This window comes from Mizuhopecten yessoensis, unplaced genomic scaffold, assembly GCF_002113885.1.
Source record: "Mizuhopecten yessoensis strain PY_sf001 unplaced genomic scaffold, ASM211388v2 scaffold3343, whole genome shotgun sequence".
NCBI classification, from domain to species: domain Eukaryota; kingdom Metazoa; phylum Mollusca; class Bivalvia; order Pectinida; family Pectinidae; genus Mizuhopecten; species Mizuhopecten yessoensis.
In genome coordinates, this window is record NW_018404997.1 from 93,676 (window position 1) to 165,764 (window position 72,089).

Sequence of the window (72,089 nt, forward strand, 5' to 3'; positions counted from 1 at the left end):
ACAAGGGACAGACGGTTAGAGTTCTTCTGTAAGAGACAAATTACAAGGGACAGACAGTTTGAGTAACCCTGAAACAGACGAGTTGTTAATCCTGTAACAGAGGAGTTGTTATAGGGACAGACATTTGGAGTACTCCTGTAACAGACGAGTTTGTAATAGGGACAGAGAGTTGAGTACTTCTGTAAGAGACAACCAGTTGGAGTTCTCCTGTAACAGACAACGTACAAGGAAGAGACAGTTAGAGTTCTCCTGTAAGAGACAAATTACAAGGGACAGAAAGTTGGAGTAACCCTGTAACAGACGAGTTGTTATAGAGACAGACAGTTGGAGTACTCCTGTAACAGGCGAGTTGTTATAGGGACAGACAGTTGTAGTTCTCCTGTAATAGACAAATTACAAGGGACAGACAGGTGGAGTTCTCCTGTAAGAGACAAATTACAAGGGACAGACAGTTGGAGTAACCCTGTAACAGACGAGTTGTTATAGAGACAGACAGTTGGAGTACCGCTGTGATAGACAAATAACAAGGGACAAACAGTTGGAGTTCTCCTGTAAGAGACAAATTACAAGGGACAGACAGTTGGAGTACTTCTGTAACAGACGAGATGTTATAGAGACAGACAGTTGGAGTACTCCTGTAACAGGCGAGTTGTTATAGGGACAGACAGTTGGAGTACCGCTGTGATAGACAAATAACAAGGGACAAACAGTTGGAGTACTCCTGTTAAAGACGAGTTGTTAAAGTGACAGACAGTTGGAGTGTCCTGTAAGAGACAAATTACAAGGGACCTATAAGAGACGAATTGTTATAGGGACAGGCAGTTGGAGTATTCATGAAAGACACCAATTACTATAGACAAAGACAATTGGAGTTCTCCTGTAGTAAATAATAACAAAGGACAGACAGTTGGAGTATTCATGTTAGAGACCAATTACTATAGTCAAAGACAATTGGAGTTCTCCTGTGGTAAATAATAACAAGGAACAGGCAGTTGGAGTATTCATGTTAGAGACCAATTACTATAGGCAAAGACAGTTGGAGTTCTCCTGTAGTAAATAATAACAGGGGACAGACAGTTGGAGTATTCCTTTAAGAGACGAGCTGTTATAGGGACAGACAGTTAGAATAATCATGTAAGAGACGAATTACAAGGGGCAGACAGTTGGATTATTCCTGTTATAGACAAATTACAAGGGACAGACAGGTAGAGTACTCCTGTAAGAGACGAGTTACACAGGACACACGATTGCAGTACTCCTGTTAGAGATACATACCTGTATTGCCAGACTACTGGAGTATTCTCCAAGTGTTACCCCTGACCTGAGCAGTCTCACTATAAAATTCTCAGCCGACTGTCGACCTATCGTGTCTTTGATACAGGTCAATGCCATCAGAGTCATGGCGGCTTCGTCTGTTAAAAAAGCAATGTACGAAGTCTTATCTGAACCACTGCACGATGGTAGATATACCTTTATTTTTTTAAATTACATTAAAATTTGTAAATTGAAGTACAAAAAAAGTATCTTTCAAAAGATGGATTTTTTATAATTACTACATGTCCTTGAGTTATACATGGGTTTATCCTCGTTTCGGGGATTATATATATTTTACTTATCCGTAATTCTCATTTTGAGTTCAATTATCTTTCTCGTTAAATAACATGTGTGTAAGTCCACTATTCTGGATTATTACTATATCAATTATACCCGTCTTCAAAAAGAATAGTCCTATATGTCATTGACTGGTTTTGAAGGCCTTTTGAAACACATACCAACGCCAAATGTGAAGTTTGTTGATGGGTTGCCGAGAAGCTTCTTAAACGTCTCCTCTATGTGTTCATTGGCATTACAGAGTGCCAACACTCCCCACGAGAGGGCAAACCTCTGCCGCATAAAGTATTCCCTGTTCTGGGTCATATGTCCACTGAGAATATAGACGAGATTGTGTCCGTAGAAATCCTTTGGATCGTAACAGGTCATCTGGATCGCACTGACGTATTGTGCTAGCTTTCCGTTTGACCATTCTGCATCTTCCAGCATACTGTTGCTAAGAAAATAATTAAAACTTGTTCTAAGTTGAAAGGTCGCCACCATGATTCCATATGGATATATACTATTTCTTTTGTAATAAGAATGTCGACAGTTTTGATTTACATTTGTATCTAACTCATTGTTGTGCATTGTTGTTTTGTTGTCACCACCCTAGTTATAGGTATGAGGACAGGACATTATTGAGTATTGACCTAGATTCACATGGCGGGTGTCGCGATAAAGCAGGATACGCTTACCCTTCCGTAACACCTGGTCATATTATCCTTGTTTGTTTTTCTATATTATCTCTGTTTGACGTTACTTTGCTCATATAAAGCCTTAGTTTTTTTCGATTTCAGTCCTAATTATGATTTTGTTAACACTTGCCATTGACTTCATCATGAATCTTGGAGACTATACTTGTCCCTGGGACATTATACTTGACTACGGGATAGTATAGGCCTACCTGGCTTTGGTATACTGATTTTCACTCCAGAGTACTACATTTAATTCTTAGACACTATACTTTGCTCCTGAATACTATATTTGGCCCCATGATACTAAATGTATACTTGACAACGGGTTACCATACTTGACTATAAGATACACAACTTGACTCCTGGATACTGTGTTTAATCCTAGGATACTCTACTGGACACCTGGATAGTATATTTGACTCTGAGATAATATACTGATAAGAGATAAGTTCCCTCCTACACTACACCTTTCCATACAACACTGTAAGTGACCAGTTACCTCGGGATATAGATATAACTATGATATAAAATACATATATTGCCCGTTTTGTAGGGAAACACGATTCTTTGTTTCCCCTGGACTAATTATGTATAAACTTGGGTGAAGTCCGAGAACAAAATTATTAATTGAAGAGTAATAAATCGTGTTTGTCTACAACATGGACAATACATATTGTATTATGCCGAGGTAAAACATTAATAGGAAAGTTGACGCACCATTGTCGTTTATTTTAGTCTTCCGGAACCCGAAAATATGATCGGGGAAATTCGAGCACGTGAGTGCAACATACAATATGATGTTTATAACCCCGCCATGTGACAATATCCTCCCATCAGATGCGTTGTTATAAAGATGAGATATAAACATGTTATCTATCCCTATCCTCAAATTTATTTGTAAAGCTGTTGTTGTATTTGTATGCATTTGAAGAGAATGAGTTTGTGAAATGATCATAACCCCAGCCATTTGAGAACTGAATAATTGGTCGTACCGTGATAATGCTGCTAGGAGTTCAATGTGCATGGCCTGAACACTGACCACGGAGTCTGCATCGTCCTTTCGGTACCACGTGTCATTCGCCAGCATCAGCCCTAAAATGGCCTCCGCGTTGGCATACGAACCCCAACTCCAGTTTTTACGGGAGTTGAGCAACTCTTTAGCTCCGACTTGTATCGCGGCAGTATTCGGATCAGCTCCTAAGGATGAAAATGCCATGATCGGGCAACAAATAAGACAGTTGAAATCATTTTTCGTGATTGTCCAAACTCCAAAAAGTATGAGTTTGTAACTTTTGATTACATATATACATGTATATTGATCAGTTGATGAAATCACTATCCCGCATTTACTACTTTGAGTATGAAAACACTTCTTCTCCGACATTACACTTTCGTTTTGAAGCAAAAATGCCTTACCAATAACGTAAAAATGATAATTAGGTAAACATAAATGTTCGTAATTCATAAATAGTATGTTCAGTGCAATAAACTTACCACAGCAGCAGTTTGTATAAACGACGATTAAAAATACAACACTGCATTGGAAAAGCAACATGATTAAATGGAAAGTGTGTCCAATATGGCGTTATCGTAATGTACGCAGTGCTCTTTGGTAAAACATGTATGTCGCTGAACTGAATAAAAGATAGTACTTTATCTCAAAAGTCTAATCCGAATGTAATTGAACTTACCTGTAATTTATTGTCGTCCGACCTCGTAGTTATGGTTTTTTTCAAATTCGGTACAACAATGTATTAAAACTACAGGTGCGGAGATTCAACAGCTACAGCTGGGTATATTTCTACCACTCATACATATGAAGTTTTGACACACAAAAAAGTCCAAATTTATGCTCTCGACTAAAACGAAATGATCTTAGCCGGAATAAAGCTTCTTTAAAAAGATATATTGTGACTCTGGTACTGGAGGTAATATTTGTTGTGTGATACGACGACAACATTTCAATATTTTGCATCCATGCATTTGAATTACACATTGCAGTCTGAATGCTTGGCTGTTGATTGATTCACAACACAGTTTCTACAAAATACAAATTTGATCTTAGATACGAAACGACCTATGGTCGAATCATTTTTGTATATATATACATCTTAAAATGGCGATGGGCTGAACACGTCTTATAGTTTCATAGTCTCGTTCAACCAGACGCATACAACAAGAGTCTACTTGAACGGGACAGGTGTGTATGCGTCAAAATGGCATTTCTCACGATATCCTATGCGTTAAATATATCAATGATCGATGCAATCGGTAATTTAACTTCACGAAAAAACGATGTCGTATATCTGTGCGAAATTTGATCGGAAGCATAACGAAAGGTAAGGTGTACTACACGCGTGTACGAGTGACCTCCCGTTGAACGATCAAGATGTGTGTGGTTCTCGCACAGTATATTAAACATATGAATGTGTAAAAAGTGTTATTGACTTCTTTAATGCTAATTCGTCTGTTCAGATGGTTTAAGCTGTTTCAGACTTATAACCACATATATGAAAAAACTTTGCCGTTTATCTTCTTTTAAGATGTTTCTTGTCATCCTTTATGAACAATAAAATATATTAGCAGAATGCTATAAAGGTATGGCCATCCTTTGTCATATTGGTATTTGTACGATTGATTTATTAATTGCATATTTGTTGCTATATATATAGTATATTACATAATATTTATATAAATTTACACATGATACATATATGCATAAATCAGCTGTAAATTAGTATATGTGTACATATAGATATATAATTTGTACATACGATAGGTTCCTATATAAGTTCTGTTAGTAAAGCCATTATTATTATTTCTCATTCGGATTGTAATTTACAAGATTAGAAAATCCAATACTACTAAATCAGGATTTTGGGGAGGTTTTCTGAAACAATCCGATGAAAGGAGTATCATGTGAAATGCTTGTGATATTTCAAATTCGTCAATCTGTCGGAAAGCGTCAGTCGTCTGTAGTTCGTCCTTCAACAATTCTTGTTTTTCTTATAGCTCAGTGCTAGTCGCGTTTTTTACGTTCTCATTAAGTTGTGCATGTTCTATTGTTTTACTAATTGGAAGAGGGGAAAAGACTGCCAGTCGGCTGTCTTCATCTCTTGATAACGTGATAAGATAATCACAATTTAGGGGATTAAGGGTATAACGTTGCCATTCCTGCATGATTGACTTCACTATCCTACAGCATCTATACCGTCATGGAACGTTCCTCCCATCGTTTTCTATACAGATTAATAAGTGTAGAGTTATTGGTAGGACAATAAACACTACCTAGAACACGGACACCCATAAACAGAAAATGTCGAACATGAGGTTTAAAATGTTAATATGAATATTGAATACTGTTGGATGCACAGTACATTCAAATCCATATTTAGTCATGACCTTTACCACAATGACTAATGATTTGTCTATATGCTTTCCCTAAGCTGCCTACAAATTGAACCAATTAGTGTGTGTTCATTTTATAGTTAGTCTTCAGTTATGACTCTATCAGTATCCAAGGAAACTAAAGTGTTATCTTTTACCTGCTTTGGTGGATATGGTCTCATGCGTTTCCGCTTTATGTTTGGAATCAAATTGGAAATGGTGGTTTAGCCTTTAACTGCTGTCACACAGCAGAAGTTGTCAGAATTAATCTTTTGAAAACAGGTTGATGTTCTCGCAGGACGATCCGGTATTGATAAGTTGTCGAATGTATTTTTATTTCTTCGTGGTGATAGAATTAACTCTTTTCGAGAAACGCTTTTAAAATTTATCCGCTTTGTGATTCATCAGACACTCATCACTATGTCGTTAATACTGTCAACAACTGCAGGTGTAGAAATAGTCGTTATTGTGATAACTCATAATTTGCAAGTCAGGAGGCGTACTTCCAGATGTATTACGTAACTTCCGCGACACAGATTTCATTAATGACCTACAGTTCAGTATACTGAAAAAGGGGCTGATGAACATATTGAAGAGTTTATCTCTGGCGATCACCATCGACAGTGAGACACCTCGTAATACGATGATCAATACTATGAAACCAACTGTCCCTTGGTGCAATGTATGAAGGAAAGTATCTTTATTAAATTCCGATACAATCAAACTATCCATTCAAAAATATCCAATAATTACCTCCTGAATATAATCCATACCAGCAAACAACAAATCTAGTGTTGTGGAAACTTCTATAAATCCTGGTTTGCTACTCAAAAACTCACAATAAAATGTATAAGAACTGTTTCCTCTTCCCACAAATCTACTGAAGCAATATCTGGCAGTTCTTATTCCTTTTGTTGCATCAATTGCAAACAGGTCATCGACTGGAGTATTTCATTATGCTTCAGTAAAGCTGATGAAATTTCACTTTTGATGAAGTATCGTACGGACAAGGAGGTATTAAAGAAAAACCTCTACCGTACATATCCTAAAGCAGACTGTGCCAAAGTGTGCCTCTACGTAGAGCGATTCGTCTCCTTGAGGATAGTCTGGATGTCGATGTTAAATATGTCGCTTATTAGCTGAACTGCTTTACCTGGCCTCCGTACGTATTGGATATTATTGACAATGACATAGGTTTCAGACGTTCATTTTACATTGTGGGGTATAACAGATTAATCTTAATGCTGAATTCAGATCTTTGATCGGGATTATCTGAAACTTTTAATTTGTTGGACAGATGACACAAAGGTATACATGCCAAAATTATATTGTGACAGTACAATTAATTCATAATCGTTTCTAAAAAAAATAGGTGTATACAATTATGTAGCCTCACAGCGAACCGAAAACACCATACACACAAAGTAAGCACTTCGCACGCACACGCCTCGTACATCGTCATTCGCCGAAATCTGCGTTTGGCACGACTGGTTGATAACTATTTAGGAAAAGCATAAGAAAGGATCGTGTTTAATGTTCATCAATGATAAGACAGGTACGCGGCTATTGACAGTTATTAAAACACACATGGGCCTAATGTCAATCGCGTTTTCCAGCTTATGAGAAGAAATTCGGTTGATGTCCATGATGTGAGTCTACATGTATACTGTGTGACTTGACATTTTTCATTTCTCGGTGAGTTAGATGCCATCCCATGTGTACTGTTACCCGACCTTGGTCTTACGTATAGCAGGTCAAAGTGTTGTTTCAGTTTTATGTCTCTCGTGCTGATAGAACGTTTACCTATTTTCGTTAAACTATCAAGTTAATAAAAAAAAAATCTGAAATGTTCATATAAACACCCTGCCAGTTATTATCTAGTCCACATTTGAAATCGCATTATGCACCGTACTATATCAATATATACTTCCTGAGTCTGGCTAGGTCGCGGATTGTCAAACACATTCCAGTTGTCAGGATAACAGTTATTGTCCGTCACGTCACGAAGACGGTTGTATTGGTCGTGTACAGGACCTTGCACACATCATTAAAAAAAATATCGATATGGTAAAATGTATACATAACATTATGTTTTCAAAAAGTGTTTTTTAATTCATATACACCACCATGACTATGCGACTTCGTTTCTATCGCCTATGATACCGGTGCTCATGCGGACGCCCAACGCACGTGATGCGTAGATTTCACACTGTGTGGTGCTGTGCGATCCCATAGCTTTAGTACAGATTACCTACACTGGATATGAACTTCGATAGTTCAGTGATCATGGAAATACAGGTTAATGTTATTGCCATTTTTTTCACTATTAGATGAGGAACATTAAGGTAGTTCACAACCACACTTGTTACAATGTACCACTAAAACATGTATGTTATCGGAAGAGAGACCGTATCATACCCGTGGTATAGCCACTATATTAGTTATCAGTACGAGCCAGGCTGCAGTGCAAAGTGTTATCGTACAGGTACAAGGCACTAAATGGAACAGCTCCGCAATATTTAAAGAAGTTAGGTAGCCTTTATGAGCCGTCACGACCACTTGCGAAATGTCGTGCCTTCCAAAACCTCGTGATTTGACAATAGGGGACCGATGATTAGGGAAGGTAGCACCTACCTAAAATAAATTGTTTAGCATCTGCTACTAGAAAATTTGAAACTCTCGCCACATGCACGAAGAGTGTTGTTGATGAATTTGTCTACCAATAAAATTAGAAAATAAAAGTGTCAACAAATCCTTATTTCATATTCGCAAGAGTTCGTTAGCTGGAAAGTCAATTTGATTTAGGGGCCCATGTGCATTCCTGTGCGAAAGAAAAGATAATATAGATAAGAATACTAGTTTTTTGGGGGGGTTGGGGGGTAATAAAAGGCCTTAAGGGCCATATGTTTTAGAAACCCTTGTTCGAAGGGTATTTGGATAATCTTGTGTTTCATTAACCCGCCATGTTCCTCAAAGTTATTTAGTGATTGAAATAATATGAAAAGATGCTTCACAGATAGATCATTGAAGAACGATCTCCTTTAATTATATTGTTGATGTAAAACATTGACAGTTGATGAAACAAATTGAAAATATACAAAATATCCAACAGAATAAAGTGTAAACAAAACCGTTATTCTATTTTAATTTTAAATAAACTGTGCGAAAAAAAAATAGTTTACTCAAAAACCATTTAAATGGAATATTAGGTTAGTCTTTTCGGAAGAGTAATAGTCTTCTTTGTCATGTAAATCCCGGTAAAATCTAAATCATGTCAGCTTCTCCACTATATCAAACTGACATTGATAGTAATGTGTCACAGGCTCAAACATATATCGTGCACAAAAGCATGTAACATGAAACAGATACTGTCATCTCAGATAAATTTCAATATATCCCACAAAAAACTGTTAACGAGGTCAAACAACACAAAAAAAACTACACAACACAACAAAGTCCTACAACAAACGAAGTCATACAATACAACAAAGCCACACGACACAACAAAGTCTTACAACAAACAAAGTCATACAATACAACAAAGCCACACGACTCAACAAAACTACACCACACAAAAACGCTACACAACACAACAAAGTCATACAATATAACAAAGTTTCACAACACAACAAAGTCATACAATACAACAAAGCTTCACAACACAACAAAGTCAAGCAATACAACAAACTCATACAATACAACAAAGCCACACGACACACCAAAATTACACCACACAACAAAAGCATACAAAGTCATAAAATACAACAAAGCTACACCACAAAACAAAGCTAAACAACAGAACAAAGTCATACAATACAACAAAGCCACGCGACACAACAAAATTACACAACACAACAAAATCATACCCAGTCATAAAATACAACAAAGCTACACCACAAAACAACTACACACCACAACAAATCTACACAACACAACAAAATCATACAACACAACAAATTCATACAAAACAACAAAGTCAAGACAACAAAGTCATACAAAACAACATAGTCATACAATATAAAAAGCTACATAGCACAACAAAGCTTCACATCAAAGTTACACAATACAACAAAACTATACAACACAATCAAGCAGCACAACACAACAAAATCATACAACACAACAAAGCTACACAGCACATCAAAGCTACACAACACAACAAAGTCATTCAACACAACAAAGTCATACAACGCGACAAAGCTACACAATACAACAAAGATACACAACACAAAAAAGTTGAATAAAGTCATACAATACAACAAAGCTACACAACAAAACAAAGCTACACAACACAACAAAGCTACACAACACAACAAAGCTACACAACACATCAAAGCTACACAACACAACAAAGCTACGGAACACAACAAAGCTACACAACACAACAAAGTCATTCAACACAACAAAGTCATAAAACGCAACAAAGTCATACAACGCGACAAAGCTACACAATACAACAAAGATACACAACACAACAAAGTCATACAACGCACCAAAGCTACACAATACAACAAAGCTACACAGTACGACACAGTTCCACAACAAAGCCATACAACACCACAACGCCATACAATACAACAAAGCTACACAACACAACAAAGTCATACAACACAAAGTTATACAACACAAAGTCATACAATACAAAGTCATACAACACAACAAAGTCATACAACACAACAAAGTCATACAATACAAAGTCATACAACACAACAAAGTCATACAACACAACAAAGTCATACAACAGAGAAAAAAAATAGTATATATCTAAGTATTTAGACCGTATCTAAGTATTTAGACCGTGAAGAAAAATATCGGTGATTCTACCATATCCCCAATTGCTCAATATAGAGAGGTATATATTAAATCTGTACGTACACCATTATATTAAGGCATCCATATGTGAATATATACATCGCTGTGATAAATACACCACATATCAGTGTCAAATGATTCACTTTAAGTACTTATCTCTACTCAAGATAAAAGTACACTGCTGGTAAGTAAATACTTAACACAAGTGACAGGTTTTTACAGGATTCACTACTGGTGTTTGTACCGGCAGGTAACTGACAGGATCACGGGCAGTGAGATATATTGACTTACATTACAAGTAAGTAGGATATTGTGACAGATGCATGAACAAACGTTAACCCATTCCATGTCTTTGTACCAATAATTGTTTAAGACTACATGTAGTCTAGTTGACATTGTATTTAATATCACGAAGGCAATTCCTCGTTTGTATACACTAAGCCTAAACCCTGCATCAGTTAACCTTATGCTGACTCAATATTTGTATGATAAGGTATATCATTATTATCATTTTTTAGATTTTTTCTCATTGATATATACATTTTTAAAGATACCAATGCATGTTTAAAGATATTCATATTCACGTTCATACGTAACCGATAAACTGTTACTTTACGAAATAATTTTAAAGTTTGAATTTAAACTTCCAGGCAGGCACATTATCTACTGTTTGTGTGATTCCAAAATGTCGTTGAAGCTGCCAATAGTCGATCTGTCCAAAGTTCATACTGATCGTGAGTCTTTGGCGAAAGTGATAGTGGACGCACTTGAGAACACTGGATTTTTGTTCATCGACAACATAGAAGGATTGGATTTCGAGCTCTGGTTCAAATGCTGTGAATGGTTCTTTAAACAGCCAGAAGAAACCAAGAAAAAGCTATTGAGGAACTTTTGGAACCCAGATAACAAGAATGTTTACCGTGGTTACTTCCCTGTTAAACCTAACGAACCTAGCAGAAAAGAAGGGTTTGAGTTTGCGCGTGACGTCCCTCGTAATGACCCCACAGTCAAACCTAACAACTGGTTCTACGAGGACTCAGTGTGGCCGGAAGAGGATGGATCGTTCCCGTTCAGGGCCAATATGAGGGCACTTTACGAGAAACTACACGAAACGGCTTTAGAAATATTGCGTCTAACAGCCATCGGATTGGGAATAGAAGAGGACATTTTCACACCGTTGTTTTCTGACAAGCCGTGTACCACTTACAGGATAATGCATTATCCTCCCTGGGAGGGGACTCCCCCAGACAACGCCCGGATAGAGGACAATAAAGTTGTTATTACACCAGAACACACAGATACCAACTTCCTTACCCTTCTGGCGACCTTCGACTATAAAGGACTCGAGGTTAAGATGCCAGATGGCACCTGGTTGGAAGTAGCTCCTCGTCCAAGGAGCCTTGTTATGAATATAGGTGACACGTTCTCCAGAATGATGGGAGGGAGGTTGAAGGCTACCGCACATCGCGTCATAGACATCGGGGTCGACAGGTATACATCTCCTTTTTTCTTTACACCCGGATATGAAAGCGACATCGGCGTTAACTTCATGTCCAAGGCGACGGGCAACGGTCCTGATCATGTATTCGAGAGATATGGGCCTTGGGTATTGAACGTTATCAAAAATGTAAAGAAGTATTTTGAATATCGTGTTTTACCCGACATAGAATGATATGTAACATTTGTGGAACTATTCAAAGACTCCTGGAATTTCAAGTAGTAATCGGTTTTGTGTTGTTTAGGCCAAATTTACTTTTAAATGAAAGCGGTATTAAACAAGAGTTGGAATATGTTCATTTTGACGCACCGATATTTCTAGGAATCGTTGCCAACTTCCAATTGACAGAATGCGACGTTTATTTATATGATTATCTGTGGCTATCATTATTTTGCGCTGCAAAATTTTCTTGGGACGAATATAAAACAACTAAAAATTAAGTAGAAAGTGAAATCCCAATGCTCACTCATATGTTCAGTAGATGTTGAAATAAAAGGTACATCAATAATGGACTTCATTATCGTGAAGCTGTGAAGTTCGCGAGTGGTGATGTTCGCGGTGTCACTCTTTAAATTGATCGTTGTATAAAAAATATCGAGTCGGTAATGGTTTTGATATCTTTATATTCTATATATATATAATCTGTATACTTCATAAAAAAATAAATATCGAGTGGACTTACTGAACTTGAAAAACGCGAGCATTCCCATACCGCGAAAAGTTATACTTTACCAGTATGTGAGCGAATATATTCAGTTGGTATACAGACGTAACATAATATCAAAATAAATTCATTGTATTTGTATAAGTAGCCACTTTATTCCACTATGCGAATGGCATTATAAGTTAAGTGTTTTCACTTAAAGAATCCCAGCGGCTGTGCCCTAGCTTGTGACCGTGTAGTAATATCACCTACAGATTACGTAGTCCAGTTTCTGTTCCATTCTTGTTACGATGTGTCTTGCATCATTATCAACTATCAAAATATGTCCCATGGTTTTGTCATAGCTTTCGACCTTTTGCCTACATTACCGACAGCTCACGAAGTCCACTGGTTGATTTTTAGCTTCAGACCGTGTGTATCGAACAACGTCCAGTGGTTGTGCCCTAGTTTCTGACTGTAAAGTTACATCATTTACGACTGACGAAGTCCAGAGTCTGTGTCCTTGTTTTTGACCGTGTATTCACTTACAGATATAATGTACAATGATAGAGATATACACCATCATATATATATTGTTACACTTGTGCATATAGTTTGATTCTTACTCACTTCGCATAGATTTCGTTAGCTATTGTTTATTATGCAATTTCATAATTATAATTGTTTTACAGATACAAAATATACATATTTGACCTTATTAATCAGCAAATGATTTATGCTGATTTCTCATTTTTTCCGGATTCTTGATTTAGTATCCAGTTCACACGTTATATTAATGTTTTCCTACTGTAAGAATGTTAGAGAGAATACGAAACTGTCAAAAAACCGTAAAAAGAGCTCAGTACTACATGTACATAGGGCAAAATACGAACATAACACAACAGAAGAAAGGAAATATTTACATAGAGATCCTCAAAAACTAGGTGTTTCGGAATGGCTTTTGCTTCTTTGACGACACCGCTTTGTAAATTGCGTTCCAGCTCAAGTAATATGATGTCCGAATTGGGAGACCCGCGTTAGTGAAAACAAAACAACAAAGCACGCTAATAAGTATAATAAAAAACATCGACCTTCATATCATACAAAGAAACCCGATTAACATGGATGTTTTTTTAAAAGATAATGTATATAGCCATAGTATGTTGTTCAATCACATTCATGTACCATCTAGGATAAAATGAATATTGAAATGAAATGAAATGAACAGTCATCTGTTGAAATCCATTGTTGTAAGTTTCTCCGTGAGAAGTCGACATCGACCATGGCAATAATTGCCTGTTTTAAAAAATCGAATCAGCAGTGACATGTAAACACAATAGGTTAAGGAAACAGATATGTTACTATCGAGAAAGGTAAATGAGGCGATCGGAATATCGATACTGTCACTATCATCGTACAGTAATAAGTAAGCTGTGATTTTTATCATGCTGTAAGTAAAGATCAGGGTAATCGAAGGAAAAGAGTTAAAAAATATCCTTTATGAATGTGGTGTTCATGGTATATACTAAGGCAGTATATCGTGACTATCTGACATTGAAAATAAAAAATGAGGCAGGATTTTTTGTTGTAAATGAAACTATGAAATTAACATAGGTGTATTAATTCGCGCCTTCCGTGGAATACATGCATATGAACTCGTGTAGAGTATTGACACGGACATGTTTGTTTCCAATATGGGAGGAAATGGATCCAACATGGGTGTGGTCCGTGGAAAGGGAAATGTTAAACCTCAGGTAATAGTTTGGCTGCCCAGTACTCAGCGAAGACTCGAAGCGAAGAGGGTTGAGACAAGAGAGTGTACACAATGTCTTTTATAAAGTAATATTGTATAGACAGACAGATTGTGAGACAGACAGATTGTATAGACAGACAGATTGTGAGACAGACATAATTGTGAGACAGACAGATTGTATAGACAGACAGATTGTGAGATAGACATAATTGTGAGACAGACAGATTGTATAGACAGACAGATTGTATAGACAGACAGATTGTCGTAGTAAAACCTTTGTATCAGTGAAGACAAAACAGGAACTTTTTTGATATTAATGTTTATTTCAGACTATATGAAGTACATTGTATGTACAATATCGATGTGTCACAAATGCTACTCAAGCTTTTGTTAAACGGAAGGTGCAGACATCTCCGTCCTTCGGCACTGTTTCACTCACACCTGTAAAACAAACAGTCCATGTCTTACAGGTATTAACGAATTACAGATTATCATCTATAAACTACTATCTAGTATTTCTTCATTCATTAAGAGTCAATATATTCTTACCGACATGTAGGCCGTACGATTATCAAGATATTCGGCCAATGTCAAATGTCGAATACAACTTTTGAACGGAGGAATACCATGAACCTTAATGCTATATATAGAGAGAGTTTGAAGCAATATTCCTGTCATTGGGTTCTCAATACAGATTTGTTAATGACGGACTTTTATTTTTCAAGCGAAAAATTGAATACAGGTAACTCTACATACCTTATCATGTACAGGTAACTCTCAATACCTTATCATGTACAAGCAAATCTACATACCTTATCATGTACAGGTAACTCTACATACCTTATCATGTACAGGTGACACTGCATACCTTATCATGTACAGGTAATACTATATATCTTATCATGTACAGGTAATTCTACGTACCTTATGATGTACAGGTAACTCTACATACCTTACCAGGTTCAAGTAACTCTATTTACCTAATAATATATGTAACTCAACATACCTTATAATAAACCGGTAATTCTACATACCTTATTATGTTCAAGTAACTCTATATACCTAATAATATACATGTTACTCAACAAACCTAATAATGAACAGGTTCACTCGACATACCTAATCATGTACAGGTAACTCGATCTACCTAAGCATGTACAGGTAACTACATACCGTATCATTTACAGGTAACTACATGTATACATACCTAATAATGTACATGTAGCTTTACAAACCTAATCATATACAGGTATTACATCCCTAAACATGTACAGGTAACACTACATACCTTATCATGTACAGGTACCTCTACATACCTAATCATGTACAGGTAACTCTACGTACCTAATCATGTACATGTAACTCTACATACCATATCATGTACAGGTAACTCTACGTACCTTATCATGCACAGGTAACTCTACGTACCTTATCATGTACAGGTAACTCTACATACCTTTTCATGTACAGGTAATTCTATATAGCTTAGCATGTACAGGTAATTCTATATAGCTTAGCATGTACAGGTAATTCTATATAGCTTAGCATGTACAGGTAATTCTACGTCCCATATCATTGTCCGGGAACTTTACATACCTAATAATGGACATGTAGCTTTACAAGCCTAATCATATACAGGTAATATATCACTAAACATGTACAGGTATCACTACATACCTTATCACGTACATGTAACTCTACATATCTAATGGTGTACAGGTAACTCTACCTACCTACATGTAACTCTACATACCATATCACGTACAGGTAACTCTACGTACCTCATGTACAGGTAACTCTGCATAACTAATCATGAAAAGGTAACTCTAAATAAGTTATCGTGTACAGGTGACTCTACATACCTTATCATGAACAGGTAACTCTATATACCTAATAATATACATGTTACTCAACAAACCTAATAATGAACAGGTAACTCTTAATAAATTATAAACTACTATCTAGTATTTCTTCATTCATTAAGAGTCAATATATTCTTACCGACATGTAGGCCGTACGATTATCAAGATATTCGGCCAATGTCAAATGTCGAATACAACTTTTGAACGGAGGAATACCATGAACCTTAATGCTATATATAGAGAGAGTTTGAAGCAATATTCCTGTCATTGGGTTCTCAATACAGATTTGTTAATGACGGACGTTTATGTTTCAAGCGAAAAATTGAATACAGGTAACTCTACATTCATGAACAGGTAACTCTTAATAAATTATCCTGTACAGGTAACTCTACCTACCTACATGTAACTCTACATACCTTATCCTGTACATGTAACTCTACATATCTAATGGTGTACAGGTAACTCTACGTACCTCATGTACAGGTAACTCTGCATAACTAATCATGAAAAGGTAACTCTAAATAAGTTATCGTGTACAGGTGACTCTACATACCTTATCCTGTACATGTAACTCTACGTTCCTTATCATGTACAGGTAATTCTAAGTACCATATCATTTTCAGGTAACTTTACATACCTAATAATGTACATGTAGCTTTACAAACCTAATCATATACAGGTAATACATCCCTAAACATGTACAGGTAACACTACATATCTAATTATGTACAGGTACCTCTACGTACCTAATCATGTACAGGTAACTCTACGTACCTAATCATGTACATGTAACTTTACGTACCTTATCATGTACAGGTAGCTATACATACCTTATCATATACATGTAACTCTACATATCTAATTATGTACAGGTAACTCTACGTACCTTATCGTGTACATTTAACTCTACGTACCTTATCATGTACAGGTATTTCTACAAACCCTATCATGTATATGTAACTCTGCGTACCTTATCATGTACAGGTAACTCTAAGTACCTTATCATGTACAGGTAACTCTGCATAACTAATCATGAAAAGGTAACTCTAAATAAGTTATCATATACAGGTAACTCTACATACCTTATCATGTACATTTAACTCTAAATAAGTTATCATGTACAGGTAACTTTACATACCTTATCATGTACATTTAACTCTACATATATTATCATGTACAGGTAGCTTTACAAACCTAATCATATACAGGTAATACATCCCTAAACATGTACAGGTAACACTACATACCTTATCATGTACATGTAACTCTACATACCTTATCATGTACATGTAACTCTACATACCTTTTCATGTACAGGTAATTCTATATATATTATTAGTTATACAGGTCTTTGGCAGGGTACATGGTCTCATGTTCGCTGTCAGGACCTTATGTACCCTGAGTCGAAGGCGAAGGGTACATAAGGTCCTGACAGCGAACATGAGACCATGTACCCTGCCAAAGACCTGTATAACGAATTTGTCATACTGCAAAGCAATGTTCAAGCGTTGTCGTCTTGTAAAGACACCCATCCTGTCTCCTTGCATCGAGATAAAAATGACCCAATTCCTCGTCTAATCTTGGCTTCGAGAAGTCCTCAAAATCTGTGTCTTGCTCCTTTTCGCTTAAGTATGCTCTGAATGTTTTGTTTGCTGAATTGTTACTTTTCTTTGTGTTTGTAGGTATAAGTGACGCCCGTTTTGTCTCAATTTTTCTCTCCGTGTGGCTTGCAAACCGTTTCGCCATTTTGTTCATTGTTGACATTAGCAGACGAACGTTCTCCGGTGTGTTCGATTCGAATCTGCGAGTTATCTCCCTTACAACTGCAGGCGCGCGTGCTCTTATGTACCCCGGCAAGGATACTAACATATCTTCAGGTACCTTGGCAATTCGACCAATCACCGTGCGACATTTTTCTTTGCAGTATGACCAATTTGGTTTGCAAACGGTTTGCAACATTGAACATTGCTTTGCAGTATGACAAAATCATGTACATGTAACTCTACATACCTTTTCATGTACAGGTAATTCTATATATATTATCATGTACAGGTAATTCTACGTACCATATCATGTACAGGTAACTTTACGTACCTTATGATGTACAGGTAACTCTGCATACCTTATCATATACATGTAACTCTACATATCTAATTATGTACAGGTAACTCTACGTACCTAATCATGTACATTTAACTCTACGTACCTTATCATGTACAGGTAACTCTCAATACCTTATCATGCACAGGTAACTCTACATATCTTATCATGTACATGTAACTCTACGTATCTTATCATGTACAGGTAACTCTACGTACCTTTTCATGTACAGGTAACTCTACATACCTAATTATGAACAGGTAACTCTAAATAAGTTATCATGTACAGGTAACTCTACATACCTTATCATGAACAGGTAATTCAACATACCTTATCATGAACAGGTAACTCTATATACCTAATCATGTACAGGCAACTCTACGTATCTATCATGTACAGGTAACTCTACATACCTAATCATGAACAGATAACTCTAAATAAGTTATCATGTACAGGTAACTCTACATACCTTATCCTGTACAGGTAACTCTACATACCTAATAATGTACAGGTAACTATGCATACCTTATCATGTACATGTAACTCTACGTACCTTATCATGTACAGGTAACTCTACGTACCTTATCATGTACAGGTACTCTACGTACCTTATCATGTACATGTAAATCTATGTACCTTATCATGTACAGGTAACTTTACGTACCTTATCATGAACAGGTAACTCTACATACCTAATTATGAACAGGTAACTCTATATAAGTTATCATGTACAGGTAACTCTACATACCTTATCATGTACAGGTAACTCTCCATACCTAATCATGTACAGGTAACTCTACATACCTTATCATGTACAGGTGACTCTACTTATGTTATAATGTACAGGCAACTCTACGCACCTTATAATGTACAGGCAACTCTACATACCTTATCATGTACAGGTAACTCTCCATACCTTATCATGTACAGGTACCTCTACATACCTTATCATGTACAGGTGACTCTACATATCTTATCATGTACAGGCAACTCTACGTACCTTATCATGTCCAGGTACTCTACGTACCTTATCATGTACAGGTAACAGTACGTACCTTAGCATGTACAGGTATTAGGTAGGTAGAGTTACCTGTACATAGCTAGGTATTTAGAATTACCTGGACATGAATAGGTATTAAACGTTACATGTGCATTACTACGTTTGTAGAGTTACCTATACATGATTAGGTATGTAGTGTTACCTGCACATGATTAGGTATGTAGTTCTATCTCTACATGACTAGATATTACATTTACCTGTCCATGGCTAGGTATGTAGAATGACCTGTACATGACGTGGTTTTAAGAGTTACCTGTTCATGACTAAATATGTAAAGTAATCCGTATTTGATAAGCTATTAAAAGTTACCTGTTCATGACTAGCTATGCAAAGTTACTTGTATTTAATTAGGTATTAAGAGTAAACTGTTCAGGATTAGGTATGTAGTAACTTGTAATGTCTAATCAAATAAGGTTACTTAACATACCTAGTCATGAACAGGTAACTCTAAATACTTAATCAAATATAGGTAACTTAACATATCTATTCATGTACGGGAAATTTTTGAAACCTTGTCATATAAAGATGACTCTGCACACCTATTCATGAAACAGGTAACGCTAAATACCTAATCATAAACAGTGAACTTTACATACCTTATCATATAAAGGAAACTTTACAACCTTTGTCATGTAAACTTAACTACATATATAGCCATATACATGTAATTTTACTTACATGATCCTATACAGGTAACTTTTACATACCTACTAATTTATAGTTAAGTTTACATATCTGATGACGTACATTGTACATGTTGCACTAGAAGCCTAATTAAGTACAGGTACAGTTGTAACACTGAACACATTATAAGGTGTAACATATAACATTGCATACCTCATGCATAACAGGTTACACTTACAACATAGCCAAGTGCAGGTACGTAGAGACGATACTACAGATTAACCGATGTGACACACCGAATCAATCAATGTACTCTATTTTTTATTACAAACTTATAATTGATACTGTCAAAAGGCTCAACAATATGTAATCTTTAACATTAGATAATCTGAGAGTATTGCCCCGTTAAAGATTGCTGAATGTATACATTTTGAATAGATAAGAAAAATATAATAAAATCGCACATAACTGTTACTAAGGAAATATTCTAACATACTTATAATTATGTCAGCATTATATGGAGTAAAACAGTTTATACCAATCTTAGACTACCAGTGATTACCTTTAGCCAGTGCAGTGCCGGAACCGTCCTCCAATCGCCATGATATATTTTTGTCAATGTCCTTGGCCACTCCATTAATTGCAGTAATGGACTTTCCAAACGAGGTCCGCTCGGATTTGAAGCTGCAGATTTAGGGTTATTGTCACATGTTAACAGACATGATCTATCAAATAGGTTTGGTGTATTATTTTAGTCAAGTCAAGTCAATTTTGTTTATTATAGTGTCATATATCACAATTACATCGTACAAGTATATAGTTACACAGTATAAAAACATATAGTTACATAACAGGGATCAATCATCTTAATGTAAAAATATATAGACCATATCATAATTTTGTTAAGAACAGCTATTATACATAATAAATTAATAAATTAAAACAAACTAACACATGTGCCAATCCAGAGAGCAGGGAATTGGGACAGCCCCTACCTAACAAACTCCAGGATTTTGTCCTTACATATTAAATACTATACTAGGTTTCTTTTACATTTACTGCCTTAAAACATGATGTCTTTAAAAAAAAACAATAACAATGGAGATAAATAAAATGAATAATTTCTTAGTTCTACATTGTAGTGAAATTTTGGTTTCCAAGGGTTGGGGAGCCCCCTACCAGCGAGGTCTGCCAAATTCACCCTAACTAGTAGCTAATTATAATTTAAAAGGAAGATTATTTTCAAAAAAAATGTTTCTGATTGACACCTGGTATCATATTTAACAAATGCATAAAATAGAAAATGTAATTGTATATGATATTCAGCCTAAAATGGCTTACAAGACACTGTTTAAAATTATAACTAATCACATAGACTGCTACGTCTTCTGTACATATTGTATAAGTGGTTTGCAAGTGGAATTTGTAATTCCTCGGAAGACATTAATAAGGTTGTTGAACCTTTCTATTTGTCTATCATTAAAACATGTATGTTTTTATGGAACGATTTTAGACTGGTAAATACCAAGTGTGATCATTTTAGATGAAAGTGTCTTCTTCTTTTTTAAATAATTGGAGATTTTGTTCTATTTCGATCAACTGGATTTGAAAGTATGGCATTTATTAGATACAAACCAATATTACGGACCTTTTTAACAAGGGAGGGAAGGGATGGAGGGTGGAAGGAAGGAAATCTACACATGTTGGAAAAAATAGAGACCCACTTCGTTCGTGGGACTTGATACTGTAATAAGTACAAAAAATGCATCAAAATTGATATGTCACCGATTTCGTTTAGGGGACTTAAATCAGTTCATGTTCTAATAATTAAAACTGAAAAACCGGTGACAGAAGGGCTGATATTCAGAATACAATACAGCGAAGTAGTATTCTGAAATAGGAGTTTTACATTAGCAGCAATCTTATAGCATTACCTGAATGTAGCAGACTGTTTCTGCAAGTCCTTCATCGTGCTGTACAGGGTAGAACCTTTTCGTGATATCACATTCCAGCTCGTACTAGTGTTACCGATGAGGTCATCAATTACACGAATCTCCACGGTAATGGAGGCTTTAGATTTTACTTTTATAATTTTATTAACTGGAATAAAAAAAAATCAGCGTTGATTGATGCATTGAACAAGAGAATCGTATATCCGACAAAGCTCTTTTATAAATATGCTTTTTAGTGAGGTTTTATTCCAGGAAATGATACCTTTTATAACGGATGCAAGATCAATGATTGACGAACAATATAGGCATCGGTAACAATTGTTGAGCCCCCCAAAAACTTTAGGAAATGACTGAAATAGGCTTAGTTTGTTACATAATCCTTTGGTTATTACATGTATTGTTATTGTGTTCTTGTAGATCTCTGTGATGAGTGTAAATCCTCTGTTTTAACAATAAAATATTTTAAAATTATAATTGAAAAGATAAATTATTATCATTAACTATTTCCTACAAATGACATAAATTACGGGAGGATATAAAACATATATTACGAACCTTTCTTCGGGCAGTAGACTTTACTGGCATCTAGATATGACTTCTTAGCTAGCGCAGGAAGCACGTTAGAGGCGGCACCGGGGTACTCCAGCAAGTTGCTTCCCAGTATTGCTAGTTGGAAATCGATATAATTGGTACTAGTTATTGTAATATCAAATAATGTAGTATTGTATCAAGCGTGAAACAAATGCTATTGTATCACATGTAACACAGGTATTCCATTTCTTGGTCTCTTTAAAAAAAACACAGCAAAACCTACTTCTGTGTGTAGAATCACCTCAGTGAAGTATGAAATGTTGCACATTTTCAAGTATAACCTTTGTTACAGGGGGATCATCCTCGACATCCAGGGGTCACGCTCACATTCGTAGAGAGCGAAAGTGAGCGTAACCCCTGGATATCGAGGACGGAGGGAGATACAACGTGTCTTTCCCCAAAAGATGTTAATGCTATTTATTGCCATTCTATCGATGTTGTGGTCTGTTATTTTCATTTTTATTCATTTATTATTGTATCGCAAAATGACAATGAAATTACCTCACATTCCTCCTACTCCCATTCTCATTGTCATTACAGTAGAGAGATGAAAAGTCAAAGTTACGATTACAACACTAATCAAATTTAGAAACATTAACAATATTTTTCACATAATTACAGACATAAACTGTTGATTGCCGATAATTTTAGATATATTTCGACAATGTAAATATATTGTCTTTATAAAGAAAAAAATTGTCACCAAAACCTTCCTTTTACAAACACGTGTTAGTTATTTTGTTGGATTGTTTTCCTACGTAATTTAGAAAAAAAAAGTTTTTCGTCATTTCAGTCTATACCGTACCTTTTCCGAGATCATACCGCGCAGTTGATATGATATCATCAACCTGGACTGCTTTCGCTGCCGTCAATGCCTGGATTGACAAAAACAGTATATAAACAAAGTACATGAAAAGACCAGACATATCATGAAACAATTACCTTGTGCACTGTAGTTAACTTCAATGAACATCGATGTGAACTCCAGTTCACTTCAGTGTTACCTCAAGTGCACAAGGATCTGAACTCAAGTGTACAAGCTAGTGCACTAGGCTACCAAGATAAGTTTGATCCCAACTGTATGATATGGTAGAATAATACAGGTAATTATAATCAGCTAAATTATTTTTACACTGATGTGTTAATACTATATTTTCAAAGCACCTTCGAAATGTCTATATTATTTTTCTATATAAATTAATTAATCATAAGTTGTTTTATGTAACCAAAACAAAGACATCAAAGATATAAAAGAGGCATCTATAAATAAAATAAAAAAGTTAGATATTGCATAATTTTCAGATAAGTTTCACAACAGCTCATTCCTTTCAATGTTTACTGTACTTGTAATTTTTCATTGTTTTTATTGCCGACAAATTTACGACGAGAATGTTAATAAACATTTAAATATGACACAGTATTTTTATAACACACATCAAAGCTGTTAACTTCAAAGGGATCAAGCCGCCTATAACCAAATATTTTATCGTACATTTAATTAATGATATCTCCCAAAAAACCACATGCATATTTATATACCACAAAATACGAAAAAATACATAGGCGTGTCTGTTCTGATTTATATATTTACAACTGTGTCTCCAAGAACTAGGATCCGAGGCTATCGTACATAAAATTAATAATGACATTATTAACTAAGTACAGTATATGATTTTTATCGTTATTCCTAATAAATATTACCTGTACTGCAAGACCTATAGTGAATTCATTGTATTGCGTCATGTTCATTCTCATTTCCTCCACTATGAACTTCTCGGCCGCAGATTTTGCTGCTGTTTCATTCAAACAAACGGTCGCCATCAATATCATGGATGCCTCATCTAAAGAAAATATGAAAAATTACCTTACCCATAACATTTTATTTATGTTTCACTTATTTAGTCTAAATTGAATTTACCTACGTAATTCAAATGAAAAAAAGTTTAACGTTTAGTTTTGAAAAGGAAATTATTATTTACACACGACAAAAAATAATTTATAGAGAGTGAAACGACGTTTTAATTCTGTTATTAAACTGGAACTATTCACACATTTAGTTTTGATAGAGCAAATCAAAATTATATGCATCATTAGAAAGAGTTGAGTAAGAGTAAACAGGGCGATGTATATTTTTGATATAAAAGTGTGTTTTTTAATCTTCTCATCTACGTTTAAAATAACGTATTTTTCGAAACTGGTTGGATATATCTTATACTATATAAATGTTCAACAGATATATCGTATAATATATAAATGTTCAACAGACTTTGAAATTGTTGTCGTAAGGAACCAATTCATTTTAATGATATCAATCTTCAAGTAAATCTTTTCAGATGTTTCTTTAAACCAATGTGTGCATTCAACATAACCTGATCAGGTATTGGTGATACAAACAGGATGTTTACATCTCATCTATATGTCAACTTTATCATCGTCACTTTTGAATAAACTTTTTTATTTTGGCATATTCAACTATTTGTGTGAGGCCTCCAAGAAAGCTAGGTCCACGTCCCGAAGCTGGGTACGTTGGTGCTCAGTGCGTATGTGATCATTTCGGGGGTATGATTGTGGCGCGCTGGGCGTCATCGTAGCAGAAGGCTTTCACAGTAGCTCCAATTTGAGCCAACCTGTTTGCCGTGGGTTGCATCTCGTATTCCTGGGGGAAGAAGATCCTGGTAGTTGACCAGAGTCGGAATCACTGTCAAACTCTTGATAGGAAGGAGACATGATCCGATATTCTGCAACATACTGCTTTGGCTTCGGACTCTGGGTAGACGAGAGGTGATATGGGCCCTCTATCAACAATCGGCTGGTCACGCCGAGCCCTTGGTTTACATACTCCCAAGAAGGCGGTGGCTTAGGGTCAATCGCGAGAGTATACTCTTTCAAATACAATTTGTAGTATGTATATTCTTACGAGTATACTATTCTATGTATACTCGTAAGAATATACATACTACAAATTGTATTCGAAAGAGTATACTCTCGCCATTGACCCTAAGCCACCGCCTTCTTGGGAGTATTTAAACCAAGGGCTCGGCGTGACCAGCCGATTGGTGATAGAGGGCCCATATCTCCTCTCGTCTACCCAGAGTCCGAAGCCAAAGCAGTATGTTGCATAGGTCTGTTGGTAGGTGATGTTACGTGTTGCTTCATTTGGGACCGAGGAACAGATGTGAGTGAGCAAGATCGCTGCGACCTCATCTGTGCCCTAGATGGGCCAGCCTTTGGAGGGGTTTCTCCTGAAGAGGAAGGTGTTTTTTATGGTGGTGCTGGTTTTGATTGTGGTGCTGGTTTTGATTGTGGTGCAGGTTTTGATGAAGATGCTGTTTTTGAGGGTGATGCTGCTTTTGACAGGTTGTTTGGTTTGGTTGATTTGGTTGGTTTGGTTAAAGTGGTGAAGCGGGATGGGTCCCCCGTGAGGATTTTAAAGTTCTGTTGACCAGCCATGTCTGGGACTTGTGAGCCCCAGGCAGGTATGTCTTCAGAAACTTGAACCGAAGCATCCTTGACCGTGACACTGTCAACCGGCGCCTTGCCTCGAGTCACTTGTGCGTAAGAGGGTGTAGCAATGTCTGCCCAAAGCAGATTGGGCCCAATTTCAACACATGTGCATTGAAAAACTAGCATCTCGTATTCCTGGGGGAAGAAGATCCTGGTAGTTGAGCAGAGTCGGAATCACTGTCAAACTCTTGATAGGAAGGAGACATGATCCGATATTCTGCAACATACTGCTTTGGCTTCGGACTCTGGGTAGACGAGAGGTGATATGGGCCCTCTATCAACAATCGGCTGGTCACGCCGAGCCCTTGGTTTAAATACTCCCAAGAAGGCGGTGTCTTAGGGTCAATCGCGAGAGTATCCTCTTTCAAATACAATTTGTAGTATGTATATTCTTACTAGTATACTATTCTATGTATACTCGTAAGAATATACATACTACAAATTGTATTTGAAAGAGGATACTCTCGCGATTGACCCTAAGCAACCGCCTTCTTGGGAGTATGTAAACCAAGGGCGCGGCGTGACCAGCCGATTGGGGATAGAGGGCCCATATCCCCTCTCGTCTACCCAGAGTCCGAAGCCAAAGCAGTATGTTGCAGAATATCGGATCATGTCTCCTTCCTATCAAGAGTTTGACAGTGATTCCGACTCTGCTCAACTACCAGGATCTTCTTCCCCCAGGAATACGAGATGCTAGTTTTTCAATGCACATGTGTTGAAATTGGGCCCAATCTGCTTTGTGCAGACATTGCTACACCCTCTTACGCACAAGTGACTCGAGGCAAGGCGCCGGTTGACAGTGTCACGGTCAAGGATGCTTCGGTTCAAGTTTCTGAAGACATACCTGCCTGGGGCTCACAAGTCCCAGACATGGCTGGTCAACAGAACTTTAAAATCCTCACGGGGGACCCATCCCGTTTCACGACTTTAACCAAACCCACCAAATCAACCAAACCGAACAACCTGTCAAAAGCAGCATCACCCTCAAAAACAGCAGCTTCATCAAAACCAGCAACACTAACAAAACCAGCACCACCATCAAAAACACCTTCCTCTTCAGGAGAAAACCCTCCAAAGGCTGGCCCATCTAGAGCACAGATGAGGTCGCAGCGATCTCGCTCACTCACATCTGTTCCTCGGTCCCAAATGAAGCAACACGTAACATCACCTACCAACAGACCTAGGAAAAAAATTAGAATAGCGAGGGGCAAATCTGATGGACCTGATCTGAATGTCACCTTTGGCAAAGGATCAGAGGACCCGACAAACCGGTTCAATGTCCTTCTAGATTACGATGATGAGATGGAGACGATTGCCTTAGCGCCTCGTGCTTCGACTCCATCGAAATCCAGCCAAAATAGCGAAAGATAAATAATACAATTATCCAAGGAACATCCGCGGATTAAAGGCAAATATAGAAGAATTTCACAATCTATCAAAAGAATTTAGACCCGCCATTTTTTGTCTACAAGAAATCATGCTCAAAAACCCAATCACGCTTAGAAATTTCTCACTCTACACTAACATTCCAACTGTAGTTAGCAGAGCAGCAGGTGGCGCAGCGGTAGCTGTCCTCAAAAATGTTCCTCACAGAATGATCAAGTTAAACACAAAGTTACAGGCTGTTGCTGTCTGTGCAACATTACACAGACAAATAACCGTCTGTTTAATTTATCTCCCTCCGAGTATTGTTTTCACTTGTGAGCAACTCAATAATCTCGTCTCCCCGCTCCCAACACCATTCATAATCCTCGGTGATTTTAATGGTCATAATAGCCTGTGGGGCTCTCCCAACACAGACGAGAGAGGAAGACGTATTGAGGAATTTATAGATAAAAACAACTTGTGCCTTTTTAACAACAATACCCCTACTTATTTACACCCTGCTACAGGCTCTCGTACCCACATTGATCTATCATTATGCCATCCATCCATTTTACTTGACTATGACTGGAGGGTAAATGATGATCTTTGTGGGAGTGACCACTTCCCAATTTTTCTTCAGAATATTGGGACTCCTCTTGATGATCCTCTACCTCGATGGAATATGCACAAAGCAGATTGGGCCCAATTCCAACACATGTGCATTGAAAAACTAACCATAGACAATTTTACTAACCTCGACGACCCTATCAAAACTTTTACTGAAACACTCACTTCTATTGCCCAAAAGACAATTCCAAAATCCGCTCCAAAACCTACGAAGTTCCTTTTATCTGAAGAATCTTTTAAAACACGCAGTAATCGGGCAGCTGCTCTAAGACGCTACTTCAATTGCCCAACTGCTTCAAACTACAGTGAATTTAAAATTTGGCGGGCAAAGGCTCGGCGATCAATTAAAATTGACAAAAGAAACAGCTGGAGAGAATATGTATCCAAGATATCATCAAACACGTCCTCAAAAAAAGTATGGGATATGATTCGGAAAATAAGTGGGAAAAAGAAAAAGGCAACATCCTCCCACCTCATTAATAAAAACAAAATTTTCTCGTCTATAACTGAAATTGCTGATGCATTTGCAAAAAACATAGCTAAAAACTCATCCCCTTTAAACCACTCCCAAAAATTCCAGTCTTTGAAAAAAAAGAGAGAAAAGAAACGGCTCAATTTCAAATCATCAAACAAAGAAAGTTATAATGAACAATTTACCCTACCAGAACTTGTTGATTCGCTTAGAAAATCACAGGACACTGCTTCAGGTCCTGATGATATTCCATATCAATTTCTAAAGCACTTACCGGACTCTTCACTAACATGCCTTCTTTACATATTCAACCAAGTTTACGCTTCCGGAAAGATTCCCGATTCGTGGAAGAACTCCACAATTATACCTATCCCAAAACCGGGAAAGGATGCTACTGACCCAAACAACTATCGTCCTATCTCTCTGACTAGTTGTGTATGTAAAACTTTAGAACGAATGATAAACACTAGACTGGTTTGGTTTCTTGAGGCCAACGATATAATATCCCCTCTTCAAAGTGGCTTTAGAAATAGAAGAGGGACAAATGACCATCTCATCAGATTAGAGACGTTCATTCGAGAGGCTTTCGCCAAGAAAGAACACCTTGTCGCTGTGTTCTTCGATCTTGAGAAGGCCTATGATACTACATGGCAGTATGGCATCATGAAAGATCTTCACGACCTTGGCGTACGTGGAAACCTTCCCAATTTTATATCTAATTACCTATCAGATAGACACTTCAAAGTCCGTGTTGGTTCAACTTTTTCTGAAACGTCTAAACAGGAAATGGGAGTCCCACAGGGTGGAATCCTATCAGTCACACTGTTTGGTCTTAAAATCAATGATATAGTCAAATGTCTTGGTCAATCAACAGAAGGGTCGTTATTTGTGGATGACTTCTTGATCTGTTACAGATCTAAGAACATGCACACGATAGAACGACAACTTCAACAGAGTTTAAACAAACTACAAAATTGGGCAGACGAAAACGGCTTCAAATTCTCTAAATCCAAAACTGTGTGCATGCATTTCTGTCAAAAACGAAAAGCACACAATGACCCAAATCTAACACTCGATGGCACTAGAATTCCTGTTGTTGAACAGACTAAATTTCTCGGCCTCATTTTTGATTCGAAACTCTCTTTCATACCACATATAAAGTATCTGAAGGATAAGTGTTCCAAGGCGTTAAACATTATACGAGTCCTTTCTCATACTGATTGGGGAGCGGATCGTGAAATGCTTTTGCGCCTATACAGATCACTTATTCGAACAAAACTGGATTATGGTTCTATGGTATACGGGTCAGCGCGCAGTTCGTACCTTCAGATGCTAGATCCAATCCATAACCAAGGGCTACGTCTTGCCCTGGGAGCTTTTCGAACAACACCTGTAAAAAGCCTGTACGTGGAAGCAAATGAACCATCCCTTTATGACAGAAGAATAAAACTTTCATTACAATTTGCAACTCAATTAAAATCAAACCCTAAAAATCCTGCTTTCAACCAAGTATTCAACCCCAAATACCAAAACATATTTACGCAAAACCAAAAACTTCTGCCAACATTTGGTATCCGAATTTTGAATTTCCTGCAAGAACTCAACATAAAATTGACGGACATAGCTGAATTTAACATATCTGATGTTCCTCCGTGGACCATTCAAACCCCTTTTAACTTTACATTACATGAGTGAGGGAAATCAAGTGTTATGCCCGAAGAACATAAATCCTCCTTTCGGGAATGCATTTCGAATTACCCTTCTCATACACAACTTTACGCCGATGGCTCCAAAGAAGATGAGAAAGTGGCAGCAGCCTGCTGTACTGCCAATACTTGCACTTCAGTCCGACTACCAGATGGCGCCTCCATCTTTTCTGCTGAAGCATGCGCCATTGGTATGGCCCTCGACCATATCGATGAACACCGCATTAAAAAGGCAATTATTTGTTCAGACCCTCTATCTGTCCTACAGAGTTTACAGTTACGAGATCCTAAAAACACAATCGTACAAAACCTTGCTCTTCGAATATCTCGTATGCTAAAAAAAAGTCTAAAATAACTTTACTATGGATTCCGAGCCATGTCGGAATAAAAGGCAACGAATTTGCTGACAGGGAAGCAAAAAATGCATTGAATCTCCAACAAACAAATATCAAACTACCATACACAGATTTTAAACCTACTATTCGTACAGCCATTCAAAATGAATGGCAGAAACGCTGGTCTCTGGAGACCAACAACAAACTTTTTAAGATTCAACCGAAACTTAAAACATCTATTCCCAGTCGGAAAGATCGTAGAGAGGAAGTTGTCCTCGCTCGGCTCCGAACTGGGCACACATATCCTACTCATTCGTACCTTTTAAAACGAGAAGATATACCCTCATGCCACGCATGTGACACTCCATTTACAGTGGAGCATTTTTTAATAGAATGTTCCGACTTTAAACACATTCGTGATAACTACTTCCGAGTCCCGGATATGAAAACACTTTTCAGTTCCGTGGATTCGAAGGCATTATTTAACTATTTGAAAGACATCGGTCTATTTTATAGACTCTGATGTCTTTTAACCAACCTTATCATTTTTGACGTTATATATATCTCGCATATTCCATATCATCTATTCGTTATCTCTTTTATTATCTTAACCCCCTTTTATTTTTTTTTATTATCTACACATACAATGCGAATACTTTTAAACTGAACCATTTTATCTGATTTTATCTTCGCTATTCACATGTTTGTTAAAAAAGTAAAATAAATAAATAAATCACCATGGCCCTAAATGACCACAGCCGTCGATGGGCCGTTAAACATAAACAAACAAACAAACAAACAACTATTTGTTGTCCTTTTGGTAGAGAAACACGTATTTTTTCTCATTGAATAAGCATGTTTGAATTGGGTTTCGAACTCGAGAAATATGAGGCTCGAAGAAACAATAAATCGTGTATGTCTAACGTAAAGACAATCGATGGATATTTAAACATGTCTGTTTCTCTGTAAGCGGATAACGTTGCCAGTAGCTATTGATTGACGTGAAATTGATATCTCATGTATGTATGACCTTTTCTATTGAAAGGCAACTGGTTTGTTAGGCTGTTTCTAATTCCCCTTTTTTACTAACAATTGAAGGACAATGCAACTTCAATGTAATACCAAGTGATCTGATGACCACATTACGATTGATATTATCTTAACATACTTTGTTAAGGGATAAACTATGTTCTGGATTCTTTTCTTTCAAATCCTGAGTACCACGGATTGTGCTACATTTTTAACCGTTTAACTGACATCTTGGATAATAACTTTCCAAACTGTCAAAAGAAATAACCTGTAAAATATGACACACATGCCTTTCACAACTTTAACCCCTCCTGTCATAGGCGTAGCCGCAGCGATAATCACAAGCTATTTATACCACATATAATGCAGAGGTTGGTGATCAACTAATAACCTATTACTTTTATGAAAGCCTTATTTGGAAAAGAAATGACCTCACACACCGTTGCAACGTCATATGCAATGCGTACGTTCTTTGTAATGTAACGGTAACATTTGCTTGGTTCGGTCGTTAAATAAATCTACCGATCAAAAATGTTACAATCCAATGAAGAAAGAATTAATGCACAGTAATGTTATCAAATCGGAAACTGTTCGGGTATTACCGTTAACTGTTTGTGAAATCGGGAACCTGTCACGACGTGACGTCAAATTCATGACAAAAATAAACAAATGGCTTCCAAATGACGTCTACCGTTGACGGAACTAGTAGCCATAGAAAGCACGATCTAATTCCCTCAAAAATGTCTGTTGTTGTTTGCCGTACATGAACGAGACCAATATAGATGTTAAAAAGAGGCATGTCCATCCTTATACAATGTGTATGGAATATTTTTGAAGTTGAAAACAAAACTCTTATTTAAAATGCTTTATTGAAATATAGTAAGTGCTACGGTATCAGGTTCCACAGTTCTTCATGTCTGGTTATAATTACCATTTGTATTATAACATTTGGTCTTAGCAACTCCAAATTTATATCTCATATATTCTTAGGGGGGTGGGCAGATATTAAAAGAAAAACATTTATTTTTGCAGAAATCCGTATTTGTATTACCAATACCGATATCAAAATACCTTTGCCCCAAACATCAATATAACTGTTTTGTTTCCATTATTACAAAGTCCGTGTCTCGTACTTACCAACACCGAATTTATACTCCCCCGGACTGTCATTGATGATTTCCAGTGTCGTATTGCCTACCGCCTTCTTGTTATTGCACAATGAAATAACAATCCAGGACAGAGCAAATCTGTTCGCCCGAAAAAAAGTCTCTGACATCTGTAGGTGTCCTTTCAGCAGCCGTAGAAGATTGTGGCGGAAGAATTTGGAAGGATTGTGACACGTTAGCTGCAATGCCGTCACGTATTGGGCTAACTTTCCCCTTGACCATCGTATATCCTTGAGCTTCTTGTCTCTGACAAAGTGCAAAACGTTTTAAAGTTATATGTTTTCTGTAATGTAATGACATAAATGATTTCAACGTACAATAGCACAGTTATAATTAACAGATACAGGTGGCTACATGTGTGAGATAAAACCGTCGAAAATACAATAGCATCATAACGCATGCGTTAAAAATGTCAACTCACGGATGGGAACGATTTTTCACGTTGAATTTGACATACTCTCCTGTTTTGTTCCCCTGGTGGCAATACTAGTTTAGCATGAAACAAATCAGACTTGAACAAAAAGACTGCCCTTATTTTTATTATTTTATTTTTTTTAAAAACCGCACAACATCGAGGTATCGATTTAAACTCCTCATTGAAATCTGTCTTTAGTTAATGAATAATATATGCGATTCATTACATATGTCTTAAAACATGTTTTCGAGAAGTGAAGTGGTATGTGTGTATGTGTGCGTGTAAAATTAAATGAAAACCTATCCTTATAATTTTAACTATTTAGGTATGGCCAATTAAACAGCATAGTCGTTTTAGAAATGATAAATTACTCACACCGATAACTGAGCGAGGAGTTCCATTTCCATAGCCTGTATAGAAATGTACGTGGCTGCATTGTCTTTATGATACCAGCGGTTGTTTGCTAGGGTCAGGCCTATTATAGCCTCTGCGTTAGTGCGTGGTGCCCACTGCCAACCTGTCCGGGCTCTGAGGAGATGATACGATCCGGTCTGGATGGCGGCTAAGTCTGTCCCAAATTATAAGGATTATGAGACCAGCTTATCCTAAATTTGTCTTCAGGGCAATTTATTATTAGATGTCTGAGTGTATCGAAGACTTATCAATCAATGAGGAATTTAAATTAAGCACATTGAAATAAACCTTGTAATAATTAAATCAATCATAAGTACTATTTATTACTCGGCTACATGATGATACTTTATAGTTGCAAACTGTTGTTGATATACATGTCTACACGGCAAATATTTTCACTTTATTTCAGAAATATATGTTTAATTTTGGAGCCCTGAACTACATGTACATATATGGCTGTTGGAATGACGTAGTATGATTGATTGAATGGTGTTTGTGGATTAATTCTTTTAAAACACGCCTTATATAAACATCTTACAAATTTATAGTGAAAACAAATTTTATAACTTCTCTCATATTTTGCGTGAAAAAGCAGTTTTCAGAGAAAAATAAAATTATCAAGATTTTGCAAGTGGGTCATGTTGCCGTTTATCACTAATCTTAGGACATATTGATCTTAAGAGGAAGATGTTTGAACTTTTTTAACAAAATTGACCTCATTGACTTTCATGGTAAATCAATTTTTTTCATTTGAAATAAGTTGACATTCCTCTATTCTATCAGGTCACAAACCACAAAGTGTGTAAGTTTTTGAATCCACGTGCCTTGGAAATCACTTCAAGATCACTAATTTGATCAATTTTTGTCGATTTTGATAGATCAAACTCCTAGCAAGATTGAATATTATTTAATTTATTTCACCCCTGTGACCTTGAAAATGAAACAAGAGTTTTTTTAAAACCAATTTGATAGCTCTTAACATCAGTAATCTGCATACTCTACTTAATTTTAACACTTTACGCATGATGGGTCATAACAAAACAAGACATTTAAGTGAAAACGACGACGTACGCCGGACGATTGATGACAGACGATGTTCTACGTGAGCTTTCTATCTTACAAAATGGCGTGCAGTTTGCAAAACTGAATAGGCTTTTCCTCATTACGTGGATATGACAGTGTGTGGGTGACCCTATAACACTTTGCCGTATTTGTCACTGTTTCATGGACATGTAGGAGTTTACAATTTACATAATTGTTAAACATAAAATTCTTTGCTTTTTTGCATCATTGCGTCACTCATATCTTTAAATGTAAAAACAATGTCCATTTAAATGTTTCTAAACATGAGAAAAAACAAATGTCATCTTTGATAAATGATGTAGTTTTCTTTAATACCTGGTATGCAGTAAGCATTACTCGTTGTCCGAATGGTAACTAAACCAACGTGTATATAATACCATTACAGTCACATATTCCGCCATTTTGATATATATTTTCATATTTTCTGTTTATATACATTTGCATATGTTTCTTAATATTCATGTCACTACCGCGATAACTTAATAAGAAGAAAAAATGTCAAATGTTCCGTAGCAACTGTCTGTAAACAAAGCACACATGACACGAGGACGACATCAATCAACACAAGTATAACCCAGGCCTAAACGTCCGGTACATAATAATGCAGATGAGATTCACGCGTGGCAAGAAGTGTGTAACGTGATAACAATGGCTTCATGTGTACTGTGTTAACAATTTAATCTACAAATGTTAGTAATGCTTCTATGTCTCACTCATAACTAATGTATTTACTAGCTATTGCTTGATGAATTAACTATTGTCACAGCTTGCCATTCTACTGTATAATTTTCAATTCATGACAGAATATTTATATCATTTTCATTTATATTTCATTTAAATGACGTGTTATACGTGTGTTTGCGTGTTTCGAAATAGATATTAAAGTTATTGCATTGTAAAATATATCCTTTAGGGGCGTTTTGTTGTATGTTACATGTATGCATGGATTTTTGAAGTGTTGTTAATTCATAATCATTATTTTTTAAGAGCGTTTAGGTCATGAAAAGCGGTATAACAAATAACTTTAAAGGATGCAAACAATAAGTTACCTTAGCAATAATGTGACTGAGCTGTTTCTGCAACAACAATATAACACAGCTAAAACGATATATTACAAAACAAAAACACAAAACAAAACCATCAATAACAAAACAATATAACAAAGCCAAACCCATATATCACAAAACAATTAAACAAAAAGGAAAAAAACATATATTACAAAACAATAATACATAGCCTAAACCATATACTAAAAACAGATAGTACACAGACAAAACCGTAAATTACTAAACAAATAATACAAAGCTTAAATCATAAAAGAACCATGCGGCTTTAACACCGAAAAAAATGAAGTACCAGACAATTATGTGACCAAACAGATCAAACCGTAAAACAATACAGGGCAAAAGTAGCAATGCACATACAAACTCAATATCACAACAATATAGTACAAAGAAGTAAATTGACCATGCAATACGATACTTGAGCAATATAGTTCAAAATATGAAGTGGCCGTACTGATCAATCACTTAAACAACTATGTCTAATGAAATAAACATTCGTATTCAACATTACAACGACACAGTCCCAAAACATTACAATATGTAACAAAATAATACAGTTACAATACAGATTCAACGCAACAACAATACAGTAATAAAAACAAGACAACATAGATTCAACACAATAACAATATAGAAAAACAAAAACAACACAACACTGATTCAACACAATATCAATATAGAATTGAAAAAAGACAACACAGGTCCAACACAACAACGCTATAGTATAAAACAAAACCAAGACAACACAGATTCAACGCAACAACAATATGTAAACAACATTACAATATCGCTCGAAAGCAATCAAGCAATATTTAGAAGAAAATTTAACACTTCTTTCTTGAACATCTATACACATAATTGAGATATTTGATTTTTCATTATTCTTTATCAAAAACGTTTCATGTATTGTATCAAACTAATTGAAGCCCTCTTCAGATACCAACATGCCAACATACCTAAACTCAATGAGTGCCTGTGGTTGTAGGACGCTATTGTTCGGCCTGAACTGGTCTGAGCTCTGTTGGAAAGCGACATAACTGCAAACAGAATACATTTATAGTCTAGTTAAATTCCTTCGTTATACACATATGTCTGCACTACAAAAAAAAAGAGAATTATTGTTAACGCTGACAAAATCATTAACATCCGTTTCTTTCTCGATATAAGTAATCGATATCAGTATATGATTAGGTTCTCGATTAAATGATTAAATCAATCTGAAAAGGCATTGTTGACATAAACAACAAACTTGATATGTTATTTCCTTATGAAGTTGAAGATATATCTAAATACGTACCTCCATAACAAACGTGCAGTACAATCAACACAGTATTTAACACATCCATATCTCCTGCTGTCTATGTTCGTTTGCCTAAAACTAGAATTATGAAAGCCTGTGTAAGGCCATATGTTTCTCCTCTGTCAGCGGAAGTCGTCTATACCTGTTTGCCATATACATATACATGACCAAATTCCCTTACACTAAGTCACGACAGCGTTGTTGCAAGACATCAGTTAAGCTCTTAAGGATCCCAGCACCGTTGCCAAAAACTGTTACTAAGTATTAGAAATTTAGAGAAGTTTACTGCATAAAAATGCTGAGATATTGACGTGTTACGTGTACGATTTCAAGTGTCCCTCTATGAATTACATTTAACATTTAAATAAAATTAGACAGGTTAATGCTCTCACACTAACTTACCAGGGAATGGAACAATGGTCAGTGATGGAAGAGTTTTTAGTGGATGTGATACCTTAGCAGGCTGCTATTCGAAATAAGAACCTGATTCGGAACTCCACGAAGCAAAGGGCATATGGGCTGCACAGGCATGCTTTGAGTGATAACTGGATCTATCATTAAACAACGGATCTCATATCGCCAATCTCTGTATGCTACATCATCCTACATCAGTGACTCGCCTGAAAACTGAGGCACCTTAGCGATGTTATGCGGCTTGGAGCTTGGAATTTTCATGTAATGAGGTATTCTCCTCAAGCACTGAACTTGTCCTAGACCTACGAGCCTGGGTATCGTCGTCCATGACAACAATAGCATGTTTGGAGATCTAAGGAGATCTGCCTCTGTCCATGTCCCTTATTCTGGTTGATCAAAAGTATGAATGCTGCCAGCCATAGCATAAAAGAAGTCTCTTCATCCAGCTACTTGCTAATATAGGGATATGATCGATTCCGTTTTTGAATAAATTAAAACAAGCATACGGTCTGCGTTGGGCTCTAGAGTATTTGAGCATGTCCAAAGGAAAACGGATTGAGCTCACTTCAGCAATTCGATTCACTTGTTGTAAGTAACTGTTCATGAAATATTCCCTGCGAATAAGTACACTTTCTTCTAGTTAAGATACTTTAGGGTGTTTGTCACCTTTGTACTGATTCTATAGCTTAACACCAAAACAGTTACCGAAACTGTTGAAAACTGGGCTAAGAAAGTGTTGATCTTATCAACACGCTCCTTCACAAACCCCTCACATGCAGCATCAGAGTCATGGGATAAGGAAATATAAAAAGATTTGGCTTCGTTTGTTAGGTCGCATGTACCTAGCCAAATATACACATGGAATTCTCCGTAGGTTCTTATATCCTGGTGTAATATTACTGACTTACCAGTTATAACCAAATATGAGGGTGCCACCTTCCTGGCATTGAAAGTTCATGGCGAAGTTATGCTCACTGATCAATCAGTATGACTCCTTAAAACTAGTAAGTAACACAGGAGTTTTAACCAAATTTGGAGGGGCACTCACAGGCCTAACAAGAAATGTACTTGTATAAGATATAAAAGCAGATGCTAACTACAATGAACGCCGGCGCAAAATGAAAAAAATAGATACATTTTCATTCCTGTGTAACAGTGAGTCAGGGAGTGAAGGGAGATAATTCTGAGGTGAAATGAAAACATGCTGATGATGGAATGATGACAGATGAACTCGCAATCCAGTGTTTGTGACGGGTTATTTCTGTTGCAAAGTTATATATTGTGCTACCGCTACGGTCCAAAAATACATGAATGCATCAGTAAAAGAAATGTTTAGAAAAATATTCCAACGTTTGTGTATGCAAGAGCATGTATAGTATATTCTAAAAATCCGCTCTTACCCACTGTATAATCACAAATTGACGACATTGTGTTTTCCTTGTGCTTGGCCGACTAATAAGCAACATAATACCAACAAACAGTTACGCATTTGATTTCTTGCAACACTTTTATGCAGTGCTTTTTTTATTTTTCTCGAGAAGATCGTAATAAATAATAAATTATGCCCTTTTTTGAGTGACAGATAATTTATCATTTTCATAACCATTGTTAATAGATCTTACTACAAAAGTACCTAACTGTTTCCAAAACCACTTAAAAAAACTCAACTGTGAATCCATTTGAGCCAGGACTGATATTCTTTTTCATGTTATGAGTTTTTAATGCCTCAGTTAAAATATAAGACCTTCTAAGTTTTTAGATTCTGTAACATTAAACTTGGGAATTTCATCATTTTCAAATAGATTGTTTAGCTAACTTCCTCTATAGTATAGTCTCATCATTATTATACAAAGGGCCTGTTTCCAGTAATGTTAATTCTCCATAGGAGCCTGCCCCCGTATAATTTCTTATCTAGCTCAACTACTGTTTTTTTCTTTTTCGAAGAATAATTTTACACCTTTCCGACACCCAGATTTCATAATTTCAGTGAAAATGTATTTTTATAAAGTTGTCAATTTCAGCATCAAAGACATAAGTTCGTAAATAAAAGAAGGTTATCTCGAAATTGTAATTCGCAACATAGTATAAATTTCTTTTGATAAATATTTCCAAAACATCGTGTTTATTCATAAAACATAAAAAAAAAAATCTCGGATGAAAATGCACTTGCAGAGACACAATTATGAAGAAAAATGCCATAAAATTGCAATTTTCTCCCGTTATATAGTTTTGGATGCAAATTTCCATCAGAAAATCGGATAGAGCTTTACTTGTTTCATATGTGTACCAAAAATCAGCTAATTCCATGTGGTGGAACGTTCTCATATCGCCGCCTGAATGTGGTTGTAAATTGAAAGAAAAGGGGAAATGAGTAACAACCTTGTCTGAAACCCTATTATATAGCTTATTATATACAAACTTTTATATTGAATATCAGAGCGGATATTTTCATGACAGTTTTATGATGTGTAACGACTAAATAAACAGTATCGATATAAAGATTTACACTGAGGACACCCTGATACATGAATACTGTTCTATCTCAAGTTGTCCTCTTCTGAATTTTCTGATCGTGTGGCCTTGTACATTTATCCGTATCTTCTTGTCTTTGTCTATACGTTTACGGAATCATTGACTCGACGCTAGCTATTCTTGTCTCACTTTCCTTGTTTTATTGTCCCATCTCCAAAGCGTTGTGGCTCTGTCAGGGTTGGGACCCTGACTTGTCTCACTTTCTTTGTGCCTGCCGACCACGCCACATCGAATAGATAGATTATCCATATGAAATACTTTATTTTGTTCTAAGTAATCAATCAATTCTGCGCTTCTTGGAGGTATTGAATGTGATTTATTATATTGTCTTGTTATTTTGTGTAATTAGTTGTTCGTTATTTATCACACATTTTCGCATAATTGTACCAAACTACTAAGTATTAGCTGTTTACAGCAATCATCGGTGGCTTGCTATTTTGTTACTTTATCGACGCTTCATAAACCAATCGTTATTGTTTCAAGATGGAGGGTAAATGTGTTGGAGAAGGGTGTCAAGTATACTTCAAGAAACGTAGTGGCAATAAGAACAGAAGTGCACGCAATGTAAATAGTCCACAATATAAATGGCTCCTAGATACGCTGGTGCAACAAGGATTGATGTCAGCAAAGGAACAAGCACTTATTTGCCAGAAGTGCTACATGAAGTATCTTCGGAACAAAAATCAGCCTGAACCTGAACCCGAGCAGAACCAGGAAATAGAGGAAGAAGACGACTCCCCGTCCCATATCCTGCCGTTGCTGACCCTTCATGATCTTTTGAATGGATCATCTTCACACAAAAAATGCTGTCTCTGTCTTGTTACCTTTGCAAGAAATGGAACAAAATCATCAGTCTTACCAAAACGTGCAAGACATCACCTGATCTATTCACACAAACTGTGGTGTCCCACCTCATCCCGCGTCTGCTCCATTCACCTTATTGGTAACGACTTAGATCCGTCTACAGAGGTTGTCCTTGATGGTAGAGGTTCCTTGGAATCTCAGTTACCATCAAAATCGTCCGAAATCATTAATGACCTCCTAGAGGTGTCGCACGTCCTTTCACAGAACCAGTCTGCGTTTACAATAAGCTTTTCTTCTCTTGATGACTCGGCATGCATGGCCTGGACAGGTTGGTCCAAAGATCAGTTCCTCGAAATCCACTCGCACTGTTCCCCATATCTTTCATCTGGTATATATACCAAGACTACACACGATGCTCTATTACTGTTCTGGGTAAAACTGAAAACCGACATTTCCTGGAGTCAGTGTTCTTCTCTTTTTGGAATTTCCAAGTCAAGTGTGTCCAAAACTTTCCACTCCATAGTACAGGCATTAGACACATCGATAGTCCCACAATTTCTAGGTCCGGATCACTTGACAAGAGAACAGTTGCTCGGGCACAATACTGTCTTTTCAGAAGCATTTTTTGGAGATAAAGCCACTGCCATATTAGATGGCACCTATATTTATATCCAGAAAAGCTCCGACCACAAGCTCCAGAGAATGTCCTACTGTGGCCAGAAGAAGAGAAACTATCTCAAATTCATGAGCATCGCCTTACCAGATGGCTACATTCTGGACACAGTAGGACCATTCACTGGCAGCGAAAATGATGCTACAATTACAAAAAAAGTCATGGACAAGCTAGTTACTTGGCTACAACCAGACGACAACGTTGTCGTTGACCGAGGTTTTAGAGATGTCCTACCAGTTCTCGAAGCCTCTGGCCTCAATGCTAGCATGCCGTCATACCTGAAACCCGGTCAAAGTCAACATTCTGACGTCCAAGCAAATCTTGACAGAACTATCACCAAATCGAGGTGGATTGTGGAATCCTATCATGGTCGTCTGAAACACTGGACGTTCTTCCGAACGCAATTGGTGTCTAACAGCTTTATCAATGTCATCGAGGCTTTGCTTCGAACCGTCACAGCCTGTCTGAATGGTATTAGAGGACCGATCTACCAGAGATCTCCAGAGAGAGATGCCAAAGATAGGCTAATGGCTGAACGTATGAAGGACCGTTTGACAACACCGAATGGTTTAGCTCAGAGAGTCAAGACAGATCCGGATCTATCTAGACGGGCAAGGTCCGAGTTTGTCAAGATGGATGCATCTTCCGTACTGTTTCCCCGTCTCGATCTTGATTACTTGAGAACCATTACGTGTGGAACGTATCAGATATCTCTGGCTCCTGGTTACATCGCCGAACATTTAAGTGATGACGGAGACTATGAGGTGTGGCTTTACCAGCACTCCCCAGACCTTCTCCGATGTCAAATACATTCTCGACACAAAAGCCAAACGAAATATAACGTTTGGATACGGTTCACCGTTTCACCCGATGTTGAGGCCCCAATAAAGGACTACTACTGCCAGTGCCCAGTTGGAGAGAGAACGATGGGAATGTGTGCGCACATCTCCAGTATCTTGTACTACCTTGGGTATTACAGGACGCTGGAAAACCCTCGACCATTACAACCACAGGTAAAGAAATTCCGACAAAACTTGAAATAGTTTTCCATGCGGCAACGGAGTGCATATGTCGAAAGTATGTTTGGGGCTCGATATGAAAGATCCCCGTTACCATGTGACTAACCAAACTTATAAATATAGGTATTATACAATCGCCCGTAGCTATGAACACTCCCGTAAATGCGAAAACCAACCAAAATCATAAGGAACACGTTTTGTTTGTTGTTCTGTCTATTTGTCAGCCAATGTCTTCAACCACGGGGACTTGTGAAGTAGCCATCTTGGATTTTTTTTATGAAAAAGTGTTTCTCTCACTTTTTTTCATATCTGTGTACATATTCTCAACATACCGAGCAAATACTCTCGTTTTTTTGTTAATTATCTAAAGAAAGTCGAAAATCGGCAATTCAACCATAGGCTAATTCAACCCAACATTTGAAAATGTTCCACCACTTACATTTTGATGATTTTTCCTCTCATCAATAGCATATTACGTACTGTTTAATAGGATAAAAATTGGTTTGCATCCAACGCCCATAAAAGGGTGTATTCTCTAAAAAACACAGTTTTTGTGTCTAAAATGTTATCATCGAAAATGGCATTTTTGAGATTGTTTCTTCCATAAAACAGCCAAATAGCGCGATGGAAACATGATTTTTTGTCACAATCATGCCATGAATGTATTCTTTACGGTGACCATCATTTGATTAGATTTTCATTAATATTTTACATAACATGCACATTTTATCAACACTTAGACAGCTTCTGAAAGGTACAACTTTGAGGAGCCATAAAAAACAAACCAACAGGAAATTTGAATCAGAGAAGGGGCCGTTTTGGAAACCGGCCCTTTTCAGAAAATATTTCAATTTCATTTCGAATGTCTACTTGGTCAGAAAGTAAAGTTTTATTTTCTTATACTATTTTTGGTATAATTTTGGATGTAAAATTACTGTTTTCTTAATTAAAAAAGTGATAAGTTGGTTTTCTCCTTCTTCTATCGATTTAGCTTTAGACCTGATTATGCTTCCTTTTAGCTATATCCATGAATAACTCATAATTCCGAAAGCTAATTTATAATAGCTGGATAAACAACTGTTCTGTTTTTTTGTCTAAGTCTCTTAATGAAAACGTCTTTTGTTGACACACTGTCTGAGGAACTATCTATTAGACACTGTAGAAAGATGTGACCTTCTCATTTACGCTACGTTCTGTTCAAGCCTAAAAGTATTTCATACCTGAGTAAACATACACTGAAAGTTTCAAGCCCAGGAGTGTGACACTGTGATTTAAACTCACGCGACGTTTACACTTTTTTTATATCCTGTTACTATGGTATTAATTCATATTTTTTTCTATCAGCTGTTTCAATTATTTTCTTATTTCTAGGGTGATTCCCGACATATCTGGCCACTCCAGTATCAAAATAAGGAATAGATTTGGACGCCATGCTCTGGTCATGACGTCATTGATGTTATCACCCTATAACGGTCTCGCCACGTTTGGATATGTTATATTACAACCGTAATAAAGTTTCGTTCAGTAATGTAGATCAATTAATAGAAAAAGTGTGCGCTTCCATAACTTCGTTTTGAAGTGTTTTCCTCAATCTACTCCTCAAAAGAACTTAAATATTCTTTCTTTTATTCGAAAATTTGTTTTGAGTTATCCTTGAATTAAGAAAAAACTGAACACTTTCTAATTTGCAATAATACCTGTTGATAGCGAAATTGACAGGAAGTATATAAAGTTGACAGTCGTTATATGTGTACGCGTAGTATAAATACATACTGCATGACTACATTGCTGATCATTTTGTAGCGGATCACGTCATGTGGACACAATCACTTTGTTATGTATGTAGTTGATTATATCACGTGTCACGTGTTACAACATATCTTCCCTTTGTATATTAAAGGATATTTAGATATGCGCTGCAGTGTCACTATGTAGTTTTTTGCTCGGAACATCAGACTCCAAAATGAGTAGTAATACGAATGTGACCTAAACGTAAACAAACAATACGGACCCTTGTTTCGAATTTGTTGGTCGAGATGTTTAACGATTCCACCATGACACCATAGCAATACTATTTATTTCTATTGAAATTATCCTGTACTGTAGAGGGCATTCATATTACCTTTGAAAGCTTAATTATATCACCTGAACACAAAACACTCCGATCGTGTTTTTGTAACGTCTATATTTTTACATAGAAGTATATTACAAAACAACATTAACGGGGATTCCAAATGATTTTTATTCGCAACCTCATGTGAAAAAAACTAGTACATGTAAGATGGTTTATGCATCTACTCACTATAACAAGAAACGACACAACACGGACTGTGAATGAAAAAGGCCACCCTCAGAGAAGGTGACTAAGTATTTATTTATGAAAGTTGAGGAAATTTTCCGAATTAGAAATATAGCATAAATATACATACATATAATGTACATGAAACTTTTAACTCTTGAGTACATATCATAAAAAGCCAATGTAGGGTTAACAAAAAACCGCCAAATCATGAATAAAACCGTAAGTCAGTAGTATTGTCCAGAAGAGGACAAAACGAAAGGGAGGTAGAGGGTGGGTATTTTGCAGAAATAAATGTGTTTACTTTACTGGATCGGATAGGTAACACAGCTTTAATCTAAGATGGTTGACTGATAGAGAGGTCTCAGCGTCCCCTTGAAATTAACTAACCAATCAGATAATCCTCAGATGACCCGTGACCCTTCATACTTTGGGGACTACTGGCTACGATACAAGGGACATAACTCTTAATGTTATGCAAAGAAAAATCCACAAAAATTCGGAAAATATTCAAAATGATCTTGTTTAGTGTTTCCGATGCATAGATTAAGCTAATGGCTTAGCTGCCTTTAATGCATCTACTCACTATAACGAGAAACGACACAACACGGACTGTGAATGAAAAAGGCCACCCTCACAGAGGGTGACTTAGTTATTATTATTGAAATTTGAGGAAATTTTCCGAATTATAAATAAAGCATAAAAATGCATAAATAAAATGTACATGAAACTTTTAACTCTTGAGTACATATCATAAAAAGTCAATGTTGGGTTAACAAAAAACCGCCACAAAGACATTGAAAAAATGTCTTCCCATGCATTTGGACAACTATGAAAAGAGATCAACATCAGCTGAGGAGGGGAAATACAATTTATTAATAATGTCATTTACAAATAAAACGCGGGCTTTAAACATTTGATGAAGTCAAATCTCTCGCAATTTATTTTTGATTAAAAAGGTTGAAATAGTTCCATCATCTTTATTTTAATTATTTACGAAAGCAAATAACGACAAAGCCACATCGAAATTCCAAATAAATATATACATATATTTAATTAAAAAGCTTAAATGTCCATGTGAAATAGGCAAGTATACAAAAAAATAAGATAAAACAACCAACTTTAAAATAAGCAGCTTCCACCTTTTACATGGCTCTTTAGCGGTCTTTTGATAGTTGACTTTACCTCCACAATCCTGAAGAGCCCTGTAAAGGGTGAAAGCTGCTAGTTTTGAAGTCGGTTAGTATATCCAAATTTTACTATAGTACATGTATATGTATATATTTTATGAAACATATCACATATGGTGAAATTGTATGACTGGTTTTCTGGAGAAATGATTCTTGAACAAGTATGTGTTTATAAACCTTATTACATGGACAAATATTTTGTTTGTACCCCTTGTTACCTGGACAAATATGTGTTCGCATACCCTGTTACCTGGACAATTTAAAAATGTACAATGCTGATAAATTGGCGCTCTAGCAATATGCAATAGAAGACTGTATACTAAAACGGAATTAGCGCAATAGTAAGTTAGCGCAATGTTGAAACTACGAAAAGCGCTAAAATAGGAATACCGCTAACATATATACACGTTCACAGGAATTTCCGTAAACATAAGTGAAATGTTCAAGTCTATTTATGTTTTTAATCTTACGTTTCCTATCGTATGCACTTATATCATATCTTCAATATGTTTTGCACGTACATTTTAAGGATTGTTTAATGCAGTGAGTCTAAATATGTAGCGTTCTCCGTTTTTGGGAAAGGTTTCTGCAACACCTGTAATAAAAAAGGTATCCTCCATGAAGCAAAGGTAATTCATCCATATTTTACAAATAATTTTAACACAAACGATTCGATATATTCTTTAAACTGCTTGTCATTGCTTGTAAAGATTAACACGACGTATTTAAGACCTCTTATCAGTTTTGATACCGATAGTTTGATTTATTAAAATCTGGAGTTCATGGTAATCTTTTTGTTCTCGCAGCTAATGTATTCAGTAACTAAAACAGATTAAACGTAACGAATAGGATAGACACAATACTAAAATGTATCAAATGCAGTTGTTTGTTAAAACTTAAGAAGAATGTAGCATACATATGCGTTATCCAAATATTTTAACAAATTTGATTTTGTTTAGACATCAATCTATTACAAGCTATACTGTATATTTCTTCTCCAGGCGATTACCTTGTTGAAGGGGCCTATCTGGAGCCAACAGGATAAACCAGAAATTGCTGTTTTCAACTCTTGTTATACCATTCATTGAGATAACCAAAGGTCCAAGACTGGTCTGAATGGTCTCGAAGCTACAGGCATCAATGAAAAGGAAGTTATGAATTTTGTATGGAACTGTCAGCATCAACATAATAAGTTATCTCCCTTTGAACGTGAAATGTATACATATCATATGTTATTTTGAATCTAAAAGCAGTTTATAATAAGATATATGCATCTGAATACATATGTTCAATAAAGGAAAAGTACCGGGTTTTTGTTTTTTAATTCAAAAATGTTGAATATGATTAATGGAAGGCAGTTTATATTTTGAGAAACCTTAATAGATTACACGTTTCGTATTTCATTATCTTAAAGGTGTATAGTAATTATTTTCGTAAACAAATTAATTGGATACTGGTATGTGCTAAAACCGCATAAACACAAAGATATATAAAGATCTTGGGAAAGTCAATGCGGTTATATATCATGTAATTACAATACATACATGCAAGACTATTTCGTTGACATACCTGAAGCAGGAGTTCGGCTGGGCCTGAAAAGCTTGCATAGCCTGTAGAAGTGTGTGATTTAATGGTACAGCCACGGTAACGTTATCTTGTTGGGTGGTACTGGTCATGATAGGGTCTTCGACTGTGAAAAATATCCTTAGTATCGTTTCCACTGGCTTAGTTGTCGGACCACTGACTAAAAACCCTGAAGAAACATAAAGGAACTGTTTTGTGATATATAGTGAGTATACAGAAAAGTCTCCAAAAAGATAACCTTCACTGTTGTCTTAATTACATCAATCAGGCTAAAAAGACCGAATTAAAGGAATGTTATTACCATCTTGGTCAGGTATTGAGATAATATCTAAAGACAATGAACAAGTTTTATGGTCGTCATCATAGGCAAATCTACTATTTCTGTGTGTGATATAAAAGTCAACACTTTTAATAATGTTCATTCGCGTGCCTTGTGTTTTTGTCCTTTGCTCATATTTTGCCCTAGTTTAATCGATTATGGTTTTGCTGACACTTTGGTATCCTCTTGTTGTTTATCGTAAGAATACGGTTAATCCTGATCGCTCAGTCATTTTCAAACGTCTGTAATGGTCTAGTTGATAGAAGAGAAGAGTTACAAATAATCAACACTGCTGATTTTATCAAGTTAACTACAGTATACTTAAACGATGCCCCTGTGACTGACCAAGAGGTGGAAGGCGAACGATGTCAAGGAACGATCTGTTTGCAAAGGGAGGAAGAATTTGTGAAACACCAAGTCCATGATCCATGGTCTCTGAAACTAGACAACGCAGTTATAAGTGAATGAATTTCGTTTTGTTTGTAGCGTAGTTCTTAAATTGTACTACAGGTGTAGTGTAGCAAGTCGCACGTGCATTTGGCTTGTGTTATCATCCGACGATATCATACACAGCAGTACGGACGTGTTTTTTATCCTCTCCGTCGCTTTAACTATAAACAGTGATAAAAATGAGAGCCCAGTTGAGCCTACTCGTCCTTCGTGATTAATCCTCTGTCGGTGTCTGTTAACAGTAAGGGAAACGAAATGCTCATTTTTTTTATAAGATATGTCAATCAGTATGTAGCAATAACAATGTCAAATTACGTTTAGAAAAAACCACATTTAGAAATCACAATACTTCAATGTGAAACAGATTTTTATCGTCAAGTCTACGTTGTGTTTATTGCGAAAAATGAATAAAAAAATTGTCCGGTTGCTAGTTTCGTAAAATCTATTAAAGCTGCCAAGTTAAACCTTGGTAACGATTCATATCTTTTCAGGGTTGTTTCTTTTTGTAAGTGAACAATAATCTATAAAGTATGCTGTCGAAACCAAGCACTTTCTTACACTGGAGCTGGGGAGATTTTTCAAGATGCGCTTCCGGCAATCGGACTAAAAAAGTTAGAACTCGATATGCATAGCCTGGGGGCTGGGGTGCTACTATAGCGGCTAATAAATACAAAGTGTATGGAACATGACATAGGAATAGTAAAGATAATGTGAAAAGTAATAATTAAAACATAAGACAAGAATAAGACTAGATATTTCAAGTAACGATATTTCAGAAAAACTGTTCAAAGCACATGGCAGAAGGGCAAACGAGAAAACGAAGGACGATATTAACCATAAATTTTCTGTTTCTGCTAATCTTGGTACGTAACTCTGATAATGTATTTCCTATTCCTTTGATATTCGAAGCACTGCTGTACACGTATCTCGCATGCCATTAAATTGACAAAAATGTATTTTCTTTATGTTATCATTGCTTTATAGATACGAAATGTACGGATGAGGAACGAAGGTAAACATAAAAGAATTTTATTTTGTTTGTAGCTTAGTTCTTAAATTGTAATATACAGGTATAGTGTCGCACAGGTCGCACGTGTATTTAGCGTGTATAAGCAGTCGACGAGATCATACACAGCAGTACGGACTTATTTTGGTATTCATAATAATTCATTTTACTTAAAAGTATAAAAGATATTGTAGAGTGGGTTTAACTGTGTATTTTTATATTATCTGTATTCTTCTAATTATTGCTTTTATGATTGAAGAACTTCATGAATGTGTATTAGATTGATTGATTGGACTTTGAAGTGTATTCCTGAATTCCAATATGAAGTCGCAATTTGTATAACCTTTTTATAATCAAAACACTGCTGTACACAACTCGCATGCTATTAAATTGTAGAAAATAAGTTTGCTAAATAAATAAGAAATGGTTTATGTACGTTTGCGGAACAAAGAAGAGCATACTGTGTGGCATCTTTATTGTCATGTACAATCTTGTGGAAATGAAATAGTACACAAATTACACAGGTAGGCGTAAACTTTGACTTTTGTTATACTCATTCCGTAGCGCAGGACGAGTGTCGGTAGAGATAACAAACAAAATCTGCATAATACTTTTAGTAGACCAGAGCAAATTTCGACAAATACGAGGGTCATGTGGTCAAACGCGCTTGAGCGACCTGACTGCAACCCTCTCCTGATTGCGCTGAATGCATATTTATTATGTAAGAGTATGTCACTGCATTAAAGTAATGCTAATAATCATAATACATAATGAGAATTATAGTTAAAATGGTAGATTATGTTCCAGCTGTCTATACTGATGCTTTAAATATGATATAGTTAGATCGTGTTCTACAGCACCATATCAGATAAATGCTTGGGTAACGTCATTTATACTACTTCCATTTTCTCGCCTATTTTAGTATATTAAGAGTTGACATAAAACATCCAAATTCGGTCGCTGTATATGAGTTCAAGGCCAAGTTTACCAGGGTTATACCCTTTCCATTTTTACTATGATTACAATGATATCAAAATTAGAACGCTGCCTGCTGTGGCCACATAGAAAGGATTTGTGCGAACAGGTCCAATGTGACTGAATGAATTGTAAATGATGTTCATCAATGCAATCATGATATCAAACAAACCAAAACGTTTGAGATTATACTCATCGCACATTCTGTAGCTGAGACGCTCACCGTTTATCAACTGCATAGAAAGAAAATGATAACTGTAAGCACAATTATAACTGCGTTTCAATACCATACTTACTATCAAGCTTGCGTTTAATGGCACATACTGCATTCCTTATTTGTCTCAAGTATACAGGCTTTTCAGTAGCAATTAGAGCCTGCATAATTTAAAGAAAAACTATATATTTACAATGACTTAAGAAATATTGGAATATAGAATATGATGTCACATTTGTGCTTATTTGTAATTATAGGTCTGGGAGTAACACATTACAAAATTCTTTATAAATTGTCTGTTAATTATAATTTAATTAGAGTGGTCGAGTGGTGTAGTGGATAGAGCACTTGCCGTTCACCAAAGTGGCCGGACTTCGATTACCCGATCGTACGTGAAAAGGTATGCGATCACCTGCCCAACCACGGGGAATTTCTATGGATATTCCGGTTTCCTCCACATAACCAAGTCAGTACCAAAATCAAAATGGCAGTCGTCCTACAATTCGTTTTACAAACTTGTCCCAAAAGTTTACATTGAATCTTTCATCTTACATATGAGTTCAGCATCGTGCATAAATTGTATCATATCGATTTTGTCATCTTACATTTCCTTCCTTTTTTATCTCAACCAAGGCTTTACACAACCTCGACATCCAGGGTTACGCTCACATTCGCTCTTTGCACCCCTGGAATATGTCATGGCAAAATTGAAGGCACAAGGCTAGCAATTTGATTGATGTCGGGTAAAAAAAAAAAAATGACCAATCACTAGGCTAATACTTGTCCTTTGCAATTACAGAGGAGCGATGTCCAACTTCAAAACCAAAACATTTGGTCGTTACGCGACCGCAAGATTCATTTGAAATCAAACGATTAAACTAGTCTTCTCGTCTCATCCACGAGGTGCCGCACACTGTATCCTCGATTTTGCTATGACATAGTCCAGAGGTGCAGAGATCTAAAGTGAGCGTAACCCCTGGATATCTAGGGTGGGCTTTACATGGTCTTACCTGTGTCACTTACCCAAGAAACCTCACCTTGAATTTGCATCTCACCTGTGATCCTAGGCCAAGAGAATAGACATTGAGACTGCTTTTAAGGTTTTTCGATACGAACTTCTCGGCATCTTGGGCAGCAGAGGAGCAACCCTGGGTATTGAGGCACAAACATGCCAAAGTAATCATCGATGCCTCATCTGGGAACAAAACAAAGTACGGGCTATTGCATATTATTGTAACGACGTTTGTTAGTTATATACTGTTTTAAATCCACGATATCATTTCAAAGCATTAACATTTCATATATCATATCATTCATTACATATATCAAACAACTACTTTCATATATCTTATTTCCTTTCACATTTATTGCATAACGTTTCACCTTACATATAACATGTACCACATATCCTATTTCATATATTACATTATGGTATACAAACATTTCATTATCTATAACATATATCGCATTATGTCAAAATATTTTTATATCTAATATTACATAGTTGTTGAATTACCTTTTCCATTTAATCCCATATTATATCACACGAACTAATCTATACTTTAGATTGTTTATCACACACATCACTTTACCTGTTAAAAAGTGTGTCATTACATATCACTAATACCACATTATGTATTCTTTGTATGGCATCGTCTTCACCAAGTATCTTTACTTGTTATAAACATCACATAAACTATTATAAATGTCACGTTACCTATTAAATGTATTATATGTTGCATGTTTTGGATGGCTTAAGTGTATAACAAACATGTCAATCCTCTGTTATATATTCTTCTACCTGACTTATAACATTATCTAATTCTTTTTATAATATGAAGTTTTGCATATTACATATACCACATTATTTATTCTCTATCTTTCATTATCTATTTTATTTAGTGTATTACTTATAACATACATTACATTACCTTTTACATATGTCATATTACCTATTCCATAGAGATAAGTGCCAGGATGTGCTGTCAGGATGTCCTCAAACTGCTGGCCAAATGTCTCGTTTTGTTGGCATAAGGCAATGGCCATCAATGACAGTGCAAATCTGTTGACGCGGAAGTATTCTTCAGAGAGGATAAGCTGCGCCTGCAGGATGCTAGTCAGGTTGTACCCAAAAAAGGAAGATGGAGTCTGTTCTTGACGTGCTGCCATAATACTGCTGACATAATGAGCCAGCTTTCCACGTGCCCACACGTTACTGGTTAGGTCAGGATCTCTATATGTGGACAGAGGTCAATATTGGCATTTAACAACTCGAAATTCCTTTATTAATATTCATCATCGTAACCATGCTGTAACCATGTGATCGCGTATGGCTACAAACTGACTAGAATTAATATAGTTCCCCCCTGTCAATGTGTTTTGTTTTAAAAAATATCCCACATGCCAATAATGGCTATAAGAACTTTTCTTTCATTGGATGCGACTGTTAAGATGCAGTAAATCGAATAAATATAACCAGAATGAGAATGAAAATATTTATTTGTTCAATCCATATTAGCAAGCGTTAAATAAAAGTGATCTACTGTTTAATTTATTAAAGTTGTCCTTTCTGAATATCCTATATTATTATCTTCTAATCGAGGAAATTGTCTCAAGTTTTGTTCAATACGTAAACATTAATGTAGAATTTCATACTTAATAACAACGTTATAACTCCAAAGTATCGCTTTGACATCCTCAAAATCAAAGGGTTCTTACTGTCCCAAAGCTGCGAGGACGTCTATATACATGTTCAGGACTTTTGCATGGTAGAGCGCGCTGTAATCCCCTCTGTACACGTCCGGGTCTGCTAATGTCACGCCTATTACAGCCTCCCCAGTGTCCAGACGGAAGGGGTTCCATGGCGGTGTTGTCGTCAGTGACACTCGAGTGGATTCTTCGATAACTGCATGGAATGAGTTCAGACTTAACTTGAGGTTTCTCTTATGAAACCAATTTCTATTATAAATACTTACCACAGTCATTATAATGCATAATCCAACCTTACTTTGCTCTTTACATACGTAAATAAAGATTTTGTTCCCCCAAAGGGAACCCCTGGAAAACCCAACAATCAGACGGCAGTATTCACGCACGTGATCAGCCACGAAGCCATGCTTCCCACTTCATAATTCCAAAGCCCAAAAAAGTGAGAGCCAAGGAGACAAGGTGAGGCTGGGAGGGAACTCACCTAATGACTGTGGTAAGTATTTATAATAGAAATTGGTTTCACAAGAGAAACCTCAATTCTATTTCAAAATACGTTACCACAGTCATTATAATGCGAATTCGACTTACCGCAGTGGTGTCTCAGTTGAGCGATGAAGGGTTCCAGCAATAGGACCCATACCCCCGGAGGAAAAATTCTAAATACCTTTTCTTTTGTGACACAGAGCCTGATTATGACCAGCGTTCCGGATCACGCGGAGAAGACATAATGAGGGTTATGCAAAAAAAGAGGGAGGACAGACAACGGATTGGGCAGCCACAAGAGGGCCGAAAGAATACAACCCGTCAGATTGTCCCGACAAAGATCGGAGATAGAACTCCGTAAACGTAGAATGACCCCTCCAAACAGCAGCTGTCATGACCTCAGCGTAAGAAGAACCATTAAATAAGACCCACGAAGTAGCTAAACCACGAACCTGATGAGCCCTAACCCCTGACACCCGCAAGGACTGATCCCCTGCCGACTCATACGCAGCTCGAACAGTCTGAACAATCCAGCGCGAGATGGTCGCCGCAGAGATATCGGAGCGAGCGGGCTGGAGAGACTGGAACAGCCGAGACGAGTGCTAAATTCCACCTAGGGACCAATTGCCGTGAACGAGGCTTCGCAATGTAGAAGCCCTAATGAGCAGACAATGAAGCGTCCGAGCCCACAGACTTGCTACCATAGAAAGCCAGCACACTAGCAATGGCTGAACGATAGCCTGCAATAGTTAACGGGGACGGACCTTTGTCCTGGAACAGAGACAAAAGAAAGTCGGTTACAACGGGAACAGAGGCAGAGACTGGATCAATCGACCGTCCGACACACCAATCAACGAAGGCGGACCATCGAGATTGGTAGACAAATAGCCTTGCCCTGCAGGGAAGGTCGAAGGCCCCGAAGGGCCAACAGAACAGCACGCATTTCCAGACCATTGATGTGTTCTGAAAGCTGTTCCCCCGACCTCAACCCCGCCGACGTCTGACCGGAAGGTATGCACCCCAACCGGTCATGGACGCGTCGGTGAAAAGGGTCATAGCAGGAGATGCCCGAACCAGAGGAACTCCTGCCAAGACATTGCTCTCGAGTGTCCACCAACGAGCTGATTCCCTCACCGACTCCGGTAGAGGAATGTACACATCCCACTGCCGAGACACCGGAGACCAAACTGACAGAAGGAACAGCTGGAGCGGACGGATGTGAAGCCGACCCAAGGGAACCACATCCGCCAGTGAATTCAGGTAACCGAGGAACCGAAGGAACCATCGAACCTGAATCCGCTCTACACCGACCAGAACGGAGACTAACAGAGAGGCCTTCTCGAACTTGGACACTGGTGGAAGGACAAACCCCAGATCGGTTCTAAACCGATAACCAAGGAAAACAAAATCCTGGAAGGGGAGAACCTCCGACTTCTCGCTGGAAGGGATGTACCCTAGGCGTCACAGAACGCCCAGAACCGACCTCGTGGTCCGGGACAGGATAACTGGATCCACTTGGAGCAACAGGGAGTCGTCGAAGAAGATGTGTGCATCTACCCCGAGACTGTGGAGGTGCCCCACTACTACCTGCAACAACTTGGTGAAAACCAAGGGGGCGTAGTGAGGTCGAAGGGCATAGCGCGCAACTGGTAAACCTTCTGCTCGAAAGTGAACCTGAGGAACTTCCTGGCCGACCTCCTGACAGGGATGTGAAAGTAAGCATCCTTCAGATCGAAGGAGAAGGGAAAAAGATAGGCTCTCGCGCCAGAGGTGGATCCCGAAGGAGCGGGATGCAGAGACCCTTGGACATTACCCCTAGGGCCGAACTGTCTGTTGTGATTTCCTTCCACTGAGAAACGAAATGGGACAGCCGACAGCCTACTTGCAAGTCCGGAAGGGGCCAATCTAGCCCTTCCAAAACCACATCAGCGGAGCCTCCCGCGCCTAAGGGCGTGGGAGCGGCGACAGACAGTGGACAAGGAGTTACCAAGGGCAGGGAAGAGTCAGGAACCCTTCCTACCTCTGGGATATTTGGCTTTGCCTCGACCCCTATGAGAACCCCTACCGCGGAAGGAAGATTTCCGACGTTCCGCCGGAGTGGAAGTCGGAGGGGCAGCCTGCTGCTGAAAAGCAGCCGTCTTTGACTTCTTCCTCCTACGCCTGGAGGAGCCAGAAGCCTGTCTCTTCCTGCTAGCGCCCATGCCTGCAGAATTGTGGCATGCATCCTCAGACGCAAACGGGTCCGACCTCATCTCAGATTGCACTGAGGAAAGGACCCCGCCAAACAAATCCTCGCCAGTCAAGGTAGCCTCCAAAAGGGTAGCTCGATAGGAATCGCCGACTGGCAGTCCAGAAAGGACCGACAACAGTGGGCAACAACAAGGTGTGACATGGCAGCCGACAGTAAGGCCATCGCATCAAGATGTGCCTTGCAAATTGCCTGGCTAAGGCGCTCCATCAGTCCAACCTTGGTGGGGAGCTGCTCCACCGACTTGCAACTCGCAGCAAGCAACGCAGAAGTAAACCAGTCTGCATAGGACAGAACATGGAGAGCCAGCCTAAGGAGACGCTCCAACTTAAAGTGCTCCCTAGGCCCCATCACAACCTGGTCAACACAGCGTCCCGGCCACTTATCCAGATCCCTTTCAAGTGAAACGGAATTAGGGGCCAAGACTGGGGCTTGGATGCGGTACGTATCTGCAGCTAAATCTGCGATATCAGCAACCACGACCTGTAAAGCCGAGAGGGAAAAAGGCTTGCGAGCCTTGCTCACCTTCTGCTTTAATAAAGCGTTGACCTGAGCGAGCGACAAAGCAACGCCTCGTCCCTCCGCAAGAGACCTAGCAGAGGCCGAGGAGGCAGATGCTAGGGGAGGCAACATGCTCTGAAGGAGCGAAGTGCGCTCCGGGACAGCCGAGGTGTGCTCCGGGTGTGGGCAAACCCCGTCCCCCAGAAGCTTCATAACTTCTGCACGTAAAGTGCGAAACGAAGCCGAAACCTCTGGAGGCACCGGATCAGCATCTCGGGGCCGGGATTGGGAAACATCGGAAGGGCCTTCCGAGTCCAACCCAGACGAATCCAACGACTCCAAATCAGAGTCAGAAAACTCGCCAATTCTATCCTCATCCCGAGTCTCCGTAAAATTGGAGCAACCCGGAGAGCCCCGAAGAACGTCCCTCTCATCACTAGGAGAGGCACCCGCCGAATCCACCTCTATCAACGTCACACTCCGGGGAGGGGTGCAAGGAGAAGAGAGATAATGTGACCTTCCCGAAGGAACTATCGGGGCAAGCGATAGTCCCTAAGAGAAAGCAGGAGCAGGATCAAGATACCCTGGAACCTGCTGTAAGGTAGGAGTTGATGCAGGACAGCGGAAGTTACTGGTAGACTCAAATTCCAAAATAGAAGCTCGAGACAACGCAGCACGACCAGCAGCCCTAGCATCACGCGGTCTCTGCCTGACAGAACCGGCAGCAGAAGATGGCCGGGAGCGCGAACGCTTACGCGAACGGCTCGGTTTGCGGATGGAGGGGGGGGGGACCAATCGCCGCAGGCAAGAAGGCGGGGGGGGGGGGTATATCCAGGCTGGAAACCCATACCACCCTGGGGTGGAGAGGGAGCGGCCGGAAAAGCCCCCTGCTGGGAGGAACCCCAAGACTGCCCGGAGCATAAAAAGGAGCCTGTTGACCCCAATGAGCTCCATTCCCACCCTGCAAATAGGTGGGATAAACCAGGAAGGACCCTGGAACAGAGCCACCAACCAAAACCGGAGGCAGGACCAGCTTGGGGGAGGGTTGGGGTAGGGAACCTAGGGCCACCTACACACCCGCCGCCATAAGCCACACCTGGCTGACCTGACCAACTCCACCCAGACTGACCTACAGCAGGGCCAAAACCTGTAGGGCCAGTAAAACAAGCCCCACCAGGGGAGAAGCGTGCACCGGCAAAACCAAACGCAGCCGCGCTGGCACCTACCATAGGAAAATCTGGGGAGGAAGCACAAGGGATAGAGCAGGGAGCATAGGTTTTTACACCAGTGCTCACACCACCGTTAAATCCAGCCGAGGCTAGCGAGGCCGAGGCATCACTTACCACCGGACCGGGCAGCAAATGCTGCACAATGTTAGACGGCGTGCTAGACGCTGTCACCACGCCAGGGGCTACATCAGGGATGCAGGGAACCCCGGGAGCAGACAAAACTGCCGGGGGCCGGTCTCCGACAACAACACCCTCAGGAGTGGAGCGGACCGGCAGGAGGCTACCAACAGAAGCGTCCACGGACACAACCGGGCTAGCCTGTTTAACATTCCCAAGGGAATGTTGGGCCACCTGCCCTCCCACCCCAAATTGAGAGAGAAGGCCGCCCCCCTGTCCCTTAGTCACCGTGGTGCCCGGGACAGAGCCCAAACCCTCACCCACGTCGACCGACAAAACGGAAGGGGGCCGAAACCGCCGAAACGAATGCTGGTGTTCTCCGAGGGCTTAGGCCTAGCCTTAGCCCTCGCCCCACCCCTACCCCTCCTACCCGACTTACCTGCAAGCCCTCGCGGGCGGGGAGAACCACCGGCAGAAGTCGGCTGCCAGGCACGGCAAATGTCACAGGGCTGCTCAAGAGAGCAAGACCGACAGCTAGGACAATAAGGGTGGGGGTCGGAAGCCTCAAATAAATGACCCCCAGGACAGCGCCTATGAGAAGGAGGAGTCTCCATCTCAAAATAAACAAACCATCAAACGCGAATACATGGCCGGAGCCTGGTCGCAAAACGGCGCAAAATAAAGCAAAACGCTAAATTTAAACAAAATAAAGTATATAGTATAAAGGATACAATATATCGGTACAAACAACGCCAGCAGCAGTTGGAACCCCGTAGTGAGAAACCAAAACACGTCCGTAAACACGAAGGCTGAAGGAATTATGAAGTGAGAAGCATGGCTTTGTGTCTGATCACGTGCGTGAATACTGCCGTCTGATTGGTGGGTTTTCCAGGGATTCCCCATGGGGGGATTCTTTATTTACGTATCTAAAGAGCCAAGTAAGGTTGGAATATGCATTATAATGACTGTGGTAACGTATTTTGAAATAGAAAACAATATCCGACTCATACGTAGCAGATATATTGGAAAAAGATATGCTAAAAACATTATATAAAAATATATCTTTCAAGGGCGCCAACGCACAATTACAACATCAGAGGTCAAAATTGATACGAAAAGGCACCACTACAAGAAGAAATTTAGGTAATAATAGAAAAGAAAATAATGAACCCCTTTAAAAACTGGAGGTGAAATAAGGTCTCCGTCAGGGCAAACATTTCTAGCACAACTTGTGGTACACGTTTCGATGCATCTCGTTGAATCTAGGAAATTTTTCTGATATTTTTCTTTAATGACTGCAATTGTCAATACGATGTACTAGAACATAGCTGATATAATATTAATGTGATACGCATTCCAAACAAACTTATCCGCAAATATTTCATTTGATTCCTTGCCTTGCAATTTAGGAAAAACAGTAATTTGTAATTGAAATTGAAATCTGATTTTACGATTCAAGATAAACAAAAAGTGAGGTCATTGTAACTATATGAGCAGATTTCACGATTTTATGTTAACAAAAGTGAAAGTGTTGTAAATATATGAGAATATTTCACGATATCATGTTAACAAAAGATAACCATTGTAAGTATATAAGGATATTTCACAATTCCCGGTTAACAAAAGTGAAGCACTGTAAATATATAAGAATATTTCACGACTCCGGGTTAACAGAAGTGAACCGCGATCTGAAGCGTACCATCCAGAGAGATCAAAGACGGGCTTACTGGAAGTACATTGAAGAAATTGTCACCCCAAACGACAATGACACTTTTTCAAAAGGATTTAAGAAATTCTGGACCTTCATCAAACATAAGCGGAAGGACAGGTTTGGAATCTCCTCACTGAAACACGAATCAAACTATTCTCCGACGCCACATATAAGGCCTACATTCTTAACTCGCAATTCCAGACAGCCTTCTCCAAGAAAACTACCTTCACCCGCGAGGAGTTTATATCATCTGGAAGAATGAACCCTTCCCCGGACTCCCCAATCGTTGACAATATCAACTTTACCACGAACGGGATTGGTAAACTTCTCAGAAATCTCGATGTACATAAGGCACCCGGCCCAGATAACATCTCACCAATGGATTAAAGGAGACACACGCGGCCAGAGCTCCATTACTTAATCTTCTCTTCACGAAGTCACTTGCAACGGGTGTGGTTCCGGATGACTGACGCACTGCCAACGTAACGCCTGTTTTCAAGAAAGGATAGAAATACGTCGCAGCGAACTACAGGCCGATATCCCACACATCTGTTTGCAGCAAAGTAATAACCTCTACCATCATGTCCCACGGCAAGAAAAACAACATTCTCTATGACCTACAGCATGGTTTCAGGAAAGGCAGATCATGTGAGACCCAACTAATCGAGTTCCTGGACGATCTTACCAACAACCTCCAGGCCGGCCAACAGACCGATGTCCGCATGACAATCTAACGTCTACTGTCCGGTTGTTTGCCGACGACACTATTGCCTACCTCACCATTACCTCAGAAAACAGCGGTAAGACGCTACAGGAGGATCTAAACAAGCTAGAATGTTGGGAGGATCAGTGGTGTTGAAGTTCCACCCGGACAAGTGCAATATCTTGAGAATAACCAACAAGAGAAATCCCATCAAGACCAATTACTACCTACACGGCCATTCCTTGCAAGAAGTTCATTCAGCAGTATACCTCGGCGTCACCATGAAGTGGAGAGGGAGGCTATTAACAGGCAGAAGCAGAAACAAAAATGTGGGGTGCATGTTATATTGGGGTTTTTTGTCCCACGATTATTTGCGGGTTAAAAATCAAAGAATCAAAAGTGCTTCAGTAAATATGTTATTAAAAAAATACCAATAATGTATAATTTTCCACTTAATTGCATGTTATTTTCATCATAATGAATATTATTAAGATATACAGCAAAAATAAACTTACTTCTATTTAAAATGGTGACACTATGACGATTTTTAAAAGTGATCAATTTAGTGTCAAAAAGGTGAAAATATTGCCTTTCGTCAAGTGCAAGACAACACATTTTCAAAATTAAACATTGTTCATAATTTACTAAATATTACAAAAACGTTACCCGAGATCAAATAGAGACCTGAAATTGATTTAAACATCAGAAGAAAACATCTTTAATATAAAACAAAATTCGCTTGAATTTTGTTCAAAGTTGGGTAAAAATATTTTGCAGTTTATTTACTAGTATATAAGGATCCTTAAGTATCGACAAAACCCCTTATATAAAGACAGATACAGTTATCTATATCGGTACCTATCACCGCCACAGACGGCAAGAGCGGCAAACAAAGCTACGCTGGCTACATTCATAGTTCCTGTTGCACGTCACTCTCTGTAGGTCTGATTATAGTCTTTCGTGGTCCTCTGTTACCTAGAACTGTAATCCGCTTACCTGTCAGGCGGCCGCGTTTTATACCTGAAATCTACCTGTTACTTACGGAAGTGCACGATCGACATCTGTACATTACGTCATCAAAGTTTCCAGGTAAGTGTTGGGAGTGGGTGTATCGTAGGTGTGAGGTGTATAAATATGAAGATAAAATACAGTTTAAAAAGTACATGTATATGTTTTACCGTCAGATTCTTTTTAAAAGAAAAGTGTATTGTTGTAAATCATAAAAACAATACTGAATGTGTACATTTAAATATGTATTCTACAGCGGTGTCAGCGTTTCGGTTGACAGATTTTGCGTTTTTATTCCGTTATAATTCCATTCCATGCGCGTTTTGATTTCATTCTATTCTCAAGATTCAATTCGTTCCGTATCCATCGCAGACTGTTTTTTATGTTTCGTTCTTCTTCGCCACATTTAAAACCCGCTCTACCCTAATAGTTCCGTTTCGCTCCGTCCCGTCTCCGAGTCGAGTTTTCGTTTCGTTACGTTCTATACTCGTTCCGTTTCTTGACGTGAAACAAGCGTTCTAAGATCTTATGTTTAATCGTTTAATTTTCGAGCGTTCTATGGTGAGATGGACACTTTTGGCGTGTGACTAACGTGTGACTTACGCATGACTAGCGTGTGACTAACGCATTAGGAGCGTGTACCAGCGACCACGTAAGACACCCCTGAAAACTATAAGCGGGTGCTGACGTGTCACTGGCGCGCGACGAACGATTAGTCAACGAGCGTGTTAAGCGTGTGACTAACGTATGACTAACGACAGACTAGCGTGTTGAGTCGTTCACTGCAAAGCAAAGATTGTGAACGTTTAATCACAACCAAGTAACGCTAGGATAACAACTGACTAACAACAGCCGAACGTTAGTACAACGTTTCACGATCGTTCTACAGCGTTCTCCAGCATTTAAAGTTAAACGTTGAAGAACGCTAGTCTCAAAGAGAACTTTTGTTCATTTTCACAACTTTATTTTCTGACCAGCGTTCTCCGCCGATCACCGACGATCACCGACGATTACCAGCGTTCACCAGCGTTCACACAACGCTCTTCTGGCGCTATACCAGTGACCACCGACGATTACCAACGTTTCCTCAAACGTCATACAACGCTGACCAGAACGTTATGGTGTGACGGCCCCTTAACGTACAATAATCTCACGAACATACTTTATCCATACGAGCTCGTCAGTTCGGAATGAGAAAAAAACAATACGAAAGCACGATCAATGTCAGGATGTGTGACCACCGACTTAGAAAGCGATAAGTAACGTTACCTGTGGTTATAAGTTTGCTGTGCCCCTTATCAGTATAACATGCATATGTGCTTTCAGACATTAAAGAGCATTCCAATATGGCTGACACACCAAACTGTATATTAAATTCAATAATGCATTCCGTTAGCATTAAACAATCCCTGTCACAAAACAATCCTCCTCCAATATTTCTCAAACATAATTGAGGTACATGCACACTAAATTTCAGAAGAAAATAAAATCAATAACTGATGAAAAACTGTATATGTGTTCATTTTCCAAGCTTAATAAAAGTCACAATTCAGGAAAAAAAAAACTTGTTCTCATTACTTAACAAATTGACTCATTATAAAAGTGGTAAATTCAGTCGAATACTTACAATTTTACACAGCATTTGTTGTGCTTCCGAGTGTAAAAATTTTGTGTTCAGTTCTGTAGGATAATATATCTAACTGATCGCGGAGTACAGTATCGGGATTTTTTAAGTCATTTACGGTACAGTATATATTAACTACTCATTTCATGGTTAATTTAATATGTTTTCTATTAACTCACTGTTACATAGTACCATAGAACTCACGTTCATCACGTTACAAGGTATTACCACACGTTACCATGTACGTGTATCCTTATTTTGGAATGTTTTCACCACTAGAGTTTACTTTTTTTCTAGTTTACTGTAATATAGATATATATATATACATTTTCATGGGCTAAATTTTCTACGGCCCCTCTATCTTCAGCCATCATATATATATTGCCATAGTGTTGCCTTGATCTTTGACATTTTGCTCAATAGAATGCCACGTAACGTGGTATTGAGGAGCGTTGCACATGAGCATACTGCACAATTTTTCATATAAAAAAACCCATTAAAGTTCTTTTTACACTCTGCTCGCACTACATGCCACATATGTATTTACCAATGTTTTTATAGTCTCATGATACTCCCTTTCTTAAATGCTTTCCATAGTCGTTCGGATATGTATCATGTGTCACATGCTTATCAAGTTGTAAATTAGTCCGAATTATTCTGACGTTTTATCGACTTTTTCATATCGGTCTGTCGTCGATTAACGTCAGAACTCCGTCCCTCTATAATATGCGGGAAATATGCGACCCGCGCCCGGAGCGCACTTCAAACTGATATTTTAGAAACAAATCGTCACTTTCACACACATATCGCACATGGATCGAAAGATCTATTCTTTATGCACTAGGTGGTATCAATAAGATGTTTCAAAGACCATTACGAAAAGCATTTTCCAAAGTTTTCTTTACCAACTTATGTTTTTTATGGAAATTAGGCCATGAGAAATGTCACATGACTTGACGAGATCTCGGGTTACCGAAGGTATTTCCCAACGTTATGACTTAGGCCGGCGAGATTTTAGTCACGTGGCATTGGAAGGCGGGGCTATCAAAAAACTAGAGTAAAACAGAGTAAGTTTGAGAAATATGTTTTTAGAGATTGTATTAGTTGTTTGAGGCATGTTATGTATGTTCATCTTGTTCATAAAGAATAGATCTTTCGATCCATGTGCGACATGTGTGTGACAGTGACGATTTGTTTTTTAAAATATCAGTTTGAAGTGCGCTCCGGGCGCGGGTCGCATATTTCCCGCATATTATAGAGGGACGGAGGTCTGACGTTAATCGACGACAGACCGATATGAAAAAAGTTGATAAAACGTCAGAATAATTCGGACTATTTGTAAATGTATTCATGTTGATTCGGTGTGTTTACCATTTTTAATTTGTTTACCTCAATGGTTCCCTAACGTGATCTTAGTTCTCTATTTTGTTTTTGGTGTACCGTAAATCTTCTTTCTTGTATCTCCTGGTAGTGATACTTTTATAGGTTTATTCAAAGCATAATATGACACTTTAGAGTAACATCTTGGTTCACATTCTTAGCGATGTCAAATTCTCAATGTGTCTAAGCTCACTTTCAGCGTATAAAGTAACAAATTGTTTTACTATAACGGTGGTAGACATTGTCGTATATTTTAAATTGTATAAATTGTACTTCTGAGTATACAATTTTCGAGTCCTGTTGAACAACTCTTCCTTTTCATGCTATTTTTTCCCTCCATTCCCTCTCCCTTGTTTCTTTTTCTCTCTCTGTTTTCCAACCCTAATGATTGATGTTAGCCAATATCGCTGTTCAATCGGTACTTGGAATTCATTAATTAATCCTTATATCCATATTCACAAACATACATCCTCAAGTAGCTCAGGCGTCAAGTGTTCAGTCCACAATCCTCCAGTTTGTACTCGACTTGAGCCAAGTATATTTATTACATACATTTTCTTTATATTCCTTATTTTGATAATAAGTGGTGATGTTCATCCTAATCCTGGTCCAGACAAAAACAACCTTTCCATATGGCATATCAATGCTAGAAGTCTTCTGTTAAATTCAAATGAATGCAATTATCACAGACCCAAACTTGATGAAATTAAAAGTGTGCTAATTAACTACTCTCACTTTGACATCATAGCTATCAATGAAACTTGGTTAGGCCCAAACATAGAGAACTCAGTTCTAAACATCCAAAACCACCAGTTGTTCCGTAGAGATAGAAACAGACATGGGGGAGGTGTTGCTATTTACATAAGTGATTCTATCTCGTGTAGACGTAGATTTGACCTTGAATCAAATGAAGTTGAAAGCATACTTTTAGAGCTATCCCAGCATCCTCATAAACTATTTATCGGAACAATATATAGGCCAAGTAATCAAACTTCAGAAACTAGAAATTCTTTCCTCAATTACTTTACTAAAAAATATTGACAAAATGCGGCACGACCGTCCAGACACTTTAATCTTATTAGGCGACTTTAATGATCGATGTAAAGAATGGAATGGCTCATAAGTAAATAGTGAACTAGGTTTAAGGTTATACAATATATCGCTTCAAAACAATTTGTGCCAACTCATAACGGAGCCCACACGTTATACTGAAAATACTTCAAACATCTTGGACCTTATTTTTATTGATAATCTTAACCTTGTCACTGACAGTGGTGTACTTGACCCCTTGTCCAATCTAGATCACAATACAATTTTCGTTAATTCAAATTTCAAAATCCATAAACCCCAATCATATCAAAGAGAAATATGGGACTATAAGTCAACAGACATTCTAAACCTAAATAATACACTCGAAAATGCCCACTTAGATACTGTTCTAAATGTCTTTGACGACCTAGATGACGTAGTTGATAATGCCACCTATATCATAATGAATACATGTAGAAGTTTCATACCAAATAAAATAGTCACTATCCGACCCCGTGATAAGCCGTGGATGGCAAATGAAGTAAGACAGTTTTTTAGACGTAGAAATAGGGCTTTATAGCGTTATAACAACTACAGACCCATATCTCTACTGTCTAATACATCAAAATGTCTTGAAAAATAGTGTATATATATATATATGACTTTTGTAAAGAACATGATATTTTAATGGAGGAAAATTCTGGTTTTAAAACAAATGATTCAACTATTAATCAGCTTGTTAAAATAGTACATAACATTTATCAGTCACTGGATAATGGGAAAGACGTTTGTTCAATTTTTTTAGATGGCACCATGGGTTACTGTATAAGCTCCAAAGTATAGGTATAGATGGAGTTCTACTTAACTGGATCTCAAGTTACTTAAATAATAGACAGCAGTTCGTCGTTCTAAATGGAAAAGCCTCCAATTATATGTATACAAATGCTGGGGTTCCACAGGGATCTATTTTAGGTCCTCTTTTCTTTCTAATTTACATAAATGATATTAACCATAACTTACAATGTGATATTAGCCTCTTTGCTGATGACACATCTCTCTCTGAAGAACTTTAAAACGAAACCTCTGTAACAATGCTTAATTATGACTTACAAAAATTATCTTTATGGGCAAACAAATGGCTAGTTTCTTACAATCCAAACAAAACAGAACTTTTCTAAGAAACCAAACTTAATAAGGCCTACTATTAAATTAGATGATATAGCTATAAAGCGAGTTTCTACACACAAGCATCTTGGTTTAAAACTTTGTGAAAACTTAACATGGACATCTCATATCTCTGATCTAGTTACAAAAGCAAACAAAATTCTAAATATTTTCCTTACTTTATGTTATATTATTCCTCGTTCGTGTATGGAAGGTTTAAATGAATTTATTGTTCGATCAACATTAGAATATGGTGATATTTTACTTGATAGCTGCACGCAGGCAGAATCTCATCTTTTAGAAAGTGTTCAGCGTAGAGCTGTACTTATATGTACCGGTGCGTACAAAGTAACTAAATATTCTAAATTATTATCTGAATTGGGATGGGAAACCCTTAAAGATCGCAGAAGACATCATCGTCTTACCCTATTGTACAAAATAAAACACAATCTCTGTCCTTCATACCTTCATCACTGATGTCCACTTCAAAGCCACCTAACTAACAACTATAATTTTAGAAATATAAACACAATCCTTCCCAGTGCAACAATAAAATGTAACTAAAATTTGTCCAGGGCATATCTTCTATACTATTTCACCTGGAGTAACCAGATTTGGTGCACAAGAACATTTTGGGATGGCGGAGTGCAGACTGCAAGAAAAAGGTCACTGTGACTTGACCTTTGACTTTCACTTTTGAAAATGTTTGTCCGGGGCACATCTTCTATACTATTTCACCTGATGTAACCAGATTAGGTGTACAATGACATCTTGGGATGGTGGAGTGCAAGAAGATGCTTCCTGACATAAATCATCACCGTAGGGGGACTATGAATTGCCTTGTAATACTTTGCCCTGTTGTTTTGAAAATGCTAATATGTATAGGTTTCAGCGAGACTTTCCTTATTAATTACAATTATATAGGGTGTTTGGAATTCAGTTTTATTCATCAAATCAGTCTCAATATGTCACACTGTATGACATTAAGAAAATAATCATAATTTGGAGAGTCTGGTGAAAATGACAAGTAAAGTAAAGGCTACAGACAGTTAAATTATATTATTTTATGCCCATCAAAACTTTGATGCGACGTACTGTGGTTAACAATTGATTGATTTTAATGAAACTTGGTAAGCATGTTCAATTTTTAAAGACTGAGCAAGTTTAAAGCTGAGCAAAATCTGTGAATTATTAATTAGCAATATTTCCTCTGATTGGTTGATTTGTTTAAGTTTTCTTTATTACAACCATGACAGGATTTTGATGAAACTTGTCAATATTTATGTTATACAAAAACAAAGACTAGATTTGAATTTTAGCAAAATCTGTACATAATTAATTAGCACCCCTAGTTTCCGCAAGCTAATTTGCTTAAATGTCATTCAAATTTACTCAAACTTCATAACCATGTACAATATACCAAGACTGAGGCTAACTTTGAAGTTCAGCCATAATATTTTATGCATATAATTAATAAGCGTACCAATATTTTGTCCCGATTTTGTGTGGAACTTAGATCAATATTTTTTATTATGGAAAGGCAAAGGCAGAGTTTAAAGTTGAGCATATTCTGTGCATAATTAATCATCATTCTCTTGATTGATTGGATTGATTCCGCACAATACCTTAATGAAACTTGACTGAATATAGATGATAAGTGGAGTCTGTTAGGACCAAACACCAGTGGTACCATATTATTTGGCTGTTTTGTAGAGAGTTCCTGCTTCAACATCATTTCTGATTTTTTGTTAAGAATACAATAGATCGTATCCATGCTATATGACACTTCCCTCACAAACGAGTCAGTCAGGTGTGTGATAATTTATAATGTGATATGAACCTGAAAAAGTGATATTGACCTCGGCTTCGCCTCGGTTAATATCACTCTTTCAGGTTCATAATACATCATATTAATCAGGACATAAGTCCATAATTGTATATTATTATATGCATGAACATTTCTCGCAATCACATTGGTCGGATCCTATACAAGTGACCAGTCCTCAAAAAATCATGTAGACTGGTTATCCGGTGAGTATCGATTTCTAAATATAGCCTATATGAAAATTCCCCGGAACCTGTCGTAGCGCATGCGCAGTTAACCGGAACGCGATCTGTCAGAAGACAATAGAAGATTGCTGCTGGCGGACGTTTCTCCTCTGTTACATCAGAAAATTGCCAAAATTATTCGAGGAGAAAGATGCTGTTAACATAAAAAGGCCATTGAACATGTAGTGCATGTCATCCATGCTTTTCTTAAGAAAAAGAACCTAGATGATGCCTTCGAAAGCTACAATGATGAACTGTTGAATTTAAACCTGGCTAAATTTTACACGGAGGCTCGCGTACGAAAATCAGAACCTTGAGTTTTGTTTTGTTTTATTTTATTGTCGAAGCATATAATAAAACAATTATGGGCTTTTGTGCTGGTAAATATGATCTGATATGAACCTGTAAAAGTTATATTGACCGAGGCGAATTGTATAATTAAGCATTGAACTGTTTTTGTATGGTATTTATGATCTATTTGAATGACACAGCTTTGCAAGCAAACAACATAATGCGCATAATGAGTTAATTTTAACTTATAATTTATATTTAAAATTAGAAATTCCCACCTTATCGACAGTCCACACAATTTCGTTCAATAATTTGAACAGCGTATTGTCGCGTGCTGATTGGCAAACAAAGTAGTTCTTTGAAATTTTAACAAACACTTCAATTTTATTCCACAGTTCAGTATCAATACAATTGCGTATGATTTGGCTATAGGGTGATTTAAGTTTATCAATAGAAATCTGAGCTGAAAGTTAGATTTTAAATTGTTCCGATTTTCCCCGGAACAAATTTCGCGCATGGATAAATACAGTGAACACCGTGAATCCGACCTTGACCTCCACGAGGAAGTTTTTTTAGGAAGTTAATTCGAAAGTTTCTCTTTGCTCATTTTGTGAAGAATCCAGACGTGAATTTATTTGTTGATTGTATGGGAATCTGACTACAGTCGGTAGATTCTATAACAGCCTCGTTATTTGATATGTCGTGATTGGAAACTGGGAAAACCGTGGCTGCGAGACGCGTGAAACTGATATCATTTGAAGTGAGAGATCTTGTGACGGAGCACAGGGGTTCGTTGCAAATATCTGAAATGTTTATGTGCGCTGTGACTCATATCAGTAGGTCTGTAACATATGTGTCAGTAGGTCTATAGAATATGCGTATTTCAGAAATGTGTAACGAACCCCTGCTGATCAGTGCAATGTAACAGACGATATTTCTGATGAATTGCATGAGTGGTAAAATTGTTTCCATTGCCGGCATTGGTGATTTCAACCGATGTGCATTTTGTACGATATTGAAGACCTTGGTCTTGTTTTTGTTGTAATAAAAGTATTTTTTATTTACTTTTTTCTTTTGCACATAAATTGACAATGACATTGTCAAGTCTCACAATGCCCAGCGATATTTCAGCAGCCGTCATGTTTATTTAAATTGGATATTGTAGTTCCGGTCAATATTGTATTAATACGCTAAGAATTGTGTCTCGTGCTGCAATGTAATTAAAGTCCCATCAACGACACAGCTTTCAAAGAGGCTATATAGTGACAATGCCATGCAAATGTAAATATTATTGTATGAATATTTTTAGCTTATGTAGCAGCACGTGTGTTTGTAGCTATAATATTCATAATAGCACGTGCCTCGTGTATTACTTGCAGTAGATAATAGCTTTACTAACATAACTTATATAGGCAACTATTTACAAAGAATATATCTATATGTACACATATAGCCATTTCCGTCGTGACGTAACAAAGTCAATTGACTTCCGACTGGTTGGCAAGGATGTTGTTTACATATATGTCAGATTGATCATAACCTGATTGGCGGTTAATTACGATGGTTGTGTCTTGTTGTGTTATCAACTGCACTACAATATTTGATAATAATAACCCAAAAAGCTTGTATCGTGTATCAAAAAAACTGACATACGCAGATAACTTTGGATTACAGCTATTAAGCGTGAAGGCCCATAAGGGAAGCCCTGGGTGCCTGCAGATCATGATAGAGTGTGTTTCCGACATTTCTTTACTGGTACGATTTTTTTCTTAATACATTTATATAGAGCTTTGTTGATATGTCAATTGTTCTGAAATAAAGTAATATCGGTTTCACATATGAACGTGGAAGCAGGTTATTAGGGAAAAAGGGGGAGCAAGCTGTGTTTCAATCTCATTCAACATGATGAAGTAAAGCAATTTAACAGTTATCTTTAAAACTTAAAAAGTCATTTTTATTGTTCCTTCTATGTTTTATTGAATTATTATTTAAATTAACATATGACATTTAAAACTCCAGCAGAGGATGCCTACTCTTTATTTTGAATAGTCACAGTACATTTTCCTGGTGCACTTGGGCCAAAGTTAATAATATGTCTCTTTTTTATGCCCTCATTTGGCCCTAATTCGGTGAATAAATTTACTCTATTCTATTTCTACAATACTTTTTTTGAAGATAATAAATTATTTTTTTGTTTTGTTCATTTCTTATCATTTAATTTGGACCAAGCCGCATCGACAGTGATGTATGATTTCATGTTTTGTTAATCAACGTTTAATATGTGCAGTTTCATTTCAGGTCAAAAAAGCAATGACCAAACTTATCTTGACTATGTCCCCTCCATCCACATGGGGGGATATGAGAAAACAACCACCAATGGAGAGTTGCGTGCAGCCCGCTTTGAGAGGTTTTAAAAAAGAAAGGCAGAAAAAGATGAACATGAGGCAGCAACAGTATTACTTGACATATCAGAAAACCTTCCACCACCAACAGAGCCAACGAGAAGGTAATTTATTGTTTCATGTTGCAAAATAAAGTGTGCCTTACAGCCTATTAAAATCTGGATAAGACTCCACCAATCAAAAAAATGCATATGATATTTATATGTTATATTGCATTTTTTAATAAATAATTAGATAAATACCAATCAATTAATTCAATGTGAGAGAGCAATTCCTGTTATCATCTTCTGGTGTACATTGTCAATTTCATTTGTTTTGATTAATGCAATTATCACTTTATTGGACTGTGTACCTAAAAAGATGCACTACTAAACCATAGTATTCCAATTAAATTGGTAAATCGAAATTGTATTTAATGAGACCCATTAGATAGTAATTAATCATCATTGTCGTTTTGGAATGTTGAGAACTAGTAGCTGCCCTGGGTTTTCAATCTGCCCACCAGTCTGTGACATCAGCAGCCCTAGGAACCCAACAATCCCACCGCCAGTCCATCCCTTCTGCAGCACTTGGCGCTCCAGACCAACAACCCTTGACTAGGCCTACATCCTCAGGAGAGAGTAGCAGTCAGGGACATGCCGAGCCATCAGAATCCCCATTGTCAGTGTCTGACATTGTGTTTGGTCAGACAACATCAAACTTAGCGGGTGGGATTAATTCTGATAATATGGTCTCGTTTAGCAGCATCAGCCGCCCTCTCGATGTGTGCGTTGAGCCCCGTCTAAAAGAAAAAAATCAGTCTAATCAGTATGTCGATTTTGGCGTCCTCATTAATCAGAGTAAATCAGACAATTTTGACATAATCATCCAGGCCAACACTCTGTCACTGGTACCTAAAGGTAAGGTCATTCC

At 37.7% G+C, this 72,089-nt stretch overlaps 5 protein-coding genes across 5 annotated transcripts in view; 1 reads left to right on the forward strand and 4 right to left on the reverse strand.

Annotated features, from left to right (window-relative positions):
* The window catches only part of LOC110447396 (gastric intrinsic factor-like), an 11,626-nt gene extending 7,712 nt beyond the window's left edge, over nucleotides 1-3,914 (reverse strand). The window contains exons 1-4 of the mRNA XM_021493059.1: nucleotides 3,783-3,914; nucleotides 3,281-3,485; nucleotides 1,773-2,047; nucleotides 1,276-1,412 (exon numbers count right to left, since the gene is read on the reverse strand). Coding sequence (XP_021348734.1) covers nucleotides 1,276-1,412; nucleotides 1,773-2,047; nucleotides 3,281-3,485; nucleotides 3,783-3,843 — 678 coding nt within the window. The 5' untranslated portion in view covers nucleotides 3,844-3,914. The remainder of the gene's footprint in view (nucleotides 1-1,275; nucleotides 1,413-1,772; nucleotides 2,048-3,280; nucleotides 3,486-3,782) is intronic.
* A 6,790-nt stretch (nucleotides 3,915-10,704) lies between these two features.
* Nucleotides 10,705-13,313, forward strand: LOC110447398 (2-oxoglutarate-Fe(II) type oxidoreductase-like). Its single transcript, XM_021493060.1, has 2 exons — nucleotides 10,705-10,785; nucleotides 11,138-13,313. The coding sequence occupies exon 2, from the start codon at nucleotides 11,173-11,175 to the stop codon at nucleotides 12,157-12,159; it is 987 nt and encodes a 328-aa protein (XP_021348735.1). The 5' UTR covers nucleotides 10,705-10,785; nucleotides 11,138-11,172; the 3' UTR covers nucleotides 12,160-13,313.
* Nucleotides 13,314-14,686: 1,373 nt separating this feature from the next.
* LOC110447403 lies at nucleotides 14,687-37,259 on the reverse strand. Its single transcript, XM_021493068.1, has 10 exons — nucleotides 37,048-37,259; nucleotides 36,707-36,787; nucleotides 33,565-33,757; nucleotides 32,746-33,020; nucleotides 24,272-24,411; nucleotides 23,376-23,445; nucleotides 22,535-22,645; nucleotides 21,962-22,127; nucleotides 20,590-20,711; nucleotides 14,687-14,822 (listed from the first exon to the last, which is right to left on the reverse strand). The coding sequence occupies exons 1-10, from the start codon at nucleotides 37,094-37,096 to the stop codon at nucleotides 14,761-14,763; spliced, it is 1,269 nt and encodes a 422-aa protein (XP_021348743.1). The 5' UTR covers nucleotides 37,097-37,259; the 3' UTR covers nucleotides 14,687-14,760.
* A 7,463-nt stretch (nucleotides 37,260-44,722) lies between these two features.
* On the reverse strand, nucleotides 44,723-47,720 carry LOC110447399 (transcobalamin-2-like). The gene is made up of 3 exons (XM_021493061.1): nucleotides 47,551-47,720; nucleotides 46,991-47,109; nucleotides 44,723-46,576 (listed from the first exon to the last, which is right to left on the reverse strand). The coding sequence occupies exons 1-3, from the start codon at nucleotides 47,655-47,657 to the stop codon at nucleotides 46,506-46,508; spliced, it is 297 nt and encodes a 98-aa protein (XP_021348736.1). The 5' UTR covers nucleotides 47,658-47,720; the 3' UTR covers nucleotides 44,723-46,505.
* A 474-nt stretch (nucleotides 47,721-48,194) lies between these two features.
* LOC110447400 lies at nucleotides 48,195-58,523 on the reverse strand. Its single transcript, XM_021493062.1, has 6 exons — nucleotides 58,256-58,523; nucleotides 53,248-53,434; nucleotides 52,482-52,762; nucleotides 51,585-51,724; nucleotides 50,612-50,690; nucleotides 48,195-48,325 (listed from the first exon to the last, which is right to left on the reverse strand). Exons 1-6 carry the CDS (start codon nucleotides 58,428-58,430, stop codon nucleotides 48,195-48,197), a joined length of 993 nt encoding a protein of 330 aa, XP_021348737.1. The 5' UTR covers nucleotides 58,431-58,523.
* Nucleotides 58,524-72,089: the final 13,566 nt, after the last annotated feature.

Coding starts and splice junctions, on each gene's coding strand:
- LOC110447398 (XM_021493060.1), top strand. CDS start 11,173: ATGTCGTTGAAGCTGCCAATAGTCGATCTGTCCAAAGTTCATACTGAT.
- LOC110447403 (XM_021493068.1), bottom strand. CDS start 37,096: ATGGATGTGTTAAATACTGTGTTGATTGTACTGCACGTTTGTTATGGA. Junction 33,758..36,706: donor CAGGCACTCATTGAGTTTAG/GTATGTTGGCAT, acceptor AATTTGGGACAG/ACTTAGCCGCCATCCAGACC. Junction 14,823..20,589: donor CGGCACTGCACTGGCTAAAG/GTAATCACTGGT, acceptor TTTGTTTTACAG/GTGTGAGTGAAACAGTGCCG.
- LOC110447399 (XM_021493061.1), bottom strand. CDS start 47,657: ATGACCAGTACCACCCAACAAGATAACGTTACCGTGGCTGTACCATTA. Junction 47,110..47,550: donor CAGCCGAACTCCTGCTTCAG/GTATGTCAACGA, acceptor TGATGCCTGTAG/CTTCGAGACCATTCAGACCA. Junction 46,577..46,990: donor AGATAGGCCCCTTCAACAAG/GTAATCGCCTGG, acceptor TTTTTATTACAG/GTGTTGCAGAAACCTTTCCC.
- LOC110447400 (XM_021493062.1), bottom strand. CDS start 58,430: ATGGAGACTCCTCCTTCTCATAGGCGCTGTCCTGGGGGTCATTTATTT. Junction 53,435..58,255: donor CCGCCCGCGAGGGCTTGCAG/GTAAGTCGGGTA, acceptor CATTCCATGCAG/TTATCGAAGAATCCACTCGA. Junction 50,691..51,584: donor CTCTTGGCCTAGGATCACAG/GTGAGATGCAAA, acceptor TAAATTATGCAG/GCTCTAATTGCTACTGAAAA.